Here is a 72089-nt window from a genome sequence, read left to right as displayed (position 1 = left end):
CCCTATTATTTATTTTCCGGAGTGTGACCCGGAGAGAGCCCTCTCCTGTTCTGGTAGGGCTAGCTACCAGACTGAGCGTGGTTTGTGGTTACCCTGAATTTTTCCTTCCTTCAGCTTGAGGCAGATTTAGGTGCTAACATAGTGGCGACTCCACTGGGGAGGAAATTCTTTATTTGTTAGTCTTCTCCGTTGCATAAACGGTAGGCTTAACCTACAAACACCCCATACTTCTGATAATTCTAAGCTTCTGGATGATAATTTTAGGATTTGATATGCTGAGTAAGTTGTTCATGTCCTTCTGATTTTTTTGAAAATAGCACGCTGGCTTCGAGACGATATACCAGAGCCAATCCAGATCCGGATCCTCCTCATATCTACGAAAACCCCAATTTGATTCCAAGACTCCTTCGTCAAGAGAGCTCTATAACTCCCGTGTTCAAATCCCATTCATGTCCTGACATATTTGAGTATCTTGAAGAGCTTGAGTTTGATGAGCGGTTTGAAATATCATTGTTTGAGACCAAATCCGAAAGGGTTGTTGACTATACTGTCCCCAATCCACAATTTCTTGTAGACCTAGAAACTGAAAGGGCTAACCGGTCAATTGATAATTATATTGCGACACAGCTTCAAACTCAAATTGCTAATTCCCTACAAACTGCACACACTCATCCAACACCTCCAAGACCGAATCCACCAAGAGTGATGGCTGCCTGTTTTGCACCTCTTGTGCTGACTCAAGTTCTAGATGATATGTCCACAGATTATCAAAGCAAAATCCCTTTGTTTGATGGTGCCCCTCACAGCGTTACCACTCAGCAACATGTGGACAGAATGGCAGATTTCTATGACCTTCATGAGATCGATGCAGAAAATGTAGCAATGAGACTCTTTGTTCAAACATTTGCAGGTGAAGTTAGGAAATGGTTCAGAGGTTTGCCAGTTTCACGTATCGCCACCTTGGCTGAACTGCAAAGACAATTTTTAGACCTCTGGGAAGTGAAAAAGAATCCTTTTCAAATTCTTGCTGAGTATGAGCAGATCAAACGAAACGCTGGTGAGTCGGTCCAAGACTACTGCATTAGATTCAATTCCATTTATAATGAAATTCCTGATCATCTAAGGCCACCCGTGGGACTAGCCATGATGAAATTTCTGGATGGTTTTGATGCTGACATGGCTTATCAACTAAGAGAGAGAGAGCCAGCCACAATGGAAGACATGTAGAAAATCGCGGTCAGCGTTGAAGCAAATATACTGTCCAAAAGAGCTAGAGCGAAAGCAGAAAAGAAGGTCACAGTCAAGGAAGAGTCTTCCTCGATGGATCAATTAATCAAGAAGGTAGAGCAGATGCTTGAAAGGGTGAAACTCGACAAACCTGAGCCACAAGTTAGAAATCCTAATTTCCGTGGCCAGCAGTAGCCACAATATAGGATAAGGCAGAGAGATCAACGAGCCCAAGATCAAACAGCACAACAGCCAGTACAACCACCTCTGCAGCAAAACTTTGTGCACAGATCGGAGTCTGACGATGAAGGGAAGGTAATAGGAGAAGAGAACCACTTCTTTACTCCGGATGATTTGCCTACATACATTACTAAAGAGGAGGAGTATGTGAAAATTTCAGCTGCACACAAAAATGCAGATTTCATTTTAGCAAGTGACACAGTTTTAGAAGAAGAACCAGAGGAGTATCAAAGGGGATATATGAATGCTCTGTCCGCTCAACAGCGGCAATATTCACTTAGAAACAGAGATGTGCCAGTTAACCCAATTCAGAAGAGGAAGGAAGTTTCGGCATCAAAGAATGATTCGTCAGTTGCACAAAAGAAAGGAAAAGAGGCACTTGGACCTGACAGCAGTAATTCACCATCAGTAGAAAAATCAAATCAGCAAATTGTATCGAGAGAAAAGGAAAAGAAAGAAGCCCCAGTCAAAGAGGTAGATAATATTTCCGCTTTTAGTTTAGAAAATGAAATTTCTAAATTGAAGGTATCCATTCCCTTGACTGAAATAATGAAGAAAAGCAGTTATAGAGGGAAAGTTTCTAAAATTTTAAACTGTGATCCAATGTTTGATATGGTGAATGTTGAAGATGATCAACCCGAAATGATTTTTCGGCCAGCATTGAATGGTGACTCTCCAGACAATGATGTGCCCCCTTTTTATATCAGTTTAAGATTGCATGATTTTGTGTTACACAATGCCATGTTCGATTCCGAAGCTTCTCACAATCTCATGCCCAAGGCTATCATGGATAAGCTGGGTTTGGACGTCACCCGGAAATACCATGATCTCTATTCATTTGATTCCAGCAGAGTAAGATGTATCGGGCTCATCAAAGACTTGGTTGTAAGTCTAGATCAAATCCCAGTGAAGAATGTTTTGATGGATATTGTAGTAGCGGATATTCCTCCCAGGTTCGGCATGCTTCTTTCCAGGTCTTGGGCAGCGAAATTGAAAGGGACACTACAACTTGATTTCTCCTATGCAACAATTTCGGTGTTTCGCCAGATGAGAAAACTGTATCAGGAACAAAAAATGAAATACATTATTACAAGCAAGGAGAAACCCATTAATCATCCAATTAATTATGTACATACAGATCTAGAGTCTTTTGTTTTGTATTCAGATAGTTTTAATGATGTAGATAGTCAGTTAGTTGAAGCAGAAAGAATTCCAGAAATAGTAGAAAATTTCAGAGAAGTTTTGAATAAAGAAGGATGAGAACAAAAAAACACCATTGAGAAATCAGCTGAAGATAATGGACAACGAGCATAAAAAACAGAGCCAACAAAATTTCAACACTTGGAAGAAGAGGAAGAAGGCTTATGGACCATGGATTTCGACAGTGCAATGGGAAATGATGGTGCTGGAATTGGTATTTGGGTACGCAGTCCTTTCTCCTCCCCGAACAAGGTGCCTAGTAATGTGCGGGCATGCTCTTACAAATTAGCTTTTGATTGTTCAAACAATGAGACTGAGTATGAAGCTCTGATTGCTAGCCTAAAGATTCTAAGAAAGTTGAATGCTAAGAGGATTGTAGTCTATGGCGACTCCGAGTTGGTGATTAAGCAAGTCAGAGGAAAATATCAAGCAAAGCATCCTCGGATGCGGGCTTACCGGAATGCAGCCCTAGACATCCTGAAATTTTTTCCAGAATATACCTTGGCATGTGTTCCTCGTGTTCAAAACAACATTGCTGATGCTTTTGCTAAGGCAGCCAGTAGTTTGAAGATTCCAATGAACTCCAGTAATAAATTAGAAATCCATGTCAAGCATCGTCCGATTATTCCTGACAATCAGAGGTATTGGCAAGTCTTCCAAGATGATGAGGAGATTGATGATTTTCTACAAAAAAAAGGTAAGTTCAAAGAGACCTCAATTGATGAAGAAAATGATGATGGCAAAGATGAGGTGCAGATCAATCGAATGGACGTATTGCAGCTGAAGGACAACATCATCCCTAAAGGCTTGATACCTTTAGAAGAACTTTTTGATCAAGATGACGTAGCCCACAAACCAAAATTGCAACCAAAAGAGAAGGGTGTTGAAGAGGTCAATATCGGAACAACTGCTAATCCTAAAATGGTAAAACTGTCTAAAGCATTGCCACAAAAGATGAAAACCAAATATATTAGTTTGTTGTCCTCATTTGCTGACGTGTTTGCTTGGGATTATTCTGACTTGACATACGATACTAATATCATTCAGCAAACTATACCCATTAAGCCTAATCAGAAACCTTTTAGACAGAATTTGAGAAGACTAAATCCAAAACTGCTGCCATCAATCGAAAAGGAGATAAACAGGTTGTACAAATTAGGAATCATCTTTGCCATCAGATTTTCGTATTGGATCTCCAATTTGGTGCCCGTGCAAAAAAAGATAGGTGAGATTCTCTTGTGCATCGATTTTAGGAATATCAATAAATTTTCATTGAAAGATAACTACCCACTGCCCAAAATGGATCATATACTTCAGCGAGTAGTTGGAGCATCTCGTATGTCACTACTTGATGGTTATTCTAGATATAACCAAATTTCAGTCCATGAAGATGACCGAGACAAGACAACATTCACTACTCCATGGGGAACTTTTCATTACGCTAAAATGCCTTTCGGTTTGAAGAACGCAGGTGCCACCTTTCAGCAGGCAATGGACTTGGCTTTCACAAATGAGAAGGATGTCTTTTTGGTTGTATACCTTGATGATCTGACGGTGTTTTCCAAATCTGATGAAGAACACATGTATCATCTGAAAACTGTTTTTCAAAAGTGCAGAAAATATGGTCTATCGCTGAATCCGAAAAAGAGCTTGTTTGCCATGGAGGAGGGAAAACTACTTGGGCATATTATCTCAAAAGATGGCATTAGTATCAATCCTGCACATGTACAAGAAATTCAACAAATTGATCTGCCCCGGAATAAGAAGGAGATTCAGTCTTTCAATGGTAAGATGAATTTTTTACGCCACTTTGTACCTAATCTTGTTGAGCACCTAAGAGAGATCACAAACATGCTTAAGAAGGACAGCCAAGTGAAGTGGACATAAGAGGTTGTAAAATCTTTCAATTTAGTCAAATTGGATCTTTCCTCAACTGCAGTTCTAATCAGCCCGGAATACACTAAGGATTTTATATTGTTTTCATTTGCTTCGGAGCATACTATGGCAGTAGTGTTGATGCAGAAAAGAGATGATCACGAAAGACCAATTGCTTTCTTTAGCTGGACTAAAGGAGTTGCAGCCTTAAAGTACAATATCACTGAGAAGCAAGCTCTCGCACTTGTGAAAGCACTGAAAGATTTTCGGGTATACATTCTGCATTCTCATATTTTGGCTTATGTTCCTAATTCTACTGTCAAAGATGTTTTAGTGCAAACTGATCCGGAAGGAAGACGAGGCAAGTGGATCGCAGCTCTTTTAGAATATGATGTGGAGATAAAGCCCACAAAGCTGGTTAAAGGATAGGGATTAGCAAATTTAATGGCCGAATCAAACTTGCACGCTTTAGACATAAATCTGATCGCTGCTATGTCCGATGAGAATGAGGAAGGTTCGTCAATTCAGGTATCTGAAATGTTTGCTCTTTCTCCGTGGTATTCAGACATCATATATGTGCTTCAAAATTTGTCACCACCACTCGGCATGACTAGAAACATAGCTAGAACTCTCAAATTAAAGGCTGCTAAGTTTTGCATTCTAAATTCTGCACTTTATTGGAAAGATCCCGGTGGTGTTCTTTTGAATTGTTTGGTGGAAGAAGAAGCAAAGTAGGTCATGGAGGATTTCCATGAAGGGGATTGTGGTGGTCACCTTTTTTGAAAAAAAATAGCAAATAAAGTTTTGAGAGCGGGATACTATTGGCCAACATTGTTTGCTGATGTGTATAAGGTTGTCAAGAGCTGTCATAAATGCCAAAATTTTGAAGGAAGGCAAAAATTACAGCCTTTGCCGCTTAATCCCATTGAGGTGAGTGCCCCTTTTCAGCAATGGGGGTTCAATTTCATTAGTGAAATTCATCCCGCTTCTTCCGATCAGCATCGATGGATTCTCACGGCAACAGATTACTTCACGAAATGGATCGAAGCAATTCCCAGAAGACAAGCTACAAATGCGGTAATTATTTCATTCCTTGAAAATAACATCTTGTCTCGCTTTGGTTGCCTGAATAAATTAATCACTGATAATGCAGCAGCTTTCAAATCGAAAAGGATGGTACAGTTTTGTCATAAATATCACATCATTTTGGGTCACTCAACTGCCTATCATCTGCAAGGCAATGGATTGGCGGAGTCCTCTAACAAATCTTTGGTCAATATCATTAAGAAGCTGCTAGAAATCAACAAGAAGAGCTGGCATAAGAAGTTGGTCAATGCACTTTGGGCAGATCGGGTTAGTCAGAAGAAATCCATTGGTATGTCCCCTTTTGAGCTTGGGTATGGAGTTGATGCCTTGTTTCCTACCTCTCTTGCAGCCCCAGTAGTCAAACTTCTTCAGGAAGTGGGCAGTGAAGATGATCCTATGCAGAGAAGATTGAATCAAATGATCCATTTGTAGCAGACCAGAGAAGAAGTTTTCCAAAACACATCCAAGTTGCAGGAGAAGATTAAGAAAATTTATGATAGAAAAGTAAAGGCAGACAAATTTCAGCTGGATGATGTAGTGCTGAAGTGGGATGCAAGGAATGAGGGAAAGGGTAAGCATGGTAAATTCGAGAATCTCTGGAAAGGTCCCTTCAAGATTGTAGCATATCGGGGTCAGAATGCCTTTCTTCTGAAGGAAATGAACGTGGAAGATTGTTTAGGAGGGCTGATCAATGGTTGGCTGCTCAAATGGTACCACTTCTGAGTTGTTTCTACTACCTCCATTGTCACTGTAAATACCATTTTATTTCAGTTTTGGTTTGAGTTTGTCTAGTCAGTCTTTGAGTATTTTAAGTCCAAATTTGAGTCAGTCCGAGTCAAGTTTCAGTTAATAAATGAGTCAAGAGTTGCATGTAGTTTGTCGAAATATTGACTCCATAGCCCAATGGATGAAGGCACTATCTACTCTCCAAAAGATCTGCCATTCTTGGCACCTCCAAGGAGCTACCATCCCCCATTGGAGTCAATGTTAGAGTCAGTCTTGTCAGTCCTCCATCAGAGATCAAAACTCTTTCTACATTTCATTTTTAGGTGTCTCACTCCATTCACTCAGCTGCATTCTGCTAGGGGCATGCCATAATCTGACGGAAAAGGTCTTGTTAGTCAGTTCCCCTCATGTCTGGCACCTGCTGGCTCAAGTCTTTTGTCAAGGTTCACTAAAGTCCATGACAGTCAATGTTCGATCCTTTAATGGACGAGAGTCATTTTCAGTCATTAGGTCTAGGGATCAGATAAATTGGTCTTCAAACATGTCCAATAAATCCATACAGGCTAGAGGGAGGCCCTTACAAAGTTATGATTAAGATATTTTCATCGCCATGTTGACAGATTACGACTGTTCTTCAAAACTTTGTTTTGAAGAAAAGTCAAACAATGTGTCATTTGTAATAATTTTCAAAAAAAATTCCAGTTGATTTCTTCCAGTGTAGTCATGGTTTCCTTGGCCAAATGCCATGTCATGCGACCCCTGCAAAAGTGCCAAAAAATTTCATCATTTTAGCTAAAAATTCAAAGGGAAAAGTGAAATTCAGTGTTGCATTAAATCAGTGAAAAATGTCAAAACAAAACATTAGCAAAATGGGTTTTGGAGAAGAAAAAATCAAACCCATGACTTCAAAGCCTTTATATACAAGTTTCCACAAGAAACAAAGTCGTTGTGAACACCAAGGAAGAGAGAAACATTGCAAAGTGAGTGTGAGAGTGCAAGCACGTGTTTGGAGTCGTTTTCAGTAGCGCAGTGCACACACAGAGTGGCGCGGCGCACATAGGGAGCACGACGCACAGAGTGCGACCCCACAGTGTAAAGTTAACACGGGCGCGACGGATATACTAAGCGCGACGCACTAGGTTTGTTGCGCAACGCACACCCACAGAGGCCCGAATTTGTGCCAAGATTGCAACCAACCATTTTGAAACACTTCAAATTGACAGGTAGGCTCTATATCTTGGCTTGCTCATCAAATTTTATGGAATGTAGTGATGGTTCATGGCCGGTTAGAGTTGCAATAAAAACACCTAAAACCTACCACTAGAAAACATCAAAGCCATTGTTGCTAGGGTTGCAAACTTTTGGTATTGATGCCAAGGCTCCTCTTTCACCTCTCATTTTTTCACTACTTTCCATTGTTCCCTTCCCCCTATCCCATTTTTCCCTATTTTCCCTACCCTAAAACATTACTAAACCCATATTCCCTATCCCTCCACTCATTTGTCAATGTAAAAACCCAAAACCCTACCCTATAAAATCCCCAAACCCTCCTACATATCCCTACACAAAATTTCGCCCCATAACCCCTATTCCCATCATATTATTGCCCTTCCTAACACTCCCTTTTTGCATTGTTCCCCTTGGTGGCAGATGTCATAACAACACCTAGTTGCATACCATCATCAAAGGGCAGTCCAAGCACAGTACACATACAATAGTCACGGCATCTGAGCATTCATCGGAGTATGAGATGGAAACACAAAGTAATTCATCCTCAGAAGAACAGCCTCCCCGGAGACATCACAAAAGTGGCAAACATGTTAGGGATGAGCCAACCACCCTCATAGAATTGCAGGCATGCCCTCTTGCTATGTCATGTTTCCAGCATCTATCATGTTTTGAGTTTTTTCAAAGAGTAGCTAATGTTCGAGTTCATCATAAGTTGGCCCGTCTTTTTGTGCTTCACCTACATGGAGATCACTCTATCTTGGCCGGTGTCACCTTCACACTCACACCTGAAACTGTTTCATTAGCAACCGGCATACCGAATGTTGGAGAACAGTGGCACAAGAAACAGAAGGTTGATCGGAAACACTATGAGCCTTACATTAAGGCCACTTTCTTGAGGCAACTCACAAGAGTCTTTCCATTCCGATATTTGAAAGATGAATATGCTCCACTCATGAAGTTGATCATGAAGTACTTCAGTTGTGAGGGGAGGTTCTCTCGTCTATATGCCTATCACATCAGGTTGCTCATGCACTTTACCAGGATACGAATGATGAACATCCCATATTTCATTTGCAGTAACATAGAGAGGATGAACACCTTCATGCAGCACAAGACCCCTCAGCAGCAACTTAACAGTGTTTATCACTTTTCTCTTATTAAGATTTTGGTGGTTCATCAGCTGGGATTGCAGGGCATTACTTGGGATGATTTCATCTCCTGTGACCTATTCAGCACTTCACAGGTATTATCATAGGTTAAGCATGAGGGTGAACCTTCTCATTGGTATGAGTGCCATGAGACTACTAGTGTGTTGGTTTTCATCACATATCAGAAAGGCACCAGACGTTTGTTTGCAGCGAGTGTTTTCTCCACCCAGGGTGGAAGGGGCCTCGCTTCCTCCATCATCTTCACAGGAACATGACAAAGGCAAGGATCCAATGCAGGATGAGGGGCCTTCAGGTGAGCCATCAGGTGAACGAGAGACCAAATTCATTCTCCTTCATGATGTAGATACAGATACAGAACCAACAAGTGCACAACTTAAAGAGATCATCCAGGAGCAGCAAGCAGAGATTCAAGCCTTGTCCCTTAATTTTGGAAAGAGCCAAATGGAACATGAAATATCTGGAGTATAGGAACAAACAGTTGGAGGATCAGTAAGCAATCATGGAGCTACACAACATTCGTGAGCATCGCCAAGCTGCACAAAGGAGAAGAGTTGAGCTCACGTAATTGGAGCAAGAGATTAATGAGGATCAGGAGGTCAATCTAGAGAGAGTTGACATGCACTTAGAGAGGCTGCTGGACAAGGCTGACAAGGACCATGCATTTCTGAGACACATGGCTTTCCACTACATGGCATGAAACAAAGTGTGCAAGGCCCGAATCAGGAATTTGAAGGTGAAATTGAGGAAGGCAATCAAGAAGCAAAAGAGGCAAAGGGAGCTCGATTGATTTCAGATATTGGCCAAAGCCTCTTTGGCCCAACATAACACTTGATAAGGAAGCTCGAACCCAAATTTCAAGAAATTTGGTGTATTTTTGGTGTTTTTGGAAATTTTTGTGCAAAAAACAGGGTTTTTCTCCAGTGGCGCGGCGCTTAGGATTGGGAGCTCCAAATAAAAAATGGTTTGAATTTTAGGATTTATCATGAAAAATCATGACTTCTGGTGCATAGACAAGAATTTTGGGCAAGTTTTGAGTCCCCAGGAGGTCAAAAACACTCAAACAATGACCTCTCTGCCCCTATTTTGACACACAGGAAGCAGTCTTGGGAGATTGCAGTTTTGGAGGGGAAAATGGGCACCAAATTCAGAAATTATACTTGGATTGGAGGGTAGACAGGCAGAGCTTTCCAAAAAGCACACTTGGGCTCAATTTGGACTTCGGAAAGGGCCTCAAAACCATCTCCAAAGTAGCACGACGCATACAGTTTTTGGTGCGGAGCACAGACACCCAAAGGCCAAAATCGCGCCCGCTTCGCGAAATTTCGATTCGCGACTTTCTCCAAGTGGGCCCGCTCATTTACACTATATTTTTCTCAGAAACTAAGGCAATGTTTAAAAAGTATTTTCACTAAAGGTGGGCTCTTATCCAAGGGGCAAAGGAAGGCGAGCAGTCACCCTAGCCATTTTTCATTTCTGTAACACTGCACCTGTAACTAATGGTTGACTTTCCATTTCCAGTTTGTAATCATTTGAAAAACTCCCCAAGTGCGATTCATTCTATTTCCCAATGGCATATTCTATTTGTTGTATGCAACACTATTTTCAAAGGGTTGGAATTTTTTGGGAACTATGGGAGAGAAACCTAGTCACTCACTGTACATTTTGACAGAGATTTAGTGAAAGATTGCAGCTTTGGTTCATGAGATTCCTATGGCGTGAGTTTAGCAAATGTATCTTCTTTATGTTTCATATGTATTTCATTATGTTTCATATTTTCATTCACATTCATTTCCAGTGAAAGATTTCTAAATAAAAAGGTAGAATTCAGTGCACTGCTCTGCCTGGGGATAGTTTTCACGTTCTATGTTTTCTTCTGTTGAAAAGAATTCATGTATTTATGCCCTTTTCACACTTTAATACAATCTCTCCACCTCACATTTTTTCAAATCTGATTGCTAGACTTTCTGCCTGTCTTGCCTCATGAAATAACCTACGTCTTTGAGTTAAATTCTCTACTCATGTTGTTCCTTGGCCCCACACATCGCAGAAAACTCAGTTATTCTTTAAACATCTCCATCATATTTGTTTACCTAGCCTAAAATCAGTATCCATTTTTGAGTCATCTCAGACCCTATTGTTTATTTTCCTGAGTGTGACCCGGAGAGAGCCCTCTCCTGTTCTGGTAGGGCTAGCTACCAGACTGAGCGTGGTTTGTGGTTACCTTGAATTTTGCCTTCCTTCAACCTGAGGCAGATTTAGGTGCTAACACAGTCGATGACTAATGGGTTGTGGAATTTTAGGGACACTTTTTGTCCTTCACCACTCCCCCAGTCGACAGTCTCCACAACACCGGTAATGGCGCATCCCGCTATCTCATTTGTCCCAGGTACAACCACTCACACGACACCCTCTATGAGTGGAACCCAACAGATGCCAGGTTCCACCCCTATGGTGCCACACCGCATACCTTCAACAAGTGCTCCTTATAACACTCAATGCAGAACTATGGGTGCGGTTCCCGTTTACCAACAACATGGTCGACCACCAATGTACAGTTCAAACCACCAGACTCAAATACCTGGGGGGGTTCCCAATATGCACATGCCAGTAGGGAACGTACCAGTTCCCCCTTTGTTCTCAGACATGCATGGTCATTCACTAATTGACATGAGTGTCCCCTCTGTCAATCAAGGCCAAATGGTCAGTTCCGTGTCGGGCGAGAATCCAAAAGGGGTTCCCAACCAGTCCATGAGGGCACCCTACTCACATACTCAAATGAGTCAAGTGGGAACCGCTTATATTGGGGCCAATTTCATACCCCAATATCAAAATCCTCATGGAAATCCACTCTAGAACATACTGCAAAGCAACTACTACACCACGCAACCCATGTACACTATGGGGAACCAAGCGATGGGAGGAGCGCAAATCTCCTCAAGTCATCCGTCATCACCATGGTCCGAGTTGGGGGCACCTAACGCTCTGCCTTTCTTGGCAACATTGGATATACCCAACTTATAAAAGCTGACAAACGACCCCATCTACCACAACTTACAATGGCCACTAATCTTGCATAAAATACCAACGAACATCCCAAAGTTAGATGGAAAACAAGGGGAGGATCCGGGCACCCACATCACCACCTACCATCTCTGGTGTGTTTCTAACTCTATTGTGGATAATAGTGTTTGGTTACGTCTTTTTCCCCGCACCCTCACTAGCAACGCAATGAAATGGTGTATTGAGTTACCACGCACGTTAGTAAACACCTTAGTTACTTTTGCGATGGAATTCCTAAAGCATTTCCAGTTACCTATCCGTTATGAGACTGGGACAAAGCTCCTCACTCCATTTCGTCAGGATACCGCCACCCACATCTCTGATCATATTCATGAATGGAGACGTAGGTGGAGGTTGGTCAAAGCTCCCATCCCCGATTTTATTTTAACAGATTGGTTCTGTAAGTCCTTACTCCCACAAATCGCTAGAGATATCGCTCTAGGTGGTGTGGTCACAGAAGACCAATCCATACATCATGCCAAGCACTTAGATTTGATATATTCACAGTCTGGCACTCTTTATGACATAATCCCCAATGCTCCTGGTAACCCCAATGCTTCCACTGCTCAGCACCCCGGAGTGCATGCCGATGGGATTATCGGCGCAACCTCTGGGGCTGTTGTAAAAAACAACTCAGTTGTTTCATTGCCAAGTTGGCAATGGACCCCTCTACCAATACGATTGCTCTTCCTGCCACTGTGATAAACTCTGTGCAGTCTACGCAAAAATCTAGTGGCAAGAACAAGAAGAATAAGAAAAACACTGCTCCTTATAAAGAGTAGTCACCCAAGCAGCCCAAGCCAAAACAGAAGGCCACTATGCCTACTGATGTGGAAAAGGATAAACCCACTAGATATCCATGTAAACTCTATGTTGAAGACCACACGACTTGGCGTTGTCCCTGACTTCAGGAATGCACAGACTACCTTGGTAAAAGGGATTCTGGTAAGGCACCTATTGTCCTTAGAAATCCTTTTCCTACTCAACAGCAGCAAAATCTTATTGCAAGCCAACAACAACCCACGCTAGGGGGCACCGATGGTTCACAACATCCTTCAGCTGGTGAAGGATCTTCTACCATTTTCTCATTTTAAATGGTAAAACTCGCCACAAGAGCCAAATCTTATGGAGCTCCTGTCGCTCCTACAATAGAACCATCTTCAGGTCAAAACCCACCACCACCCAATGATTTGCATATCGAACGACTAGTTGAGGACTTTGTAATTCGACCCCCAAAAGGGGCACTTTGATGCACAATGCACAATACATATGCACGTTCCGCCCAACACTACAACATTGTAGAGGATTTGGCACAAACGCCGTCAACTATGCTAGTGCTCAAAGTATTACAAACATGCCCAACGCAACGGAAAGATTTGCTTTCCGCTATTGGACGTATTGACCCACTGGATTCCATGCTTGCTATTTTCGACATGGACAAGTGTAAACCTCCCCTTTCTCACCAGCTTGCATTCCAATTGCATATAACTTCGAAAGGTAAAGGTATACACAGAACTGTCATCAACGAAGGTGCTTCTACCTGCATCATGTCAGCTTCATGTTGGCTCGCCCTGTGTTCTCCAACCCTAACCCTGCCGTCGAACTCCCTTAAAGCTTTTGAAAGCCACACGTTTATCCAAAAAGGATACCCAGCTAGTCTCCCCATCACTTTGGCTGGGAAAACCGTAATGGTGGACGTAGAAGTCATAGACAGAAAACTCGACTGTCATCTCTTGTTGGGTCGTAGTTGGACATGCCATGACAGCCGTCGTATCTACTGTCTTTCGCATCATCCAATTTCCATTGGATGGAAAGGTTATTACAGTAGATCAGTTGTCTTTCTGCACCCTTGATTATTCACCATTACCAAGTGGCTCCGTACCCCTAGTAGGAGGTGGAACTGACAGTTACGTCAATTTAGGTACCGATCTACTGAAGGCTTCTTCCCTCATGGGTTGTTTCCCTCTTCAGCCGCCGAAGGTTTCACAGATGGTCAATATGATTTCATCTATTCCTCATGAACAGACTAATCCATGGATCCTATCGGCTCCTTTAGACATTGACACATACGAAGAGAAAATTCCACTGTCACCAGCTGAATTGGCCTACCAAGCCATTCAATTTGCATCCAAATCTCCGGTCACTTTGGTTTCAGCCAATGGTACCACTGCCCCTCCCATAACCGCTCCTTCTTTTGATCTACTCAATCAAGTCCTACATATGGATGAAGCTATTAGAAAGATCACGATTTTAGAAGAGAGACCTTGGGAGGATTCACACCATGATGTTTTGGTATCTAATTTAGACATCATGCCTCTTCAAATCCTGTCACCTGACATACTAGAAATCATTTCCCCACCCTATATTATCTTCCAACCTTTGGAGGTAGAAGGAAACATGAGCAATATTTCAAAAACATTGCTCATCAATATTTTTATCATGACAGGCATCGTGGAAAACATACAGATTAGAGCCAATCATAATCTTGAGGAAATTGTGAGCTTCACCTACCCGTTTAGGGACTTTCACAATGTTTTTCCTTGGTCTTATGAGGAAATGCATGGCATAGACCCTTCTATCATCATGCATGAGATCAAGGAAGATCGAACATTCTTTTTATGGTATTTTTCTTTCTTGTTAATCCAAAAATTCCTCGAGTCTCCTTCTTCAGGCTCATTAAACTACCATGGAGAAGGTCGAGCATTCTTTTTATGGTATTTTTCTTGCTCGTTAATCCAAAAAACCTTGAGTCTCCATCATTGGGCTTGTTAAACTACTACAATGAAGATAATAGAGCACTTTTTGAGATATTTTATTGCTCTTTAAAAAATATAAACATCTCCGAGTTTTCATCGTTGAACTCATTAAACCTATACGACGATGTTTAGAGAACTTTTTGAGACATTTTATTGCTCTTTAAAAAATATAAACATCTCTGAGTTTTCATCATTGAGCTCGTTAAATCTATACGATGATGGTTAGAGCACTTTTGGTGATATTTTATTGCTCTTTAAAAAATAGAAACATCTACAAGTTTTCATCATTGTGCTAGTTAAATCCACACAATGATGCTCTGAGCAACTATTTTTTGATCTTTTTCTAGCTCATAAACTGAAAAAGACCAAAAGAACATTCTTTTTAGGTGGTTTTTTCTCGCTCTTTAAACTGAAAAAATCCTCATCTTAGTCTTTCTACTCGTTAAACTTGATGAAGATGACTCGAGCATTCTATTAGGTACTTTTCTCACTCGTTAAACCGAAAAATCCCGAGTTTTTGTTAAATGTCTTATTAAAAATATACGGCAGAAGTAAGAGCACTTTCTTTTTTGGGACCATTTCTCGCTCTTAAATCAAAAAATCCCTGAGTTTTTCCCCTCCTTTGAGCTCGTAAAACTATGAAGAAGGGATGAGCCATTCTTTTCCCTCTTTTTCTCGCTCACTAAACTGAAAAAGATACCCTGAGTTTTCTTCATTTGACTCATTAAATTTTTTGATGAAGGTATTTAGTTTGTCGTTGCCTGACTAATTAAAGATTCACGACGAAAAACGAGTTTAGTCCATTGCCTCGTACTCGTAACAAAATGAGGTCAACATCTATTGAAAGTAGGTTTCTCTTTATCCAAGTTCAATAGATTAACTAACGGAAAACTAACTGATCCGGGTATACTATTAACCTTTTGTCGTACCTAGTTAACAACTATGACAAAGGGACCACCATGGAGTCTCTCCTTACGATCTTTTCAGACTCTCTAAATATGAAACGACCACTGAGTTGTCTAGTCTGGACTCTTTAAATTACACAGACAAGATATAAAGTCGTTCTTTTTACGATACCTTTTAGACTCTTAAGACATGAAAAAATCGATGAGTTTTCCTGTCTGGATTCATTAAACTAATCAGATAGGGCAAAGAGTCATTCTTTTTGTGATCCTTTTTAGACTCTTTAAACATGAAAAGATCGATGAGTTTACCCATTTGGACTCATTAAATTAATCAAACAGGGAAAGTGGACAATACAACTGTATTCTGTATTAGAAAGTGTGGTTTGGCAGCAGTCGTTCCCTTGAACATGGCACTCCTTTAGATAAACCTTCCTTTTGATGGCCTCTCAATATGAACCCTACCATTCTATGAGTTTTAGCCTATAAACCCTAATGTAATTGTGTCTCTGTATCCTAACAATCTGTAGTGTTCATGAGTCTAGTGTTGTCTAGTTAAAACCATTATCGTGCCTTCTATTTTTCAAGGGTTACCCGTTTATTTCCTCCATCAACTGATCAAACATATCCTTTCATCATTCCCTCCATTGTTTAGACCCAAATGCTCAAAATATTCCTCAAAAAACAAAATCATTCTTGTCCCGTTTCGTGTCGATTGATGTAGGACACATCATTGCCTACCTTTCGACATGTTTCTTCCTATCAACTTCAACACTCTATCTAGGAAGATAACCCAGAAACACATTCAATTCCTTGGTACTTGCAGACATTAGTGGTAGGTTACCTTGTGTTTGATCAGGGGTTCTCATTATTGGCTCCTAGTTAAGCGATTCTACGGGTGTTCGACGACAAAGAAATCTTTCACACTCGCTAGTTTGTACTGTGCATCTTGGAGACCATCACCATTATCGGTGGCCTTCCTTGCATCTGTTAACGGTCTCCATTATTGATTGGTAATCAGATGATTTCGTGCATGTTCGACATCAACACATATTTTTCACATGTATCGATCTATGCTGTTCAGTGAAGTGGAAATCAAGACCTTGGGTAGAGGCTTGCATCATTCAGCCTTGTTTCCTCTCCCAAGCTGCGGATATTGTTTTTTGGAGACAACTCTTTCAGAATGATTTTATTATGAAACTGGATCTGCATTGTGCTTATCGGCAGCCAGCCTTGTTATATCTCTTTGGAGAAAATTACTCTAACATAGCTACTGAGCATGGGAATGCCCGACTCAAGACATGATTTTAGCAGTTTTATATATATGTGTTGTATCAGGTTTTCCTTGCCACCCAAAGCTTCTCTCTCTCTACAAAATTTTGACAGGAAAAATTACAGTTTTAGTAAAGTATTTTGGCCATCATCTCTACCTCTAATCTCATACTTTAGGGGGCATCTGTTATACAACAAAATGACCTCGTCATCAACTCAGAGGTGAAAGACAGGATGACTGAAGCAAAGACCACAATTGCAGGCCTTGATTCCACACCACTGAAAACCTAGCTTGCTACCAAGCCTAAGGGAGTGTTAGTGACCCCACTAACTCATGTTACTAGTGAAGGGGCAGCATTATTGAAACTAAGAGAAGTTCAATGGGTCAAGCCAATGAATTGACACACAAATATCTAGATATTTATACCTAAATTTGCTTAAGAAAAGCAAGGAAACATCCAAAATCAAGATATTTGGAGGATTTCTAATCTAAGAAAAGAAGGCAAACTAGAAAGAGCTGAAAAGTGGAGCAATTTCATTGCTTTTTCCCTAGTGAACTCTAGGAGGAGCTTGGCAACCCTAACTCGATTGCTATATAAGCAAACTGAGGGTTATTGTGAAAGAGGTCAGTGCACTTGAAAGGATAGCCCACTAAGTTGTTGTGAACTGTCATACACTTGAAGAAGTGAGCTGAAAGAGAGAGAGAGAGAGAAGAAGAAGGGGTAAGGGAAGACTGATACAATGGATGGTTGTAATCACTCTTCCATTATTAATATAGAACTACAGTTGTGTTCCCTACTCCATAGTGTCGGTAACATTGTTCATTGAGATGTTCATTTTGATACTTGTCGAGTTGAGTAGTTTAATTTGTATACAAATATATGTTCGTTGTGCATTCTTATATTAGTTTTCAAGATTGTATGATGTGATTGTGTTTGCCTTTCCTTTGTGTAGGAATTGATTTGGAGCCGGCTTTGAGGGAGTTCTTCTTGGCTGCATAGCGATCTCCAAACAAATCTAGAAGGAGACTTGAGGTAATCCTCTTTCCATACTTTGTCAACTTATATTTGATAGATGAACATGTGTATAACTTGGTAGCTTCTGCAGATAATCTTATAGTCTACCGAAGGTCCTGGGAAGGCCTTTGAGGGTAGTTTTCATTCTCCATACGCCGTGCATTTTACCCCATAACAGAATTGGCGACTCATCTAGGGATTATATATCTAGTTCCCGGTTTACCCGGACTCTTCTCTATTCTCTCTTTCTTCCGAGAGCTCCCTATTCTTCAGCAATCCTTTTTTTGATCCACCAAATATCTTGTTGCATCCTACTAGCTTACATTCATCTCAGAAATTGATCTTGGAAACCCTTGTTGTGCAAGATTTCCCACACTAACGTAGGTTACCAGGCTACATAGAGCTTTATAAAGCACGGTGCCTTTGTACAGGGAGCGTTAGTGACCCTACTAACTCTCTGTAACCACTGTTATAGAGCGTTAGTCTCCCTTTGCCTTCATTTCCAGTAGTATCTATGGACCAAAAGGGATGGAAAATCTTCTCATGGGCTGAAATAAGATCTGTAACTATATTATGTCAGCAAAATTGGCGTCCTAGAAATTTATTTTTAGGAAAAAGTTTTGGTTTTTCTCTCTTAAAAAACATTTTTTCTGAAAGAAAGACTAATATTTTGTATTCATACTTCTGCTGAAATAGTTGTAAGCTGCTTCATTTTGATTTTTAGTAGTTGTTAGAAAATATTGGAAAAGATTCTTTTGGTTATGCATGTGTTGAAAGGCTATAGATGCACAGATGAAACTATGAATATGTGAAAATATGAATATGTAGAATAAGGCTTGTTTGCATAAAAAATTGAATTTTTTTTTTCAAAGCATTGTTTTTGCATGATTTATTGAGTCAAGAGTCTCACCATATTTCATATGTCAACACCCCTATCGAATACAAATAATCAAGTACACATAAAATTTATATTAAAATCAATCAGTTACTCTTTTGAGCAAACCAACATTAGCCAGGCTAGGATCTTGGGATAAGCATGTGAGTGAACTGCCCAAGGTTGAAAACCAAAACTAGTGTCGTTAACGAGAAAAAAATTCCTTCTGCACTCATATTACCAAGACCACTCCATTAACAATGGAGCAAAATACGAGACAACTTTGGACTATAATTGAAGGTAGCTCGCCTTATCTTACAAATCCTTTGGGCGTTCTGTGTACTGGGGGTCCCTTCGAGGATTAAGGAAGTGGGTCGGGGACTCAGGTATCCTACCCACACAGCGTGATATCTATGACTATGTCCCCCCCTGTGATGTCTATGACCTGACGTATCTCTAGTGGCCAAAATTATAGGGACTTACACAAGGTGACTGGGACAGGCTGTCCTGGTACCTAACACAGACAGACCTACTTTGCCTTCAGTTTTTTGGAGGGTACTCGCCTTCACGAGAGTACTAGGCCCCTCAATCTGAGGTTCGGGCAAAGCTCTAAAGTAACAGTAACTGTACATCTATCCATCCTTCTCTGTTATTCATTGACATACCAGGTTTCATCTCTGGTGATCGGTGCTTATCAGATGAGGTATTTTCCCTCTGTTTGCTAATTGATAGACTTAGTGTATTTTTATATTAGGTACCCAAATGTTATCATTTTGAGACTTTAACGAACATCACGATAAAATTTATTTGATAAAACTTATCTGTCACCGTGGCTACATCCGACCCTTGTCGTCACTCTAGACAATTGTTAGGACTTCCTCCACTCATTGTGGAGGATCCACCGAGCTCCAGTGAACTAGATTCCACATCTTCGGGGAATCAGTCTCCCAGATCTCACACAGGATTTGTTTGGACAACTCATGATTCAATTTTGCTAGAGGATTTCTTCACGGAAGGATTTCTTCGTCATTTTAAACCTCTGCTCATAAGTCAGTTGGACCCACTCTTGATTCCAGTGGCACCAATACTTCCTGCTTCGGTAGCTGGAACATTTCCATCAATCCAGTCGACGACTAATAGGTTCTGGAATTTTAAGGACACTTTTTTTCCTTCACCACTCCCCCAGTCGACAGTCTCCACAACACCGGTAATGGCGAATCCCGCTATCCTGTTTGTCCCAGGTACAACCACTCACGCGACACCCTCTATGAGTGGAACCCAGCAGATGCCAGGTTCCACCCCTATGGTGCCACACTACATACCTTCGACAAGTGCCACATATAGTGCTCCTTATAACACTCACTGTGGCACTATGGATGTTGTTCCCGTTTACCAACAACATGGTTGGCTGCCAATGTACAATTCAAACATCCAGACTCAAATACCTGGGAGGGTTGCCAATATACACATGCCAGTAGGGAATGTAACAATTCCCCCTCTATTCTCAGGCATGCATGGTCAATCACTAATTGACATGAGTGTCCCCTCTGTCAATCAAGGCCAAATGGTTAGTTCCTTGTCGGGTGGGAATCCACAAGGGGTTCCCAACTAGTCCATGGGGGCACCCTACTCACATACTCAAATGAATCAAGGGGGCACCACTTATACTGGGGGAAATTTCATACCCCGATATCAAAATCCTCATGGAAATCTACTCTACAACACCATACCATAAAGCAAATGTACACCATGCAACCCATGTACACTATGGGGAACCAAACAATGGGAGGATCGTAAATCTCCTCAAGTCATTGGTTATCACCATGGTCCAAGACGAGGGCACCTAACGCTCTGCCTTTCTTGGCAACGTTGGATATACTCGACTTATACAAGCTGACAAATGACCCCATCTACCACAACTTACAATGGCCGCCGATCCCGCATAAAATACCAACGGACATTCCAAAGTTCGATGTAAAACAAGGGGAGGATCTGGGCACCCACATCACCACCTATGATCTCTGGTGTGTTTCTAACTTTATGGTGGATTATAGTGTCTAGTTACGTCTTTTTCCCCACACCCTCATTAGCAATGCAATGAAATGGTATATTGAGTTACCACGCGTGTCAGTAAATACCTTTTATACTTTAGCGATAGAATTCCTAAAGCATTTCTAGTTACATATCTGTTATGAGACTGGGACAAAGCTCCTCACTTCATTTCATCAAGATACCACCACCCACATCTTTAATCATATTCATTAATGGAGATGTAGGCAGTTGTTTTTCAAAGCTCCCATCCCCGATTTTCTCTTAACGAACTGGTTTTGTAAGTCCTTACTCCCACAAATCACTAGAGATGTCGCTCTAGGTGGTGTGGTCACAGAAGACCAATCCATACATCGTACCCAACACTTAGATTTGATATATTCACAGTCTAGCACTCTTTACGACATAATCCCCAATGCTCCTGGTAACCCCAATGCTTCCACCACTCAGCACCCCAGAGTGCATGCCAACGGGATTGTTGGTGCAACCTCTGGGGTTGCTGTAAAACAACTCAGTGGTTCCATTTCCAAGTTGGCAGTGGACCCCTCTACCAATATGACTGCTCTTCCTGCCACTGCGATAAACTCTATGCAGTCTATGCAAAAATCTAGTGGCAAGAACAAGAAGAATAAGAAAAAGACCGCTCCTTCTGAAGAGCAGTCACCCAAGCAGCCCAACCCAAAACAGAAGGCCGCTACGCCTACTGATGAGGAAAAGGATAAACCCACCAGATATCCATGTAAACTCTGTGCTGAAGACCACACGACTTGGTGTTGTCTGCGGCTTCAGGAATGCACAGACTACCTTGCTAAAAGGGATTCTGGTAAGGCACCTGCTGTCCTTAGAAATCCTTTTCCTACTCAATAGCAGAAAAATATTATTGCAAACCAATAGAAGCCCACGCCAGGGGGCAACGATGGTTCGCAACATCCTTCAGCTGGTGAAGGATCTTCTACCATTTTCACATTTGAAACGGTAGAACTTGCCACAAGAGCCAAATCTTATGGAGCTCATGTCACTCCTGTAGTAGAACCATCCTCGGGTCAAAACCCACCGCCACCCAACAATTTGCATATCGAACGGCCGGTTGAGGACTTTGTAATTCGACCCCCAAAAGGGGCACTTCGACACACAATGCACAATACATCTGCACGTGCCACCCAACACTACAACATTGTAGAGGATTTGGCACAAGCACTGTTGGCTATGTCAGCGCTTGAAGTATTACAAACATGCCCAACGCAACGGAAATCTTTGCTTTCGACTATTGGAGATATTGACACAATGGATTCCATGCTTGCTATTTTCGACATCGACAAGTTTAAACCTCCCCTTTCTCGCCAGCTTGCATTCCAGGTGCATATAACTTCTAAAGGTAAAGGTATACACAGAACTATCATCGACGAAGGTGCTTCTACCTGCATCATGTCGGCTTCATGTTGGCTCGCCCTAGGCTCTCCAACCCTAACCCTGCCATCGACCTCCCTTAAAGCTTTCGACGGCCACACCTTTATCCGAAAAGGATACCTATCCAGTTTCCCCATCATTTTAGCTGGGAAAACCATAACGGTGGACGTAGAAGTCGTAGACAGAAAACTTGACTATAATCTCTTGCTGGGTCGCAGTTGGACATATGCCATGATAGCCATCATATCTACTGTCTTTCGCATCATCCAATTTCCATTGGATGGAAAGGTTATTACAGTAGATCAGTTGTCTTTCTGCACCCCTAATTATTCACCATTACCAAGTGGCTTCGTACCCCTAGTAGGAGGCGGAATTGACAGTTATGTCAGTTTTGGTACCGGTCTATTGAAGGCTTCTTCCCTCATGAGTTGTTTCCCTCTTCAGCCACCGAAGGTTTCACAGATGGTCAATATGCTTTCGTCTATTCCTCAAGAACGGACTGACCAATGGATCCTATCAGCTCCTTCAGAAATTGACACATACGGAGAGAAAATGCCACTGTCACCAGCTAAACCGGCCTACTGAGCCATTCAATTTGCATCTGAAACTCCGGTCACTTTCGTTTCAGCCAACGGTACCATTGCCCCTCCCATAACCGCTCCTTCTTTCGATCCACTCAATCAAGTCCTACATATGGACAAAGCTATTAGATAGATCACGAGTTTAGAAGAGAAACCTTGGGAGGATTCACACCATCATGTTTCGGTATCTGATTTGGACATGATGCCTCTTCAAATCCTGTCCCATGACATACTAGAAATCATTTCCTCACCCTATATTATCTTGCAACCTTTGGAGGTAGAAGGAAACATGAGAAATATTTCAAAAACATTGCTCATCGATATTTTTGTCATGATAGGCATCGTGGAAAACATAAAGATTTGAGCCAATCACAATCCTGAGGAAATTTTGAGCTTCACCTACCCATTTAGGGACTTCCGCGATGTTTTCCCTTGGTCTTATGAGGAAATGCATGGCATAGACCCTTCTATCGTCATGCATGAGATCAAGGAAGATCGAGCATTCTTTTTATGGTATTTTTCTTGCTCGTTAATCCGAAAAATCCTCGAGTCTCGTTCTTCAGGCTCGTTAAACTACCATGAAGAAGGTCGAGCATTCTTTTTATGGTATTTTTCTTTCTCATTAATCTAAAAAACCTCGAGTCTCCTTCATTGGGCTCGTTAAACTACTACAACAAAGATAATAGAGCACTTTTTGAGATATTTTATTGCTCTTTAAAAAATATAAACATCTCCGAGTTTTCATTGTTGAACTTGTTAAATCTATACAATGATGATTAGAGCACTTTTTGAGACATTTTATTGCTCTTTAAAAAATATAAACATCTCCAAGTTTTCATCGTTGAGCTCGTTAAATATATATGACGATGGTTAGAGCACTTTTGGTGATATTTTATTGCTCTTTAAAAAATAGAAACATCTCTGAGTTTTCATCGTTGCGCTCGTTAAATCCACACAACGATTCTCTGAGCAACTTTTTTTTGATCTTTTTCCAGCTCATAAACTGAAAAAGACCAAAAGAGCATTCTTTTTAGGCATTGTTTTCTCACTCTTTAAACTGAAAAATTCTCGATCTTAGTCTTTCTGCTCGTTAAACATGATGAAGATGACCCAATCATTCTTTTAGGTACTTTTCTCACTCGTTAAATCGAAAAATCTCGAGTTTTTGTTACCAGGCTCGTTAAAAATATACAATAGCAGCAAGAGCACTTTCTTTTTGGGACCATTTCTCGCTCTTAAATAAAAAAATCCCTGAGTTTTTCCCCTCCTTCGAGCTCGTAAAACTATGAAGAAGGGATGAGATGTTCTTTTCCCTCTTTTTCTTGCTCACTAAACTGAAAAAGATACCCTGAGTTTTCTTCATTTGACTCATTAAAATTTTTGATGAAGGTATTAACACATATTTCATTAAATTTAGAATTAAATAGTGGATCTAGAATTTCAAAGTAACTAAAAGACTCAATTTTAGTGATGTACTTGTAATAAAAAATTTCCAATTTTAATGAAATATGTGTTTATTGAGTTTGTCGTCATGTGACTCATTAAAAATTCACGACGAAAAATGAGTTTAGTCCATCGCCTCGTACTCGTAACAAAATGAGGTCGACATCTACTGAAAGTAGGTTTCTAGTTATCCGGGTTCAATAGATTAACTAACGGAAAACTAACCGATCTGGGTATACTATTAACCTTTTGTCCCACCCGATTAACAACTATGACAAAGGGAGCACCATGGAGTCTCTCTTTACGATCTTTTCAGAATCTCTAAATATGAAAATACCATTGAGTTGTCTAGTCTGGACTCTTTAAATTACACAAACAAGATATAGAGTCGTTCTTTTTACGATACTTTTCATACTCTTAAAACATGAAACAATCGATGAGTTTGCCTGTTTGGACTCATTAAACTAATTAGATAGGGCAAAGAGTCGTTGTTTTTGCGATCCTTTTTAGACTCTTTAAACATGAAAAGATCGATGAGTTTACCCGCCTAGACTCATTAAATTAATGAAATGGGGAAAGTGGACAATACAACTGTATTCCATATTAGAAAGTGTGGTTTGGCAGCAGTCGTTCCCATGAACATGGCACTCCCTCAGATAAACCTTCCTTTTGATGGCCTCTCAATATGAACCCTACCATTCTATGAGTTTTAGGCTATATACCCTGATGTAATTGCGTCTCTGTATCCTAACACTCTATAATGTTCATGAGTCTAGTGCTGTCTAGTTAAAACCATTGTCGTGCCTTCTACTGTTCAAGGTTTACCCATTTGTTTCCTCCATCAACCAATCAAACATATCCTTTCATCATGGCCTCCGTTTTTTAGACCCAAATGCTCAAAAGATTCCTTAAAAAACAAAATCATTCTTGTCCCATTTCATGTCGATTGATGTAGGGCACATCATTGCCTACCTTTTGACAGGCTTCTTCCTATCGACTTCAACACTCTATCTAGGAAGATAACCAAGAAAAACATTCGGCACCCTAGTACTTGCAGACATTAGTGGTAGGTTACCTTGTGTTTGATCAGGGGCTCTCATTATTGGCTCCTGGTTAAGCGATTCTACGGGTGTTCGACGACAAAGAAATCTTTCACACTCGCTAGTTTGTACTGTGCATCTTGGAGACCATCACCATTATCGGTGGCCTTCCTCGCATCTGTTAACGGTCTCCATTATTGACTGGTAATCAAATGATTTCGTGCATGTTCGACATCAACACATATTTTTCACATGTATCGATCTATGCTGTTCGGTCAAGCGAAAATCAAGACCTTGGGTAGAGGCTTGCATCATTCATCCTTGTTTCCTCTCCCAAGCTACGGATATATTTTTTTAGAGACAATTGTTTTAGAATGATTCTATTATGACACTGGATCCGTATTGTGCTTATTGGTGGCTAGCCGTTTTATATCTCTTTGGAGAAAATTACTCTAACATAGCTACTGAGCATGGGAAGGCCTGACTTAGTACATGATTTTAGCAGTTTTATATACACGTGTTGTATCAGGTTTTCCTTGCCACCCAAAACTTCTCTCTCTCTACAAAATTTTGATAGGAAAAATTACAGTTTAAGTAAAGTATTTTGGCAATCGTCTCTGCCTCTGATCTCATACTTTAGGGGGAATCTGTTATACAACAAAATGACCTCCTCATCAAATCAGAGGTGAAAGACAGGATGACTGAAGCAAAGACCACAATTGCAGGCCTTGATTCCACACTAACGCTAGTTGTACACTGAAAACTTTCTTTATAAAGCTTGTTACCAAGCCTAAGGGAGCGTTAGTGACCCCACTAACTCATGTTACTAGTGAAGGGGCAGCATTATTGAAACTAAGAGAAGTTCAATGGATCAAGCCAATGAATTGACTCACAAATATCTAGATATTTATCCCTAAATTTGCTCAAGATAAGCAAAGAAACATCCAAAATCAAGATATTTGGAGGATTTCTAATCTAAGAAAAGAAGGCAAATGGGAAAGAGCTGAAAAGCAGAGAAAGTTCATTGCTTTTTCCCTAGTGAACTTTAGGAGGAGCTTGGAAACCCTAACTCAATTGCTATATAAGCAAAGTGAGGGTTATTGTGAAAGAGGTCAGAGCACTTGAAAGGATAGCCCACTAAGTTGTTGTGAACTGTCATACACTTGAAGAAGTGAGCTAAAAGAGAGAGAGAGAGAGAGAAGAAGAAGGGCCAAGGGAAGATTGATACAACGGATAGTTGTAATCACTCTTCCATTATTAATACAAAACTGTAGTTGTGTTCCCTACTCCATAGTGTCGGTAACATTGTTCATTGAGTTGTTCATTTCGATACTTGTCGAGTTGAGTAGTTTAATTTGTATACAAATATATGTTCATTGTGCATTCTTATATTAGTTTTCAAGATTATATGTTGTGATTGTGTTTGCCTTTCCTTTGTGCAAGAATTGATTTGGAGCCGGCTTTGAGGGAGTTCTTCTTGGCTACATAGCAATCTCCAAACAAATCTAGAAGGAGACTTGAGGTAATCCTCTTTCCATACTTTGTCAACTTATATTTGATGGATGCACATGTGTATAACTTGGTAGCTTTTGCAGATAATCTTACAGTCTGTCGAAGGTCCCGAGAAGGCCTTTGTGGGTAGTTTTCATTCTCCATACACCGTGCATTTTACCCCATAGCAACTAGAGTTGCCATATGTGTCTCATATTACAAACGACCCAATTCTTCATTCGCCATACTAGCCTCAGGTGCCGTCCAAGATACCGAGCGATTGTCCAAAATTTGATGGGAAAGCAAAAGAATATCCTTAAGCCCACGTGATGACATATCACCTCTGGTGATCATTGAATTCTTACATTGACGATTCTATTCGTCTCTTTCTTTTCCAACGAACCCTCATAGGTGTTGCAGCCAAGTGGTACATCAAGCTTCCTCGAAGTACTTACCATGACTTTAACTCTTTAGCCATGTCTTTCCTCACACATTTCTAGCTACTGGTTCGCTATGAAATTGACACCTATTTTCTCACATCTCTTAAGCAAGATACTATGACACACATCTCCAATTACATCCATGAATGGAAACGTAGATGTCGCCTGATCAAATTCAATATTGTTGATAAGTTGCTCATGAAATGGTTCACTAAATCATTCGTGGCCCCAATTGCTCGCGATATAGCTATGGGTGGGTGTGTTACTAAATAAAAATATGTTGCTCGTGCCCAATACTTAGATCTAGTTTACTCTCAATCTGGCACTTTGAATGATTTATTACCCAATGCTCTGCGACCATCATCCGATCCCATAGCATCGAAGTCGCAGGTTGCACCCCGTGTTGATGGAGTTATTGGTTGAGTTTCCTAGTCCCTTTCTAATTCTTCTTCCAGATAGAAGTCGGTCTCGAACGTTGTTCCCAATATTTCTTCGCAAAATCCACCTGGCCCTGGTAAAACCTCAGACATCCACATTGTCAAGTCTACTGTAATGGACAAATCCTCGAAAGGTAAGAATAAGGGCAAAGGCAAGTGTAAAGTCGATGCCCCAAAATAGGGTCCTCCCAAATTGTTTATTGGTGAATCCTCACAATGGAAACCTAAGTATCCCTGCCTCATTTGCGAGGAGAATCACTATACCAAGGATTTTCCTTGACGATCCGAAGCTAGTTGTTTGCTCAAAGGGACCCCAACTATCCTCAAAGACCCATTTCTATCTTAGCAGACCCAAATGGTAGACCAACCTCAATCATCTGCTTCGTCAGGATCTCAAGTCTTCATGATGAGTATGCCTATTAATGTGGCTACTATATCAAAAGGTTACCAAACTCTTGCTCCGACAGATAGGAAAGAGAAAGAAGCCACACCTTCATCTTTTGCCCGGAGTTCTAGCCCTCTTCATATCGAGTGACCTAACCCTGATTCTGCTATATGGTCACCCTCTTGAGGTGTGCTACGGAAATCCTCGTACAATCCCAACACCTAAGCTACTCAACACTATAATATTGTTGAGGATTTGGGTCAGGCACTGTCAGCTATGTCGGCTCTTGAGGTGCTCCAAAGCTTCCCACTAATTCCAATTTGATATGTTTTTATCTATAGAACCATGTTCCGCACCTACCTCATTAGATTTCCTTTCTCATTCAGGTAATCATCAATGAGAAGACCATCCACCGGACTATCATTGATGAAGGTGCTTCCACCTGCATCATGTCAATCACATGCTAGAAGGCCATTGGTTCTCCTGCTTTGAGCCAATCCCTGAACACTTTGGAAGCTTTTTATGGGTGCAATTCATGACCCTTCTATTTCTTCCCTAACCTTGCCATTACTCTAGAGGGAAAGACAGTACAAGTCGAGGTAGATATTGTTGATGCCAATCTCAATTGCAATCTTCTACTCGGCTGGAGCTAGACCCATCCTTTGCATGTTGTAGCCTCCTCCCTATTCCACATGATTCATTTTCCCCATCAAGGGAATATTGTCACTGTCGACCAAATATCCTTCTTTACCTCTTCCTCTTCAGATGGCAATGTTCCATACGTCAAGCACACTAGTGCTCCCTATGAGAGTGTGGGGGCAAGTCATTTCAAATATTCTATCTTAATGGGAATTTTTTTGCTCCCACGTCCTCATGTCGCCTTTGTCAACATGATCTCAATCAAATCTGACCCTTGGGTCATACCTTCACCAAATATTGTTGATACCTGGGGCGAGGTTATTCCACTTATTCCTGCTAAAATCAATTGCATGGAAATTGTTTCAGCCTCAAGCTCAACATCCTCTGATTCTTCTATTTCGAAGACGTCTCTCGATACGTATTCTCAATCCCCATGGCTTGGCACTTTGGAATCTACTAATCCCTTAGCCGAGAATTTTCTTCCTGATGAAAGTATCATGGAAGTAATGTCTCTCGAGGAACCACCTTGGACTTAAACTCATCATCATTCCTCATTCCTGCTGAGCCCAACAATCATGTCTATGTGTCTTGAGAAGTTTTCTTTCGAGCTACCTATTGACATGTCAGTTTCTCCTACCATTCTCAAGATCTTTCAACTAAGGGCACCTTTATCCCTTCATGGATTCAGGTCTTTTCTCCCTCCCCGAGTTTTTACCAATCACCCATTATTGCAATGAGGTTGTCATCTGACTCGTAACCCTCCCTCACCCAGGGGGCATGGGAGCAAAGCCTTATATGAGTTCTACTCTATTATTTGGCCGAGTCAATGGTTACTCGTCATGACCATGGTAAAACTCTAGTGTTCATCTGTGTTGATCGATTACCTAAGTCCCAACATGGACTCCCTCAAAAGTACCATGCTTAGGTCATCTTACATGGTCACTTGTGTACATTAGTGTGTCATTCATTTTTGTGCAGTGAAGTTTGGTGTGTTAGTTTTCAAACAACTTTCTTGTTTACTATGTTTTCCTTGCTTTGCAGATGTCTGTGACTCCCCACATCGGTTTTGCTGATGGTGCTTGTCATAGTACCTGGAACCTATCATCCGCGACATGGGATATTTATGACCCTAACAGTGAGTTGATTGATCTTCAAGGTATATGTTTAGGTTGTACAACTAACAACATTGCTGAATACAGTGCGGTCATCGAACTGTTGTCAGAAGCCATTGCTCTTGACATTCGAGAGTTGGTTGTCAACCTGGATTCACAACTTGTTGTCCTTCAACTCAACGGGAAATATTCCGTCAAAAACCCTCAAATATTGAGAATGTATCTCCGTATTTGTCTACTGGAAAGGAATTTTGATTACATTACATATCATCATATTCCTAGACGCATGATACATTGACAGATGCATTAGATAATTATGTGTTGGATAGACATATGTGTGTCCAAAATAACATCGGTGGCTCGCAAGCCTCATATAGCCGTAGCACACAGGCCTCAAATAATGTAATTTCTAGACCTAGGAACTAATCAGCATGGTAATCGTGGTAGCATGACATGGCTCGTGCAACACGAGTAAAAAATAAGCAGATCTGATCTAATACTCTCACAGTGTGTCTCTGGCATTGGCGAGGAATGTCTCCTACCCAAGCATACTCTGCGATACCACGAGTCAACCCCTCAAGGTTCCTCGCGATGTCCTCCTCATTGTCACTCCCCTTGTGATAAGGAGAAACAACATCAATCAGGCGGATGACATGCCTGGCTATTGGTGACATCCCGATAGGACACTCTGGTCCAACGTCTACATAATAAAGAGAAATGTTATAAACACATATATATCAAAAAGAATTAAAAAATCACAAAACCAAAAATTGATTTTTTACCTTCATCGTCAAAATCCTCTCCATCAGGTAGCGGCATGTATGGATCTCCACAAAAGTCGGTGCCACTGTATGGCCAGTCCTCCACGATGATCTTCTGTCATCATAGCCATGAAAAGAATGCAGGTCTGTATGACATGTGATGTCCCCAAGTGATCATGGGCATAAAACGACTCCAATGGGCCATCTACAGGCCGCATGGCATGAGAGGATCTACCTCAGTCTATTGGTACTATAACAGTGGCACTCATTCCAAGAAAGGTCACTAGTACAGATTTGAAGCAAAATTTCTTCAGATTCCCCGCCTTAGCTTTGGTCAGCTAGCGTTTAATGTTGATCTTCACGGCCTCTGCCCAGTTGAATATTGTCGGTGTTGTACAGTCGATTGCATACAGAAATTTCGACTTGTTAGTCTCGACACTACTTGGGACCCCACCACTCTATTGATAGTCAACAGTAGCACTCTCAGTGTTAGATCCTAAACGGTGGAAATCTCAATATTGCCACTCTTGGATTTGAGGGCTTCAGGGCAATGTTCGGCAAGAAACATGGATATGCTTGCCCCAATCGGTCGTGACCCATATAAGTTGACTGGTTCCCCTCTTCGAGATAGTTGTGTGATTAAATATATGTCTAAATTTTCTAACTCCAGCTCCTAGTCACCAATGACAAATATCTCTCGATTTATGTGCCAGAGACTAATTAGGTACTGAAGCAACTCAGGTTGGGCCCACATCCCTAGCGTGAGAAATAATTTGAGGAGTCCACATGCCCTCAAAGCTTCCAGGCAGTTTGGATCGTTTAGTGCCTGGGTGTCCACATCCTCGTGCTCCCGTTCTTTCCAGTCTACCATTTTCGGTGATTCTTTCCTGCAAAAGCCATAGATTTAATTCAATAATCATTTTTGACCCAAAAAATTCAAATTTCAACGGTGGTTTTAAGGGGAAATAGGTTTTTCCTTATGCACGGCATCGACACGCCTGTTTTAACAACAGTTGCGCTGACGACGTGATAGGTTTTGTTAATTACCATAGGACGGTGCAATTACATGCCCGAAAGTTGTGCCAACCGAGGGCGAAAAACTTTTAATAAATCCTCCCTCAAAAATCCAAAAAATGGTTAAAAACGGGAATAAATGGTATGAAAATGACGCTTAGGGCTTTGGATCTTACCTGTAACTGGTAGCTTGACGAATGACCTCCCAGATATCTCGCAATATGCTATTGGAAAAATTAGGGCAAAAGTGAGTAAAAAGTCTCTCACAGTAAGGTAAAATAGTAAATGGTAAAAAATATTTACTTTTCCTCCTTTTTATTCAGTTTTTCATGAAATATTAGGTTTTTGTAAATATCTTGACCTGTTTTGCCTCAAGAACTGGATAATGAACTTTGCCTTTTTTGCGTAGCAGTAGGTGATGGGTGTTTAATGATGATGCTGAGTCACATTTCAGCTCTTTTCTCAACTCGTAAAACTCATATGAAAAGATTGCCAAGTATTTTTCCCTTCTGACTCATAAAAGAGAATAAAATGGGGGGTCTGCTTTCAAGCTCTTTTCCAACCCTTTAAAAACGAAAAGATAGTTGAGCCCTTGTCATTTCGAACTCGTTAACGGATGTGAGATGTTGTGCGCCCAATATAAGTTTACCCCTTGTTCGGGCTGGGAGGCACTATTTACGAAAAAGGTACTGCTTGACTGAAATGGTCAGGTAGTTCTCTCAAGTATTGTTTTCTACCTTTTCAGGCTTGAGAGACACAACTATACAAAAATGGACCATGTGGAGTTTTCTTTTCCGTGTCTTTTTCAAACTCTCTAAACATGAAAAAGATACTGAGTTACACATTTGTCAGACTCGTTAAAATAGTAAACAACATCGGATTTGTCATCATGATGAACATGAGATTCTCCTTCCTAGGGCTTGTTAAACTTACTAGGTCGGATTCGTTCGAAGGATGAAATTACAGTGCAAGCATATGCTATCTCCTTCAATCTTGCAATTAAAAAATAATTGGGATACTTGCCAGAAATGGTGGGGGAAAAATTTGGAAATCTAATTAGTTGTGTCGGGATGGGATATCCTCCTTTTTATCGTTGACCTTGCTGGGTTGGGTCATTCATTTTTGCCTTCCATTTGATCTTTGCCACATCATCATGACCGCCGATATTATGGATCCAAAAGCTACCAAACTTCCAGTTGTGTCGTTAGTATGTTCAAGAGTTGTCCTTTTGCGATTACACTTACTTCTGATTCTCTGTATCATCCAAAATCATTTTGCATCCTTTTGTATCGTGTCGATGATGTGGGATTCATTATGGCCCTCCTTCAACATGGTCACTTCCTATCAACTTCAACTCATTATCGGGGAAGTTGACTGAGAGACTCCCTTCCAGTACCTTAGAGATTGCATGCCCTAATAGCAAGTTCTTCATACTCAACAACAAGTTCACATCATTGGCTTTCGATCGAGTGATTTCATGGGTGTTTGACTTCAGTTTCTCTATTCATATTCCATGGATTGTGCTAATAGTACTTGAGGACCATTGTCATTATTGGTGGTTTCTCTCGCGCTTGTTAACGGTTTACATCATTGACTGGTAATCAAGTGACTTTCTAGCATGTTCAAAGTCAACACATCTATTCACATGTTAGAATTTGTACTTTGATCGGGTCATGTTGGAGCGCAATACCCTAGACTCAAATCAAAAGAGTCTAGATTTCGAAGTGATGTGACATGATTATGTTGATATACATGTCTCTTTCAAATGGATGGTTGCGACCATACCATGAGTTATCATATGTGATCCTTTTGATTATTGGATGGTTGTGACCATACCTTGGTTTCATTATGGTGCTCTTTGACGGATGGTTGCATCCATACCATGATTCATGTATCATTTGACAGATTTTTCAGTTATGTATATGTATTTGTACTTTCTTGCAGGTTTTCTGACGACAAACTACGGTTCCCCGCACTGATTCATAAAGCATTTCATCCCTCACTCTAGTTCGGCCTTCACACTTTAGGGGGCATCTGTTACACAAAAAATTTTCACTGTCCCTATACTCCCCATTCCTTGATCCTGAAGAACCTCTACAATGAACCCTCTATGCTTTCCCTTCATGAAGAAACTCCCATTGTGTCCCTCTTCATGAGCAGAACAATTCCCTTTTGCACCATTTCCCCAAAATCTTCTATTTTTCCCAGTTTACAAGACCAATGCTAATGGCCCTTGTCCTCCTCACACTGATATGCAGGGATTAACAATGTCCCTAGCGCTGATTAGAGCCACTGAGATTTGTTCCAGTCATGTCGGTCCTCTTATGCAAAGTTTTTTAAATAAAGAGCCGAAGCTTCCAACTCTAGAAGCTTCGTAATGGAAATCTGGTAAATGATTTGGCCAGATGGCGTCGAGGATGTTAGTTTGGGCTCGTTTCCCTATAATGATGGAACTACCTCAAGAGATAAGAACTTCTCCCATGAGAAGAGGATCCATCTCCTATCGATTCATGCTATATAAACCTACCTTTTTCCCAAACACAAGCTAGTGTTAAGGTTGGTGTGCTAGTGCTAATTAAGTTTGGAGTAAACAAAAAGATATTCATAGTTGTAACTCTCTAGTTGTGTGAGGGAGAAGTGTGAATTTGGTTTAGTGTGAAGCCTATAGGGAAGAGCCTTAAAACTATTATTGTTGAGGCCATCATGGAATGCTAGCAGAAGTGTGTGGGAACTTGGTTTTGTCAGAGGAGAAAAGTAATGTCAAGACAATGGTTCTAATCTCTCCTTGATTCTATATATATGAAACTATCGATTTATTTCCTACATGATGTGTCATCTTACATGTTCATGGCTTAATGTTTCTTGACTTGTTAAGTAGGTTGAATTACAATTTGTCTATTATCACGGTTGTTGTTTGATGTTGTTTACTTGTTTAAGGTGTTTGAAGAAGGAAACAAGAGATAACTGGAGTGAGCAAGCAAGGACATCATCAAATAGGATAAGCGTACTAAGAATTAGGCCCTATTAATTGGTTCTAACCTAAGGAAATCTTCCATAGAATATATCGGTTGTGGCTAGAGCCATTATCGGGCTAGAGGAATTGTTTGTGTCCGCACTCATAATTTTACTTCACCATAGAAAGTTAGTTTTTCATGCCCAGATTTACCCAATTCATTCATGATCAATTTTATCCAGCTTCTACAATTGTTTCCTTTATATTTATTCCTAAAACGAAGATAAATGCATAAAGACAAATGATTAATTAAGCTAATATGAGGATAAAACATACCTTTTCCACAACCCAACAGAAACCCTTCAATAAATCACCTGTAATAAACTACAAATCCAATGAAATATCTAAATTTGAAAACATTTTTTGGTTTTTCCCATCCTCTAATGGATTCACTCTTCTCTGGATCAATTGTTATTCCTTCTTGTAAAATGATGTGTCTCAATTAATGAAATCATTGTTGGTAAAAAGATCACTTGATTAGCTTGCAGTATAATTGATTCTCACTTATCACTTGTAGCACCAATATCAAGTCATATTCATGTTCTTCCTCTAACTTATAACATATAAGTATGCCATCAAAGAACACAATAACAAAATCGTCGAAATATTTTTTGAAAATATCATTCATTAAGCACAAAAATGTGGCCAATGAATTAGTTAATCCAAAAGATACCACTACAAATCCATAATAACCATACCTTGTTATAAAAATTGTCTACTGGTGTCTTCTTCCTTGATTTTCACCTGGTGATTTATTGATCTTAGGTTATCTTCTCACCTGGGGATTTATTTTCTACTTTCAATAGATTAAAGGAATCACCAATTTTGAGTGGAGGATATTTATTCTTCACAATGACTTTATTTAGTGTTCTAAATTCAATACTAGTAGTCTAATTTACCTGCATAAACTAGGACATAATCTTATCATCTTGAGAATTCATAAATCTAGAATCACACGGTTACATGCGAAGAATTTGTCTTAGAGTTACATTATGGCACTTAGTGTTTAAAGGGTGAAATTGCTTAAACTAGATTCTAAAGAAATTCAAAGTTGTAGGTATTATAATTTAACTAAAGATGCAATTTGAAAAGAATATGTAAACAAACATGAGATTAAAACATAAATGATAGCTAAGTCACCGTAGTGGAAAAAGTAAAATTGTGATTTGCAAAGTGAAGTGAATTTCCAATTTACCAACATGAAAAGAACCAATATTCTTCTATTTAGGCTACTAAATTTTACACTAGCAGAAAACAAGGTTGTGGGAATCTATCCCTTGAGAATGGTCCGCACAACAATTCTCCTTTTTCTTATCTAGATTTATGATGGAAGAAGAAATTTTAACCATACATGCTTGAAATGAAAACTAATCTAAGACAAAGCAAAGTACATAACTAACTCAAGTTTAATTGTTTTATCAAGCATACATTAGGGTCTCCATTAGTAGAAACTCCAATTGTAGCGTCTTAATCTCACTCCCTTTGGTGGCCTAAAGACTTGCAATGATTTTCCTTTATGCTCCTTCATATTTTACTCAATCAAGAAATATAAACTTCGTTTTGAAAGAAAATAACTTTTCTATTCAAAGGAAAGTAACATTTAAAAAAAATCTAAAGCAATTTCCACTCTACATCAAAACTAAGGTTGTTCATGAACACTACATAAATTAGAGTATAATGAAAGGAAACTAAAGTTTGAAATAAAGAGTGAACAACTTGTACACGTATGATAAAGATTAAAAAAGAAAGGCACAACAACTAGCATATAGAAAAGAAAACTAATCATGAATATGAATTGTGAGCATATATCAAAAAATTAAAAGGAAATTAAGGAAAGAATTTACCAACAAATTAAATATGCACATGAATAAAAATGGTGCACAAGCCAAATAATTGGGACCCTTCAAGCCTCAACTTGTACACTAGAAGGGCCATATGCTATAGAAAATGAAATATTTTGCATATATCAATGAAAAGAACGAAAGTAAAATGTCTTTTAACAAAAAGTTAGGATTTGTATAAGAATCTCCTACTCACTACTCGTGCTTTCACATCTAGATATTTCATACAAGACAAAATAAAACAAAATTTTCTAAAATTCTTCACCTAATTAAGTTATTTGTAATCTTGGAAACGTTCTAGATCGAATTCTACCTCCATGGTGGACTAAAATCATGACAAAATTGTAACCACACATAATTATACAAATTCATTTCCCAAATATACATTTTTCTCTACTTATTAGACATGTTATTTGAACATTGATCAAATCTTTATGATGGTGATCAATCTTTATGATGGTGTTTTGGCGGATCTAGGAGGATACGATCCATCTTGGGAAACTAGGCAACAAAACCCATGCATTTTTTCTTTCCAAGGATATCTGCATATATCCAAATGAAGGATAAATTACTAGAACTCTTTATTGCTAGTAAAATTTGGTAAAATTGATTTCCCAATGCATAAAAATTGTGAAATTTTAAAATTTAAAAGAGAATGATAAAAATACCTTTTGAATGGTTTTGTTGATCAAAATGAAGACAAAAGATGACAAAAATATTGGGTGATATTTTTATTATGACTGAAATAAGGTTTATTAAGATGACTATTTTTCATAAAAGCCAAAGACTAATAAATACACAGCCTCAATGTTCCATCCTTTTCTTTCACAAAAATAATTAGTGTTCCCCATGGTGAGATGCTTGGGTGTATGTATCCTTTATTCAAAATTTCTTCTAGCTTCATTTATGATTATGTTAATTCAAGGGTGCTCATTTTGTAAGGACTCTTTGAGATTGAGCTAGTAATAGGACTGAGGTCAATAGAAAAGTCTATATCCTTCTTTGGCCACAATCCTAGTATATCTTCAAATACATCCTCAAACTCCTATAACACTAGAAGATTTTCAAATCATGGCCCTTTCATAATATTTAGTTCTTCCACATGAACTATATATAATTGACATCCTTTCCTAAAACATCTCTTCAATGGTAAGGCTGAAATATCCCTTATAGAAATGGGTCTTTGAATTCCTTACGCAGTGCTTTGCTTTCCTTCTTTGTCAAGATGAGTGAAGGCATTGCTATGGTATTATAGGATAACATCCTACTTGTGTTGATTTCTCAACACATTCTATTAAAATTCTCATAAAAAAAAATTAAAATTAGGATACAACTTTGTTTTTCATAACTTCAACTTATTTCACCATTCATGATTTTTTAAGTGGTCATCTCTTTTAAAAAAATCAATGAATAATGTTGTTTTGTTTTTCTTTAATTATTTCAAAATTTCCTAGGAAATTTTGATAAATAAAGAACCTTAACAAATTGTTGGAAATTGTTGAAGAGTGTTATCGATAATTGAAAAAATTAAATGGGTAGTCCAATGGCAACTCAAAATATTCCAACAATCATCGACAAGCCTATTGACAATAAATGTAATTTAATGGGTAGTCTAATGCCAACCCAAATGATTTACTCAATCTCTAACAAGCCTATCAGTAGTTGGGAAAATATTCTCAATCAACCAAAATATAACTTAAAGGAATTCTTTAATCATTGATGAACCTGTCATCATTTGGTGAAATATTACTTCCTATATGATGTCATCAATACCACAAACTTCACTGACTACCAAAAGGTCATTAGTGTTTGAAAAAAATTGCAAACATCAAGTCACCACCTAATATTTTTCCTCAATGCCAACAAATGAACTTAATGAAGCATCGAGTATACTTCTCAATCATGCATCTAAAATATGAGGTCTAATTCAAATTTACCAATCTTTCCATAGATGGATACCTAGTGATGTCATACTCATACAATCCACATCACCATGGTACAATAAAAATAAATTAAATCAAGAAGATATTTGCAAGTGTTGATAATCGATAATCGGTGGGGTTTACCTTGTATAACATCAATGAAGTCCCCAAGAGACCATCAAAACCCAAAGGACATAACACCAACTTGTTGATACTTGATGTCATAAACCAAACCTTATTCATTGTACTAAAAAATAAATTGAAATCATCGAATGGCAGTTTTCACGTGCACGAAACATTACATTAGTCATCACCAATAATCCATGTGTACTCTTTTGCATTAAAACTATATGATTTGGAAATCCTTTCACAAAAGGCATGGAATTGTTGCTCAATTTTTTTCAAATTCACCCAAAACTTTGTAATTTATCATTCCAATAATGAATTTTTATGCAAGAGTATTTGTTTCTACCACACATGGTGAGATTGCTCAGTCATGATTTATTGTTGTTTTGTGAGTAGGTGACTCAAGACATGATCCTCATATTCACCACCAAGTGAAATCAGCACCAATTGGTATTTGTTCTTGGTAAATTCCTAACATTCCCAAGTCATTCCTTTTCTTTTTGGGTACATCAAGCTTTACTAAAACAATTTTGTGTACAAGGCCAACTGAAGAAATGCTGCCAAAAGGAAGCTAGTGTGGAAATATATAAAGAAGCCTAAGACAAAGGAAATATAAGTGATTGAACCTTCTAGCCCTACATCACTATGGGAAGAAGAACTACAAGTTGCAAGATCACCTGTCATTATAATCTCTCTACCAATGAGAACGTCAAATATGAGAAATACTTATTTTGAGGATACAAAAGCAAACATTGGGACACTGAAAAAAAAAATGTTATCATAGAACATGCTATATAATGTATTCAAGAATTAGGAATATTTAGATTTCAAATTGCACGACAACTAATACCATGTAAAAATAGATGATGTTGTTTTCATCTTCATCAAGAAATCAGGGTTGTATCTAGAAGTGACAAGGACATTAGTTCATTTAGGAAATGAAATGCTAGAATGGCTCATAAATCACACCAAGCTTGAAATATGGATGATCATGAGTGAAAAGGAAAATGGATTATAAATTTCCTTCCTCGTGAAGTAACTAGGTACTATAAATTTGTTGTTGTTGAGTAATTGTTCAACATTGGTTTTGTGGTGAATTTTTATGATAAATACAATAATGGAGAAATCTCATCTAGTTGGTGGAAGGAAGATAAGAGGTTTTTCAATAGGCGTAGAGGAATATACCACACCACCAACTTAAGAGATCCATGCATGTACTTGATTTTCCTCCTATTTGGGTTGTATGGAGAGAAGGAATGTTCATATTTTTTAGAGGCATGGGAATTTTTAGCATACACTATTGATATGTAAGTAAAACGGTCTAATTGTGGGGCCATATTATCTAGATAGTTGAGCATTAGAATTGATCAGGCCCAAAACTTCAGGGCTAATGTTACATTAATTTTCTAAATGGAATCCTACTTATTGGATGTTATATGTGCCAATAATGAATTTGAGCTATCATCAAGCTCAAAAGTTTCAAAATCCATCATTACATTCCTCTTTCAGTCTACTATGGTAAAATAGATATAATAAATCCTATTTTTTTATTTGTGATTCTTTCATAGCTCATTCTTATCAACTCACTTTTGGAAAGGAATGTCGTAGAATATCAAAATAGTCAAAGAAACCATTCGAATGCATTAACAATGAATACTTTTAAAATGATCATATATATATCTAGATCTATGAAGTGACTAATCCTCTTCATCTTCTCCCCATACATGTTTTATACAAGTTCGTTGTAGGAGAAAATATTTTACCAAACCATTATGCAAGGATTTGATGCTACATTATTAAAAGACAAGAAAATAAATTGTATTACATACAAATTTTATCAAACCATTATGCAAGATTTTAATGCTACATTATTAAAAGAAAAGAAAACAATTTTTATTTCATACAAATTTCAAGTGGGATATTATGTGGTGAGGGACACCAAATACGCTTTAAGTAATAAGGCCAATCACAATTAGAATAATTTTTTTAGATTGGTAGGTTTGTAAGACACAATCCTAAGGGGTTGGTATTAAAATAGTTGGAGAAAGTGCCTTTGACTTTTCCTTATCCCTTTGAGAGATTGAAACAAGAAGTCTTCACAGAAAATGCATAGGATTGGAAGGAAGTAGAAAATAGAAGATCCAACCCAAATGTCACTCTTTTTGGGACATTATATTTGGAATAATAGATTCAAATCATTAACCAAGGGGAATCCAAGATGAAATTTGAGGAATAAAGGCAAGAAAAAAAAGATCATCTAAAAAAGGAAGATAAATTTAAATCCATCCAAGATGAGCAAGAAAGATAGCTTCAAGAATGGGAATGAGAAAGAAATGTTAAGGAAGTGTTGAAGAAGAATAAGGAAGAAGAAGTGGCTCAAGAACGTCTCACTTGAAAAATAATAGGAGGTACTAGAACAAAGGATAAATGACATGTTAGAACAAATAAATAAATAACATGAGAAGAAAGCAAAGAGATATCTAGCAGAATAGGTGGAGGTAGCAACAAAAAAAGTGGAAGAATGGGAAAATAAGGAAGAACAAGAAAACACTCAAAAGGAGTAGGTGAGAAAACTAAGGAAAGAAGAAGAAGAAAAAAGGCATATACAAAATAAATTTAAACTAAGCCCAAACCTTTCATACCAAAAGGTGTGATTAACCTTTTAAAAGAAGAGAAGACAAAGAAAAGTAGCACGCTAGTTTTAAATGACCACCCCACTACAAATGAGGCCTTGAAGAAGGATGGATAGAAAAGTGTTGATAAAGACTAAAGAGAGGGTAAAACTAAGGAAGTTATCTCCATTAAATATGGTGAAAATTTTATCACTTAATAGACTCAAGAGATAATAGTAGTTCTTAAAGATGAGGTTAGTAATTCCCACAATTCCTAGTAAGTACCTAAAATGCAACTATGTTTTGAAGAAAATTGAGACTAGTCTACAAACAATAAAAAAAAAACTGATACAAATAAACAAGGACTACATGATATCATAGTAAAAATGGGAAAGAAAGGGGCAACAATGGAACATATTAATACTCTAGTTAGCTTGGAAAACATTTTATCTCAAGGATAGCAAGCCATACCACAACCTATGGATGATGTGCCAATCTTGAATCTGTTTCTTATAACAAAAAACTAAAGTCTATCATCGAAGCCATAAAAAAATAAATTAGACTCACTATGGATATTGGCATGGTTTTCACTTCAGAAGAAGTCATACTGGATACCAAGAGGGTACAAACCACTAATCTAGTAGTAATTGGACTGGCCATATCCCATGCCTCGTTTGATAAGGCCATAGAAGAGGAAAGAGCACTACAAAAGGAATAAAAAGAGGTGCGATCTCTTCAACATCAATTTCAATACTATAGAGAAATTGGGGGTGTGGAAAATCTAGTAGGGTACCTTATTAAAGAAGACCACATATGTTAGAAAGATTAAGATAATTTTTTACAGAAGGTGTTGGAATTCAAATAAAAAGGTGTTGGACTTCAAAGAAGAAACTAGGGGTATGGAAAATATAGTAGGGGAACTTAAGGAAGAATGCCAAAAAATTAAAAAAGCTTAGGATGCCTTTTTACAGAAAGTTTTAGAATCCTATTTCACATACAAAAGTATTGCAGTTGGAGATATAGGTTTAAAGACCCTAAATCAATATAAAATTTATTAGGGAGACCTAAAATGCCAAGGAGAATGAGGAACATAGATCACCCATTTTACTAAATACCTTTTAGGTTAAATGAGTGCAACTTATTAATATTAGGTGGAACTTACAAAGAAACCACCCTAGAAAATAGACGGTGAATAGTCAACATGTCAAAAACCTTAAGCAACATTAATCAAAAAATGATTACTCTCCATTTTTCATCATGTATGACACCTAAATATTTTTAGCATTTCCAAAAATTTGTGGAAAAATTTTCAAGCACGTCACCAATGAACACTAGCAGGACATCGAGTGAACTACTTTATTTGAATGCAATAATTTGCAAAAGTTCACAATCAACAAGATTAACATGGTTTTTGAATTGGACCAATTTCCACCCAAAATCAATAAGTATACTCAACATTTTAGGGGGAGTAAGGAAAATTTGAGTGTTACAATGGATTAACATGTGTTTCCTTATAGACACAAATGTGAAGAGACTTCCACTCAATGGGTCGATTCAAAATATCACGAAGACACGAAAACTCCTTGATTACTAAAACTCCTTGATCACTTGATCACTAGGACTAATGCTAAATTCATATTTTAGTAGTAAATTGTAAATAAAAGAGAGAACCATTCTTAGAGAAATGGTCCTCATAGGATGAATTTTTCTATTTATATCTAAAAGTTATTTGTTTATGTTAATTCAGAAGCTCTTATGGAGATAGATTTTGTTGGATCTTTGATTGGATACTATAATTGTGGATTGTTCTGATCACTATATGATGTCTAATGTTTTACATAAGAATCTCTAATTATGTTATACATTATTATTTATGTATATTGTTTGTTCTTGTAACACCCTCCTCCAACATTTACCCAAGTTAACCGGACTACTGGAGTAAACATGTGACGAGAGGCTACTATGATGTGATTCAACTCCCCATGTATAGTTAAGGAAGTGGAAACAACAAAACCAAACCAATCTGACCTTCCACACATGCTACAAAACCTTCAGGATCTCACCAATCCTTCCAAGTGACCAAGCCCTAAGGAAACTTGACATTTCACCGATCTGGACCCCCAACTACTCCCATGAAAATATATGGATACAACTGAGGCCTTCCAATCGCTCCCACAGAAAGGCATGCTAGTGACTGTGGAATTTTTCATCTAGTTATGAGCCAACGACCCTGGATTCTGCGACACTTTTTTCGAGGCCATGACTCAGGTGACTACCCAAAACTTCATGAAACTTTTAGAAATGATAAATGACATTGAAACGTAAGTAATAATGCAAACACTTGATCAATGACTTGAATGAACCCCTACTAGACATGATAGGAATTTTGTCAAACATGTCACAAATATGCAATCTACAGGTCATAACAACATATTTGAGAATAGGCGTCTCATACTTATCTAAGATTTGTAAAGAAACATTGTTACCATATCACAATAGTTGAATTATCATATATTAGGTCATATATTCATTGTACATTCATTTACAAATCAAAACGTGATGAGAGACATATATCAAGTTTTCCATAAAACATACTCATAACCATCATATGACAAACAAAAATAACAAGGATATAACAGACATAAAATCCACATATAAGCCAGTACATCTACACATGAAATACCAAGGAGAAGGAGATATAATTAAAGAATGCAAAAGCCAACTAGGTTTGGGACTTCCATGAACCAACCAACCATAGATTGGCTAAACCAAATATTTATTTCAAATAATCACCCCCGTGCCATATTCCAAGCATGAATATGGGACTCAAAACAAAACCAAACCAAACATGTTTCCTCAAGCTTTACCACAATCCCCACTAGAAAACTAGGCCCTAAACAAGCATGGATGCCACCAAATTTCTCCACCTACACCATGAGGAATTTTCCTATCTCCTAGTCTCTATGCTTTACCATATATCCCGCCTTGCAACGACTGACGATTCCTAGGCCTAACCAAGACTCCACCCTCCAATATTTACTATATATCCCACCATTCACTGTTCAAGGATTCCTAAGCCTGATTGAGGGAACACACCTCTAGGATTTATCGTATATCCCGCCATTCACCGATCGAGGATTCCTAGGCCCACCGAGGCACATAAAATATGGATTTACCACAATCGCATTCCAATCTAGGGATTCCTAGGCCTTGTGTTCTTTCTTTCAGAGACCACCTCACTCAGTTTCAAAACCATCTGAAAATCCAACTTAACCAAATAAAAGAGAACCCATCACACCATGACTATTCGAAAATGGCAAGGCAAGGCTGAAGAACACTATCACACCTGGAAAAACATATGTCAATGACATCAAGAGAGCCAAATACACCCATGCATGCCAAATATAGCAAGGAAATCACACATGAAAATTGATACTTTCTAATAATCCAAAACTGAACTAACAAAAAACTTGTGAACTGATCCTCATAAGCCCCATTTTTTTTATGAGGCCCCTATTTTTTCAACTTTCCTTTTTTTTCCTTCATTTTCCTCCTCACATGCAACCTGTGGCCTTTCCCTTTTCTCCTAATTTCCTTTATTTTCCTAAATAAAATGTCAGTTAGTGCCTCATGCCTTTCCAAAGCCTTTGCCATTGCCTTTGTTATTTTCCTTAGCCATAATAAACCAAATTAACACCCACACTAGGATGTTTTTCACAACATTCAGTTTGAAATATGTGTCCCATGACGTTGGTTATTATTTTTCCTTTATTAACTTTATTACATGGAATTTTGACCAGGGTTATTACACTTCTTGAAGGATTTAGTGAATCTTCTTTAACCAGGCGAAGACCTAGCAAAATCAAAGAGTCATAGGTTAAGAGAATTATTCCTATTAGGTACAAGTAGGGGGTTATGTAAATGTCAATCGGTGATAAAATGAAATATTATTTCTCTCACATCTTAGATCATTATTCTTCTATAGTTGATTATTTATTTTATATACATTTGATCAATGCAATTTCTTCTAAGTGATATTGAATTGTTTTAATATGATTACACACTTCATCTTCTTCTAGGATTTTATGATAACTAATAAAGGTTGATTATAAGTATTTACCTCTTTAGTTCAATCTATATTTCATTTAGGTGCATATTTGAAAGAAAGTGCATATGAAAAAACATAAATAAATAATGATATGCAAATCCCATCAAAATGAAGGGGTAGTTAGACCGTAACCTAGAGAATCATACTAAACCAAACATAGATGATGTTGATTAGACCTCATCTCTAGGTATTTATCCCTACTATTAATATAGAGAAATATGAACTCTCAATAGCTTGTCTAACCAATCCATTCCAATTAGGGCATCATAAGATCCCAATGGTATGAAATGAAATTAGACGTTTGTATTCAATCCATTTAGATCTACTAAATAGCCTCAAACAATCTCATTGATCCTTCTTTTGGTTCCATGGCCAATTGAACCAAACATGACCTTTAAAACTTACTTTTCATTAAATGAAATTTTCCACTTTTCTAGGATTAATAATCTTACCTATCTCCTGAATTAATCTAGCCAACTCATGAATTAATCGAAATATAAATATGGTAATTTGTAATCTTACCTTATACCTCAATCATATGGGATTGATGTACTACCTACTGATCCTCAAAGGCAACATATATCCTTGGAATATTTCTACCCATGTCTTCCGTTATGGTAGTGATATGACCCCAAAGGGGACCTATATTGGGTTAAATGTATATGGTATGACCCCAAGTCGGGGTATATATGGGATTAACTATACATTTAATGGTCTGTAAATTGTCATGGATATTCCACTGGATAGCTCTTCATAACGAATACGATAAATTATACTTAAAAATATGAAATCTACATTATGAAGGTTTATTTCTCTTTAGATTTTTGGATCTATAAATTATTGTTTGTTGTGTATGCATGAAAATTATAATTGTGTATAAAATAGAAAAAAAAAAAAAAAAAAAACTCAAAAATCATGATTGACACAAGATATATCTTGGGAAAACATTTTAGGAGAAAACCCAATTGGAAGATGAGTTCACTCTTCTCTATTTCTCTAAATAAAAAATGTTTGCAAGTACAAAGAAGTAAGCCCTATGGCCCGTGGGATACTACAATGCACAAATCCTCTTTTTTTGTTGTCTCCCCATCCCTCTTGACTACTCTACTTGTCTATGGAACAAAGACACTCAAAATGAATGGAACCCCTTTTCCTCCTAGTTGTTTGGTTATAACACAGCCCAATAGTCTACTAGTAGTTAGGTTTGGCTCCCTCAACTCTTAACTGGGGTTAAATGGACTCTTCTAATTTCCTCTTCATCATTATCATGTGGCGACCACCTTTTCTATGAATAATAAGGGCTGACATGAAATCCTCTCAAATTATGGTGGACAAAATAGGAAGCTAAACTTTGAAGTGAAATAATTTTTGCATACAAAATTTGATTGAGGTGATTCTTGCATCAATGGAAAGATATTTCTATGTAGAATAGGAAAAAAGGTTTTTCATGAGAGTGGAAAATTTTTACCCCCAAAAAATATAATTTAATGCCTCAAAAATGCTCCTGGAAGGTTTCAAACCCAAATTTTCCAAACCAGGTCCCACATGTAAAATTGGTCCTGTGAGCTAATTCCTCCACTTTTTCCACTTGGAAATCATTGAGATGGATGTAAAAAAATATAGTGCTCCATTGGATCACACCTCCCAATACTGGGAGGCTCTTGGTCCCCAAACGTTTCTACTGAATGAGGTGAGGAAAATTTTCCTACACCTTCTCTCAAGTGTACCATTTAACATTTATTGGAAGTTTTCCCTTCAACCCAACATTCCAAAGGTCACCGTACTCCTTTCTTGTAGTTATATACCTCTTCACAAACTTGTATCTTCGGTCAAATCTACCTAAGCGTTTGGTTCCAAATCCTCCATAGAATGTAGGATTGGTTCCTCTTCCTAATATACCATAGAAGGCTCATAAAGTTTCTGATTCTCCACATTCACCACTTAGTAAATTCACATGTATGGGGGTAGACTAAGTCTGTAGGCATTATCGCCAAACTTTTATAGTATCTCAAAGGGACCATACCACAGAGCCTTGATTTTCTTACCAAGACCCTATAGCCTCTCCTTGTTCAATTGTAACCATACTGTGTTTCCCATCTTGAATTATTTTTCTGTTATGTGCCAATCATACTAGGCATTATATTTTTCCTATGACTTTTGTAGTGTCTCTTTTAGCTATATATAGATATGTCTGGTCGTTTTTACAAAATTTTCAACCCTCAATGCATCTCCTGTAAGATCCTCCCTTACTCCTCCTTTTTTCCCATATGTAATATAAAAAAATGGAGGTGGAAAATACCTATAACAGGTTTTAAATGGGGACTTACCAGTAGAAGTGTGGAATGCTCTTTTATGGGAGTGTTGTATATATACAAATTTTTCATCCCAGGGCTTCAAATGCTTTTGATTGTAATGCCTCAAAATCTACACCAATTTCCCATTGAATACTTCTATTTATCCATTTGGTTATGGATGGAATGTTGTAGACCTTTTTAAATTCATTTCCATCTTCTCCGAAAACGTAGTCCAAAAATTCACTAATAAATCTCATGTCCCTGTCTAAAACAATGCTCCTTAGTGTCCCAAAGGGCACGAAGACCTGTCCAAATAACAAGTTGGCTACTTCTTTACCACCGATGGTATTTTTAGAATGCATCATAACACACGTCTTGCTAAACTTGTAAACTACCACAAAGCAGTAGTCATATCCCTTCCTAGTTGTTCGTAAACCTCCCACAAATTCCATGGAAATTCTTTCCTAGGGGAGAGTGGATGTAGGTAAGGGATGATATAAACCCAATTTCATATTACTAGGCTTGTTGGTACAATAAAACATGCATCCCCTTATGAACCTAACTACATGTTCTTGCATCTTGGGCCAGTACACATACCTTTGCAAGTTATCTACCATATTCCATACACCAAAGTGCCCAACAACCTTGGAGGTATGATCCTCTCTTATCAACTACAATCACTTACCTTTAGGAACACATAACTTATCTAGATTGTAGAGTAAAATATCTTGGAGACAAATAGTCAATGGTGGTGTCACCATCATGCATGTGACTTTGACTCTACAATTGTTGAAACATCTCCTTAAATTCAACATCCTATGAATATGCTTCTTTGTATGCATGATGATGGTGTTGATGCACATCAACAATTTTAAATGTTTTACAGGATATTGTAGGTGTTTGTACACTCATCCTTAGTTCCATGTATATGAGTATCACGTCCATCATGAGTCTAAAAAATGAAAATAAAAAATGGATATGTATATGAGTTCTTGTTGTAAAAGGATATGCCTCTATTAATCCCTTCACCATATGTTATCCATTTGGATCCAATATATACTTGTCCATACATTGAAAAAATCATGTTATATTGTCTATGACCCCTTCTTATCATTGTAAAAGGTCCCAAAAAAATTGTTCCTACTCTCTCTATGCCCCTTTTAATATAGGCCCATTTTCATTAAAAACAAAGTTATGTCCACCATTTGTTGTCATAAAAATGTTAAAAGGGTATCTCTCTCGACACATTTTGTGCCTTTCATATAATCGCAATGTTAATACATATGTTCATTTTATATATTATTTTTCCTCAACCGCATTTATGTTTATTTTAAAGGATTTCAAAAAAACGGTATCTCTCTCGCTCTCTCATGAGAGCCTCACAACCAAAGAAGATTCATGCCACAAGTCCCAAGGCCCACCACCAACAATGGCCCCATATCATTGAGCTATAGCAACAATGAAAATGATATATATATCTCTATATATATATATATATATATCTTAGTCATCACATTCATTTGGAGCCTATGTGGTACATATATATTTTTGTTTCATGAAACACAAAAAAATGCTGACATAAAAGGTTGATTATACATAGTGCAAGTGTTTTTGGGTCATACACCATCCAACTGAAGGTTTACGAAACAAAGAAAGTATCTAGGTCAAGTCCTGAGCACAAGGGATTCACTCAATGAACCTCTGACATATCATGTGCATTCATGGCATACTAAAAAATACCCTTAATTTGACTACATATTGGAAAATACCTCTAAAAATCACATTATTTAACCCCCTACCAATACGAACCCAATACAACTTCCCAATTTAAAAAACCCATAGTTTCACTAGATATTGTAGGTATCCATTTTTTCATTAACATTTTGTATACCCCTTTATATTTTTTCATTAACTTTGAGCTCCATTTTTTATACCTGCCAATATAAAAACTCTTTACCCCCTATTATATGCTCAATATATTATGTCATTTTTTCCTCAATATATATCCCCCAATATGAATGCACATGGTATGGTATTTCTCCCCTAGTGAAACCCCCATGGTCCCTAGGCCATTCCAATGATTCCATTTCCATAAGGATTTAGTAGTTAGGTGATGGATTTTGAAATAAATTTATACTTGGATGAAAAGGATTTTCATTTTAAAAACATGTAATGCTGATAGCACATATGCAAAAATTTACTTTGGCTTATTCACAATGTGTGATACATAAAATATAATATGAGAACATAGATGACTTCATAGTAAACCATAAAACCCAATTCAAAAGAAATAGGGAGACGTTGTTGAAATTTAAAAATGAAGGACATTGAACGAAGTCGACTGCACACACTGGACAGAAGGACCCTACTTTAGAAGATGGGTTCATAACGTTCTTCTCAATTATGCATATTTCTTATCGTTGGCATTCTTTGGGGCAGTCCCTTTATATATGCATATCTCAACATGAAGAAATGAATAATGGATGAAGATGTAGGAAGCTATTATTTCCTCTATAAATGCATTGGGACCGAAGTTTGAACATTTATGATCCTTTAAAAGTGTAATGTCGACCCCCTTGAAGATTGGAAGTAGTTGGAAACCTCCTCAAAATTCATTTACTTTTGATCTTTCATACAAAAACACTTCCAGCAATGACTAGTAAACCCCTAGAACTTTATTCTCTCTCAATCTCCTATAGACCAACATGATTTCACTAGAGAAATGCTAAGTAATTGATGTTCTATGTTGATTGGAATACAAGAGATATTTATTAGGTATGTAGATCATGTTGATCCTGAAGCTCAAATTGAAAAAGGTTTTGCTATTCTATGGTGGGAGCTAGATCAATATGAAGATGAATATTTTGGCAGGAGGAAGCTACAACTATAGATGAAGAGGGAGGAAACCTTGTTTGATAAGAACATGCCAATTTATATATTCTCTGCATTTTAATTTCTCTTAAGTGGAGTGGCTTAGAGCTATTGGAGCATGTGCTAGAGGAGCTTGGATTAAATTATTTTTGTTGTGAGTTAAGTATTTTTTAGCAAGCTAAAAGATGATCTCCATGTGTGCAAGGTCATTGCCTATAAATCTAATGTATGGTAAAATGTAGAATGACGGCACCTTCTTACATAATGTCATAGCCTTCCAATCCTGTTTTATTTTTGTTTGAAGGTAACTTGCTGCTCTTGACTTATAAAATTTTGAAGTAGTGAATTCCAAGGCCTATCCTTGGCTAATTCCTATATCTCTATTATTATTATGAACTTAGTGCAACAAACAACCAACTACAAAGAGTTGAAGGGTGCTAATGAAGATATCAAAATTTTGAATAGGGGAATTGCAACATTTGTTGTTATGGCAACAGACATCAAGCCTCTTGAGATTTTTCTCCATTTACCACTATTGGCTAAGGATAAGAATGTGCCTTCTATGTTCATAACGTTGAAACAAGATATAAGTTGTGCATGTGTTGTTACAACCAATGAGGAAATCCAACTCATATCTAAAGTACAAAATTCCAAGGATGCCATTGAAAAACGTTTTATTTCATGCACAGACCCATGTTTTCTTAAGCTAGATGTAATAGTACTTGTCCATTCAGTTAGATCAGATGGTCGTGTGGTCAAGAATGCTCTAAGAGTACATGGCGCACCGATGGTTAATGTTGTTCATCACAATGGAGGTTTTCCTAATCGGATTGTAGAAGAAAATTTGCATATGTCAAGTGAGAAATAAGACAAACACATGTACATAAACACATATGCATAATATATGTGCATCAAACAATCAATTTTTAAACGCGTTTTGATTAAGTATCAAGTGGTTGCCAAATAGTTTAATATATGTAACCACCAACCATTCATCCGATGGTCATCCAACAAGGATCAAAGACATCCATCACCTTCAGGATATCTATACAAGGCAATAAAATTTTCAAAACAATGGATTCCCTCCTTGGAAAATCTAGATGCTACCTATTTATAACCTCTTTCAAGTGCTTACTGGAATGTGACTACAAATATCCATTGGTTTATGATCAGGAGTTCAGGGCCAAGTGTCGTAAAATTCTCAAAAATTAAAGTGCTCAGAACTGGTTCGAACCTGAACGAATGGATAGAGCTCGTCCTCCTGATTCTGGCGCCGTGAACAGTTCAAAAAATGGTCTCTGTGTGCAGAAGTTATGCCAAAAATAAAATTGCCCAATAACCCTTAATTTTTGAATTAAAAAAAAAAAAAAATTCTGCAGAATATTCCTTGGAATATTCTTGGAAATATTCCTAAGAATATTGCCGGGAATATTTTGTTTTTGTAGGCCAATCACAAGCTGCCACATGGCAGGTCTAGAGGCCGCCACGTGGCCTGGATGACGTCAGCAGGTATGTTGGGCGCATGTTTAAAATTTTTGGCAGTTTTGAGTATTGAACCCGAGACCTCGGATATAAACGCATAGTCTTGACCATTACAGCAAGCGGATGGGCTTGTTCAAAGGGCGGACAAATTGTTTTATTTTTAAACTTGTTTGGAGCCGGTCCGAATGGGGCCAACCCTCGTTCATATGTCCCTCCGCCCGGAACCCTGGGCTATAACTCATAATGGCCAGCGCCATAAACAACGGTTAATGTTAATGCAAAGCTTTACGTGTTCACATTAACACGTTAAACGCGGCCCAACTGTAGTTCAACAACAAATAGTCTGGCGTGAAACCCGATGCAGCCGAAAACTCTGTTCACATGCAGCATTAAACCGGTAGTTAACTGACGGTGAAGTTGGCGGCATAGCTGGCGGAGGGCGCCAAAATTGGTGGGCCTAATTGACCCTCCAGTTTTAGTTAACTAGAGTTATTTAAGGAAAGATTGGGGAAACTTTAATGAGCCATGACTTTGGTTAGGAAAGTCCTTTTTGGACGATTTTTTTTATTATTTATTTTGGGTCTTTTCGACCTTTTGAAGCCATTGGCACAGGTTTCACAGCCAATAGAGGTCATTTGCAGGTGTTTTTGGTTCGTGGAAGTTCGAGGAGCCACTAGAGCCATTTCAGAGATTAAGTTGTGTTGGGCTAGGTTCATCTGTTTGAGGTGAAAAAAAATCCTATTTCTGCTTTAAGGAACCTTTTGAATCCAATGAAGGTGTTTTCATAAGCATTTGGAGACTTCTAAAGGCCGAGACGCTAAAGAGAACTTTCAGGCAGCCTAGAGCCAACCATGGGGGAAGGCCTAGATCGGGGATGAAGTGCTCATTTTGAGAAAATGAACAGTCATTTGTTTATTTCAGATATGTGCTGGAGACATTAGTAGAGTTTTCAGAGACATTTGAAGCATTCTGAAGGAGTTTGTGCCATTAAGAAGCTCAGGGAAGCTTAGTGCACCTACTAAAGGAATCAAGTCCAAGGGAGCCTAGATCTGCCTGCACAAAGAGGACAACTATGACAGGGATGTGTATGGTTTTTCTAAACCCATAGGTTCAGTCTGTAACCTTTTGGAGTTGAGTGTGGAACTTGTAAAATAATTCAAGCCATAATCCCAAAGAGCCAAATCTAGTTGACTAGAGCTCATAGGAGACGTAGCCCACGAGATTGGAGTGAACTCCTTATTAAATTTGCTGTTATGTGTGATGTTTTTTTTGCTGCCTTATATGTATGATATATATGTTTAATATTAGCTGAAACAAATCAAGTTAAAACACATAAACAGAAGAAAATACATACACCTCTTTCAAGCTAAAATTCTGCATAACGTCAAGTTCAAGAAAGGTCTTTTTTTAATTGAATCTGAGTGTTTACTTCTAATTTCCTTAGGCAGTCTGTAAAGGGCCAGGTAGCTTCTGGATCTCATCCTCTCTTTAGAGGTGACATATCCAGTAAATGCCCCTACAGTCTATCTCTGTATGAGAAATAAGAAGTTCACATTTGCAGATTTAAACTTGGAGTATTTTTGCACTCATTTACATAAATGAAAATGGATACCTTGCACCCAAAAACAAGTACATTCCATTTTCATATCAGTTTATAGTTGGGAAAAGGGTACGATCTTCTTTTCCATTGTTGACCAATTTAAAATGATTGTGCATCACCTTCCCATTTTCATGCATATCCCACCCTCTGGAAATGTACATAGATGATAAAATGCAATAAAAAATTGAATTTACTTTCTAGCCAAATCTTCTTTCAATGGTTTCTGGCATTTGGATTCATGCTTTCAAATAATGTTTAATTTTTACTTTTATTTATGAGATCTTACTTTTATGTTTCTCTGTACTAATGTGTTAATTTATTCTTTTATTGTCATAAGTCTCTATGATATATGTGTTTCACTTCTAATGTCATGTAAACTCCATCAACTTCCTACAATGTTTTATTGTTCCTACACTAGCCCTAATTCCTGTAAATAATGTGTTAACTATAACTTTCACTTTTAGCTTGTCTCGTATTTTCCTTTTAGTTAGTCATGTTCTTTTATTCTAGTTTTAATCCTGTATATATGTGTTATGTTTAAGTTAAGAATTGTTTAATTGGATACAATGAGTCTTGATACTTAATCATTGTTTTATTGTTTTAAATAATAAATCTCATTAAGTTCTATCTCAATCACACATCATATTCACTTGTTAAGATTTCTTATTTCTAAAAATAAATTCATATGTAACAATTTAACTACATAATTGTTACACAATATTTTGTCACATCTCCTACACTTTCCTATGACATACCTTGAAGTGCTTGAAACATGACCATCATGTAGTGTACTTATTCATATATGCATCTCATATCCTCCCCAGAACATTGATTGGAAAATGCCTTGAGCTTTCCCCTGAAGAAATAGCTCTAAAACCCTGATTTTGAGACTCATCGCTCTTATGAGGTTAAAAACTGTGATGGTCGCTTGTTGCATCACTCTTGACCCGTGATGGAATCACTCTATTCCCTTGCATACCTGCGATGATCCCAAAAAGGTAATTTTTCCCAAAGAGGATGAGAAGCTTCATGATCTAGAAGCTTCCAGAGCAGCGAGTTGGAGGTTGTTTCGCATAGATGAGGTCGAATCTTCTCAAGTTGGCCTCTTGGTCTTATCCCTATGAGTTACCTCCTTGAGATGATGACCTACTCCTATCTTTTGGAGAGATCCTAATCCCTTTCCCCAGCCTATATATTCATCTTTTCCCATTCATAAATGGTTGGTCTATGTCTATTTGCACTCTTATGCTGAGATTGTGCCTAAGGCTATTCATTTGACTTGGAGAAGGAGTGTTTGGAGAGTTCTTGGCTTGGACTTGGATTACCACTCAAGGAGAAATTTTCAAAATCAAGGCTTTGGTTGTAAGCTTCCCTTTATTTCATAATAATATACAACTATTGGTTCATCTTCCCAAAATATATATGTTCATGTAGTATTTAGCTTGACATTCCTTGATTAGTTAAGTAGGTTGTTATTGGATTTTCTATTGGTTTTGACATGCTTTGTCTCTTGATCACTTGTGTAGGTACATAAACAATGAGAGAAGAAGGATCAAGTCCGTAACACAATCGGTTAAAGGTCCTCAACAAAGGAAATCAGAATAGCATCAAAAAGAGGTAGGCCATCTCCTTCGTTCTTCTTTCCAATTATAATCTAGGAATCATTTGCTAGATCCACTCAGTGGTCTAGAGGGATCACCTCTGTCCACAGAGAGGATTAAACTTGTCAAAAAAATGGTGACTCCACTGGGAGCCTACGATCCTTTCTATCCAATCTTTCACCCTAATCTTTTGACTATTTTGACCAACCGTCGATTTTTCAGATTGTCTACATCAGTTTGGGTTTATACCATCACTTATTATTGTTGTAGAGTGCTAAGTTTGGATTGTTTCTTGGAATATTTTTAGTTTCTTTCCCATATTCCTCATCCATCATGGTTTTAGCCTTAACAGACACGATGGCATTGTGGTTTTTACCTTTACAGTTGTGATGAAATTCTTTTCTTCATTATTTGGTCGCGCTGAAATCATCACTGCTTTTGTTATACAAAGTAGTGAGGCCATCGCGGGTTTGCCTATGAAAAGTAGAAATAATTGGGGGTTTGGGTATATAAAGTAGCGATGATCCTTGAATGTGAGAAATTTTGAGGTTTCTTCCTAAGAATCCAGTGTGCCTTGTCGCCTAAGGTCTTGTCCCATCATGTTTGCTTGGATTTGTCAATGTTTTGATTAATTGCCTTAATTGATTTGAAAAATTTGTCTCATTGGATTTGAAGTGAAATCTGATTGAGTTCTAGGGTTTCTGGTCAATTGGTCATCATTTTCTGCTTATTGGTGTCATTGAGACATTTGTTTTGTTGATTGATTGAGTGTTGTTTTCTATAGAAATCATTGAAAAAATCGTTTTGCATATGTTTTTCCCAATGGACCGATCTATCGACGCTCTATTCTGGAGAACGATGAGTTCAAGAGGCAGATTCAGGAACTACTGCAAAAATGGCACATCAAGCCAATCTCATCACCCTATGGGAGCCCAATTGTATTGGTACAGAACAAGGATGGGACCTGGAGACTATCTATTAACTATCGGGCGCTGAACAAGATCATCGTTCGGAATAGGTACCCAATCCCGCGAATTGATGACCTTCTGGACCAGCTCAATTAGTCCAAATATTTAAGAAAGATTGACTTGAAGTCAGGTTATCACTAGGTGCCTATCGAACCCTCCGATGTGTGGAAGACTACCTTCAAATCTAAGGAGGGCCTTTTCGAATGGTTGGTCACGCCGTTCGGATTGACGAACGCCCATGCAACCTTCATGAGATTGATAGGGGACATCTTGCGGCTCTTCACCAATGCATTCGTGGTGGTGTATCTAGATGACATATTGATGTTTAGCTAGAGTTTGGAAGAACACCTCCACCATATTCGATAGGTCCTTCAAACGCTTCAACAACACAAAATATGTGCTAACTTGGAGAAATGCACCTTTGGCCTAACCTAGATTCAATATTTGGGGTACATCATTGATTAGGATGGTGTACATGTGGACCCATCCAAGATACAATTCATTCATGATTGGCTAGCCCCAACCACTCTAACAGAGCCCTATAGCTTTTCGGGTCTTTCCAATTTCTACCGCAGGTTCGTGTTGGGGTTCTCTCATATCGCTTGGCCTTTATGTTATGTCACCAAGGGCGGAGCGAAAGCAAAGTTCTTTTGGTCAGAAAACCAGCAACAAGAATTCTCCGAGTTGAGGAATCACCTCTATTTTGCACTAGTGCTCACATTACCAGACCTGCAACAACCATTTGAGATTGAGACAAATGCCTCCGACTATGCTATTGGGGCAGTCTTACTCAACATGGGCATCCAATGGATACCCACATTGAGACACTTTAAAACATAGTCCGAAAGTACCCCACTTACGACAAAGAAATGTGTTCCATTGTGCAGGCATGTCATCAATGGAAGCATTACATTCTGGGGAAGGAAATGGTCATCCACACAAACCACTGGCCTCTACAGTTCATATAGACACAAGGGAAGTTGTAGGATGATCGCCATCAGAAATGGTCCACCTATATGCAATAGTTCCATTTGAACATTAGGTATAAGAAGGGGAGCACCAATAATGTCGTTGATTGCCTCGGAAAACCACCGGTCATGGCGCTGATCACTGTGCTCAACTCCTGTGGGCACGAGACATCAGGGTGGCCACATGTTTACAAGAGCGATACAGAATTCGGTAGCATATACCAGACACTCTTGGAAGGGAAGAAAGTTCCAAATTTTCACCTTCAGGATGCACTGTTATGCCACTTGGGACACATATGTGTTCCTTCAAGTGAGCGTGCCAAGATGATTTGGGAGGCACACTACAGTTGGGTTGTTGGACATTTCGGAGTAGAGAAAACAGTGGCGGTATTGCAGAAGTATTTTTATTGGCCGAAACTTCGTTAGGATGTCGGGAAGTACATTAGATCCTGCACTGCTTGCCCCATTTCCAAACCAACCATTAAGAAGCAAGGCCTGTATACTCCTCTACCTACTCCTAGCCAGCCTCGGGAATCTGTCTCCATGGATTATATGTCGGGCCTTCCTTCTACTAAGCACGAAAACAATTTTGTTTTTGTGGTCGTCGATAGATTCTCTAAGATGGCCATCATGGCATCCTGCAAGAAGAGTATCTCAATAGAGGCCACTGCTAAGCTCTTCTTTGAGCGAGTGTGAGTACACTTTGGGATCCCATAGTCCATTATCTCAGATCGGGACAACAAATTCCTAAGTTCATTTTGGTCAAGTTTCTAGTCAATGCTGGATACAAAACTCACTAAGTCCATGGCTTTCCATTCCCAAACTAATGGCCAAACAAAGGTTTTCAATAGAATGATCATACATATTCTACACATGTACAACTTGAAGCATCCATGCACATGGGATCAAAGTATCCCCTATGTCCAACAAAGTCACAACAGCGCTCTCCACAACTCAACATGCCACAACCACTTTCAGGTAGGGCGGGGATTTCAGCCATTACACCCCATTGATGTGGCCATACCATTTACAGCCACTCAGGTAGATTTGGCTCATGTGTAGTCTGACATTGAAAGGGCTAATAGCTTCATTGAGCATATTCAACACATCTGCCAACATGTCCTTAATATATTGGACAAATCCAATGCTAAGTATAAGCAGTGCCATGATCAGCATCGAGTGCCGCACAAATTCTAGGTGGTCGAAAAAGTTTGGCTTCATTTGAGAAAAGAGCACCTTGCTAGGCCCCACCGCAAGCTTCGCCCACTCCAATATGGGCCATACACCATCACCAAGATCATTGGTGATAATGCTTTCCAGCTCAGCATCCCACCATTCCTTGGTCTTCACCCAGTGTTCAATGTAGACTGCCTTTGACCATACTTCCCACTATTGTTGGACACATATGACATTGCAAAACAACTCACGCCAATAGAGCTAAAGCCAGACTGCATGGAACAAGCCACCACTTATCATATCAAGGACACACAGATCAAGAGCAATTGCTAGCAGAAGATCCAACTATATCGGGTTGTCAAAGCTGACCAACTCCTTTACCAAGGCAAGTGGCTCACCAAGGACCAAGTTCAGCAAAAGTTTCCCCATCTCATGGAGGCACTCAACGCAATGGGGACCACTACTTCCTAAAGGGAGAGGAATGATCCAGGTGGATATTGGTGACCACCTTCCTATTCCACTTGGACCCCCAACACTATCTCTTTCAGTTTTTCAGTGTTCTTAATTGTAGGACAGATTACTATTTTTGGTAGTTTTTTAGGTCCTGAACTTCTAGAGCCATTTTGAGGCCCTAAATAGCATTTTTAGGGAAAATGAAGTGATGAAATTTACCCCAAAGTTGCTTACTTATATTGGCATTCTCTTTGAGATCTTTGAAACGAGGTATTATGATAGCCAAACAGAGATCGTATGCCAAAGTTATGACCCCGGGAAGTTGATGTACTAGTTTACAAAAACAGGGTCGATAGTTTTGGCGCTTCGTCTCCTAGGGTTACGTTTTTGGATGTTTAGGGTTTTCCATTGTTTCTTAATAATAAATAGGCCATTGAGCTTCATTGTAACACAGTTCAGAGGCATGTAGCCTACCACATCTCTCCTCAGAGATAAGCTAACATTGCCCGAGCTATCTTATATCCATTCTATTTGTAAGCATAGTTCAGTATTTTTCCATTAATGAAATGCAATGTTTTTCTGTCACATCTCTATGTTTATGATTATATCTATAAGTTGTTGTGTTCCTGTTTAAGTTTGGTTCAATGGTATATGAGCGGTCTACTATTTCTCTGTTTTTCTTTACATGTCCCCAAGGAAGTCAGGGTATAAGGAATTAGGGCTCGATCTGGTTGAACCATTGCAGGATCATCGTCGCAAAACTCGATGACCTCCCATGGCGAAAGAAAAGAAAGACGAGGGGGTAGGATATCCTTTCAAAATGTTGCTTGAAGAAGCACTTGAGCGACAGAGAGACGCGATGATGGATAACTTTGCCAAGATCCTTCGACGACTACCCACAAGTGATGCATCTTCATCAAGCAACCACTCTAGAGGCGCCACTCCTTTTAAGGTACAAGTTAAGTTCGATATTCCCATACTTGAAGGCCTAATAGATGCAAACGTCGTAGATAAATGGTTAAATCTATTGGAAGGATATTTTTCAGTTCATAACTTTTCCAATCAAGAAAAGATTAAGTTTTCACTTCTCAAAGCTGGCCCACACATCAAGAACTGGTGGGAAACCTACTGTGAACAAAAGGACAAGAGTGAACCCTCGTTGGTTTCAGCTGCACCCACTTGGAATTCTTTTTGAGACGCCATCAAGGAACAATATTACCCTGTCAGGAGCTATGAAGATAAATACATAAAGTGGACCACGCTATAGTAAGGAAGTGAACAACATGTGCTGGGGTTCACAAATACTTTCCATACCTTTCGCATGAAGCTGGGTATCAAGGATATTGAGCAGAATTTGCTTTTCAAGTATCGCAGCTATCTACACAAGTACATCTAGGATGAGATGGAGTTCTTGGACATTTCGTCACTCGGCACGATGTATCGATATGCTGTAAAGATTGAACAAAAGTTTAAATAGAAGAAGTGGAACTTTGGAGCTGCGAATCCGAAGCAAGGAAAAGGCGCCCCCAAACCACACAACAAGGGACCAAGCCAAGGCGAGGCTACCCAGGACAACTCGCTGAAGCTGTAAGAAAATAACAACACCACAAAGATGAAGAGGGATAAGGGAAAATGGTGTGAGTTCCATAAGAGCTACATTCACAATACAAGTGAGTGTAGGGCCAAGCAGTCACTGGTGATCGAGCTGAAGGCTTCTGAATCAGACGCAGGTTCTGACTTGAATCAAAACCTGACAAGGGGAATGAAAAAGGGAAGCAGATCATTGATGCAAATACCAGTGCCACCGTGGCCACCATAAAGATCCAGAAAATTGAGCCTGAAGATCCAGAGGAGGGGTTCTCCGCTACAATTCATTGTCGATAGCGGTAGCCAAACGAACCTCATTTCAGCAAAATTCATGAAGTGGTTGGGCTAAAGACTACATCACATCCACAACTGTACACCATTGGGTGGCTTCACCAAGGATGATATCTTCACGTCAGCCATCAGTGTCGCCTTCCCTATAGCATCAAGCCCTTCATGGATGATGTATTGTGTGATGTTACTCCTCTTGAAGTTTCTGATGTATTATTAGGACAACCACACTTGTGGAAGCGACATGTTATATATGAGTCTACACCTCACTCTGTGATTATTACTTTGGCTAATAAGTTGTACAGGATACCAAAGGTAGCCCTGCCTACCACCATCTCTTTGATCACTACAAAGAAATGCAATAAGATTATTTCCAAAACCAGTAAATTCATTTTCCTTATGCTTCACCCGCAAGGCAAGAAGAAGGTTGTGGCCACGGCTTCTAGGCAGGGCTCCTCTGCACAGTAACAACAGATGGACAAGGTTGAGGAAGAGTACAGGGACATGTTCACCTCATCCACACGGTACCTATGCACTATTAGGTCAAGCACTCCATCAATCTGACCCCGGGCGCGCCACTGCCCAATGGACCGCTATATCGACGCTCTGTTATAGAGAATGATGAGATCAAGAGGCAGATTCAAAAACTACTGTAGAAAGGGGACATTAGGCCAAGCTCATCACCCTATGGGAGCCCGATTGTATTGGTACAGAAGAAGGATTGGAACTGGAGACTCTGTATTGACTATCGAGAACTGAACAAGATCACTGTTCGAAATAGGTACCCAATACCACACATTGATGACCTTCTGGACCATCTCAAGGGGGAAAAATATTTCAGCAAGATTGACTTAAAGTCAGGTTATCACCAAGTTCTTATCGGACCCTACGATGTGCGGAAGATTGCCTTAAAATCCAAGGAGGGCCTTTTCAAATGGTTGGTCATGTCATTCGGATTGACGAACACCCCTGCAACCTTCATGAGACTAATGGATGACATATTGCAGCCCTTCACCAATGTATTCATGATCGTGTATCTAGATGACATCTTGATCTTCAACCTGAGTTGGGAAGAACACCTCCACCATATTCGGCATGTCCTTCAAACCCTTTGACAACACAAGATGTGTGCTAGCTTGGAGAAATGCACCTTTGGCCTGACCTAGGTTCAATATCTAGGGTACATCATTGATGAGTAGGGTGTACATGTGGACCCATCCAAGATACAATTCATTCAATATTTGCTAGCCCCAACCACTCTAACAGATCTCCGGATCTTTTTTGGTCTTGCCAATTTCTACTGCAGGTTTGTGTTGAGGTCTCTCATATCGGTTGGCCTTTAAGTCATGTCACCAAGGGCGGAGCAAAAGAAAAGTTCTTTTGGTCAGAAACCTAGCAGCGAGAGTTCTCCGAGTTGAATAATCATCTATATTCTTCACCAATGCTCACATTACCAGACCTGCAACAACCATTTGAGATTGAGACAGATGCCTCCAACTATGCTATTGGGACAGTTCTTACTCAACATGGGCATCCAGTGGCTTACCACAGTGAGACACTTTCAGACATAGCCCGAAAGTACCCCAATTATGACAAAGAAATGTGTTCCATTGTGCAGGCATGTCATCAATGGAAGCATTACATTCTGGGGAAGGAAACAGTCATCCACACATACCGCTGGCCTCTATAGTTCATAACAATGCAAGGGAAGTTGCAGAATGATTACAATCAGAAATGGTCCACCTATCTGCAACAGTTCCATTTGAAAATAAAGTATAAGAAGGGAAGCACCAATAATATCTTCGAATGCCTCAATGGACCACCGGTCATGGCGTTGATCACCATGATTGACTCCTGTGGGCATGAGACATCAAGATGGCCACATGTTTACAAGAGTGATCCAGAATTCAGTAGCATATACCAGACACTTCTAAAAGGGAAGAAAGTTCCAAATTTTCACCTTCAGGACGCATTGTTATGCCACTTGGGACACATATGTGTTCCTTCAAGTGAGTGTTCCAAGATGATTTTGGAGGTACACTACAGTCGAGTCATTGGACATTTCGGAGTAGAGAAAACAATAGCAGTATTGCTGAAGTATTTTTATTAGATGAAACTTCGTCAGGATGTTGGGAAGTACATTACATCCTGCATCCCCTGTGCCATTGCCAAACCCACCATTAAGAAGCAAGACCTATATACTCCTCTACCTACATCTAGCCAGCCTTGGGAATCTATCTCCATGGATTATATGTTAGGCCTTCCTTCTACTAAGCACGTCAATGATTACGTTTTCATCGTAGTCGAAAAATTCTCTAAGATGGTCATCATGGCAACTTGCAAGAAGAGTATCTCAGTAAAGGCCACTGCTAAGCTCTTCTTTGAGCAAGTGTGGGTACACTTTGGGATCCCACAATCCATTATCTCAGTTTGGGACAATAGATTCCTGATTTCATTTTGGTCACGTCTCTAGTTGATGATGGATACAAAACTCACTAAGTCCATGGCTTTCCATCCCCAAACTGATGGCCAAACAGAGGTAGTCGACAGAATGATCGTACACATTTTGCGTGTGTACAACTCGAAGCATCCACGCACATGGGATGAAAGTTCCCCCTATGTCCAATAAAACTACAACAGAGCTCTCCACAGCTCAAAAAGCCACAACCCCTTTCAAGTAGGGTTGGGATTTCACCCATTATGCCCCATTGATGTGGCCATACCATTTACATCCACTCAGGTAGATTCAGCTCACGTGTAGTCCGAAGCTAAAAGGGATAACAACTTCATTGAGTGCATTCAGTACATCCGCCAACAGGTCCATGATATATTGGACAGATCCAATGCTAAGTACAAGTAGTGCCATGATCAACATCAAGTGCCGCATAAATTCCAGGTGGGTGACAAAGTTTGGCTTCATTTGTAGAAAGAGCGCCTTGCTAGGCCCCACCACAAGCTTCACCCGCTCTGATATGGGCCATACACCATCACCAAGGCCATCAATGACAATGCCTTTGAGCTCAGCATCCCACCATTCCTTGGTCTTCACCCAGTGTTCAATGTAGATCGCCTTTGTCAATACTTCCCACCATTGTTGGACACAGTTGACATTGCATAATAGCTCACACCAACAGAGCTAAACACAGACTACATGGAACATACCACCACTGATCGGATCATGGACACATAAATCAAGAGCACATGCCAGCAAAAGATCCAACTATATTGGGTTGTCAAAGCTAGCAAACTCTTTCACCAAGGCAAGTGGTTCACCAGGGGCCAAGTTCAGCAGAAGTTTCCCCATCTCATGGAGGCACTCAATGCAATGGGGACCATTGCTTCCTAAGGGGGGAGGAATGATCGAGGTGGATACTGGTGACCACCTGCCTATTCCACTTGGACCCCCAACACTATCTCTTTCAGTTTCTCAGTTTTCGTAACTATAGCATAGTTTACTATTTTTGGCAGTTTTTTAGGTCCTAAACTTCTGAAGCCATTTTGAGGCCCTAAACGGCGTTTTTAGGGAAAATGGAGAGATAAAAAATATCCCAAAGTTTCTTACTCTTTTTTTTTGGCCTTTTATTTGAGATCTTTGAAACGAGGTATTATGATAGCCAAACGGAGATCGTATCCAAAAGTTATGACCCCGGGAAGTTGATGTACCAATTTACAAAAACAGGGCCCACAATTTTGGCGCTTCATCTCCTAGGGTTAGGTTTTTGGATGTTTAGAGTTTTCCATTGCTTCTCAATAATAAATAGGCTTGAGCCTCATTGTAACACAGCTCAGAAGCATGTGGCCACCACATATCTCCTCAGAGATAAGCTAACATCGCCTGAGCTATCTTATATTCATTTTGTTTGTAAGCATAGTTTAGTATTTTTCCATTAATGAAATGAAGTGTTTTTTTGTCACATCTCTATGTTTATGATTGTATCTATAATTTGTTGCGTTCCTATTTAAGTTTGGATCAATGGTATCAGAGCAATCTACTATTTCTCTTTTTTTCTTTGCATGTCCCCAAGTACGTCAGGGTATAAGGAATTAGGGCTCGATCTGGTTGAACCAATGTAAGATCAGCCTCACAAAACCCGATGACCTCCCATGGTGGAAGAAAAGAAAGACGAGGGGGTAGGAGATCCTTTCAAAATGTTGCTGAAGAAGCTCTCAAGCGATAGAGGGACACAATGATGGAGAACTTTGCGCAGATCCTTCGATGGCTACCCACAAGCAATGCATCTTCATCGAGCAGCCACTCTGGAGCCACCACTCCTTTTAAGGTACGAGTTAACTTCGATATTCCCATATTTGAAGGCCTGATAGATGCAAACGTCATAGATAAATGGTAAAATCTATTAGAAGGATATTTTTCAGTTCATGACTTTTCCAATCAAAAAAAGATTACGTTTTCACTTCTCAAAGCCGCCCCACATGTCAAGGACTGGTGGGAAACCTATTGTGAACAAAAGGACGAGAGTGAACCCTTGCTATTTTCAGCTGCACCCACTTGGAATTCTTTTCGAGACGCCATCAAGGAACAATATTACCCTGTCAGGAGCTATGAAGATAAATACATAAAGTGGACCACACTACAGTAGGGAAGGGACAAAGATGTGCCAGAGTTCACAAATAATTTCCATACCCTTCGCACGAAGCTAGGTATCAAGGATACTAAGTGGAATTTGTTGCTCAAGTTACCACGGTTGTCTACATAAGTACATCTAGGATGAGATGGAGTTCCTGGACATTTCCTCGCTGGGCACAATGTATCGGTATGCGGTAAATATTGAGTGGAAGTTTAAACAGAAGTAGCGGGACTTTGGAGTTGTGAATCCATAGGAAGGAAAAGGCGCCCCAAAACCTTAGAGAAAGAGATTATTGGCAGTGCTGGACCTATCAACATGTCAAGGGGATCTCCCTAGTAAGAAGTCCCAGTTAGACCTCAAACCGTTTGGTGTAGGTGTCCCAACAATGGGTCGTAAGGTAATGCCTCAACCGTGATGTCCCACAGAGGCAAGTAAGATAACTTTGTTAGTAGCAAGGGTGTGACTGATTCAGTGAGTCAAGGAAGGTGTATGAGAGGTTCTAAAACTTTGAAGGGGGAGGAGGTGAAGGTGAGTTCCAGGTTGAAAGGGATCAGTCCCAACTCGGCTAAGAACACATAACACAAAAGGGCATGCACAACTTCCGGTGGAGCAGCCCACTCAGATGCGGCAGTCACATCATACAAGGAAAGATAACACATACACCACTCACAGATCATTCTAAGATGAGTGCAATGGTTTTTACAGCAAGGTTCATGTGAAATATTTTTCTGATGTCTGACAGAGAAGTCAACACAGATGGTGACAACATTAAAAACAAGATTCATATAATTGCATGTGAATCAGTTCATACACAAGTGCATAAGTTAAACAACATATATCATTAAGGCAACCTGATTAGTTCATCTACAATAACAACATATGCATGAAAATGTGTTGTCTCTTATTATATAAAGAAGTGTAAGTCTAAATCATACAATACATCCATGTAAACCTTCTAGCTCCAATAGTGGAACGTTACAGCCACATCCGCCTGCTCCTCCAAGGAGATGTATTAGCTCTGTGCAGTGGAGAAGCCAAGGCTCGTTACAATACTGTCCAAGCTATTATAGACATATTTGGACATTGCAAACCCAATCATATATGTCCATAAACCAAGCACTTTTAAGTCCCTAAAAGTGTTGTTTCATAGCCTAAAGGAGCAAGGTCAGCTGATTACATCATCTCCCAGAAGTTCTCCATGAAAAACTGCTCAGAACTGGTCAAAGCAGGACCATATAGACTACCCAGTGCTAAAGGTGCAATGCATCTCACCTGCCACATGCAAAAAGTGCGATGCACACTAGAAATCCCTTCTATAGGGTGCGATGAGCAATAATAGACAAATGGCGGAGACAGTTTGCTAAGTGGATGATCAAGGAATATTCTAGAAACTTCTCATATGACACTTGCCTCTCAAAATTCGCCCAGGGATGAGTAAGAAATCAATGAAATCTCCAGGTGGAGCCAAGAACTATCACTGGAATGACACTAATCAAAAACCCAGATCTGACTCACACCTCTGCAAATATCTATATATGGATCCCTCATCCCAGAGATCTAGAGGTTGAGGGCTGGAATTTTGTAAATTGCAAGGAAGTGCTATTGGTTTCTCTTTGAAGACAATGTTGGGTGATCTTGCTTTGTATGAGGTGAAGAGGGCTTTCATGCTGGGAGGATGGCACTGGGTCAGACCAAGTGGTTGTAATTCTCTCTTCTACTACTTTTACTAATAAAGCTATTTGAGTTTTCCTCCATACTCTTGTGTATCTCTGAATATTGTGTTGATATATGCATTTGTATGGTCAATATATATCTAATCCTATATTATTTATAGTGAAAGATCTCTATGCTTTGATGGTTGTTACACTAAAATTTGTCACCATGACTATTTGCAATTAGTATGGCTTCATCAACTGTCATACTATCCTCCTTGGCAAGTCTTATACCTCTGCTCTCCATGTCAAACTCCAAGAAAGGGAGAAAGTCTTTAAAAATCTATATATCTCTGGGTACGCAATTTCTCTTAGCCTTACCTGCGTGTACGCACCCCAAGTTCACAATACTTGCGTACTTGTACGCTCTATCTGTAAAGGGCTGGGTGCGTACTCCTGTAAAGGTCAAAAGGCGCAAGTTTCACTCCAAAAAAGTTACTTGTGGTCATTTCTAGAGCATTCTAGAAGCTTGTTTGACGTGTATGGAGCGCCTCCAGATGGTTCATGTATCCCTATCAAAGAGGAACTTATCCCATCAAGAGGGGAGCTATCCCATCCAAAGAGGGGCTTATCCCATTAATGGTGGACCTGAATAACTTCCTCTAGAGCACTATAAATACAGGCATTGGGCCAAAGGGAGGGGAGGTTGAAAGCTGAACATTCCTAAGGGTAGATGCTGCTGGAATTAGGACTCCATTGTAAAGCTTGAGAGGAGAGATTCCCATCCTTTCCTAGCCTTATTTGAGAGTGGGTGAGCTGATCAAAGTAAAGGAAAACTCTTGCCAGACCCTAGGAGGGACCTGCACAACACCAAGGCTCAGGTTGTAATGGTTTCTTTTGTTTCCACTTAATACAAATGAACTCATTTTTCTCAACAGATTGTTATTCATGATTTGTCTCATATACTCCATGGTCTGTATGATGGATATGTATTATTTTATGAGTTTATCAGGTGCTATTTAATCTTTTGGCTTGTTAGTGAATGCAGGTTTCGAAGAGAAGGAGGAGCTCATCTGGATCGGCGAGGCTGGACTACTACAAAGCGTTGGACTAAAGGTATGTTAAAATCACCTGATTACTTGTATTCTAAATGCATGTCTAGAGAAAGGTAGTGTTTATTTGTCTTGTTTGTCACTAGAAAGCCTTTGCTTCTAGGGAGGTCGGTTTTGTCCGCAATATCGACTCTTTCTGCATGACAAAATGGCGACTCAACTGGGGAATCCATTGATGTGAATGATTTTTCCTTTGTGTGAAACTTTGATTTGAGAAAAGTCGTTTGTTTTCTGGTTTTTGACTGATTGACTGTGAATTTGGGTGGAATAGCTTAGGGTTAAGTTAGATTTTACTTTTCTTGGTTTTTGCTAGAAGTACGCAGCCTCTGCGTTAAGCACAGTGCGTACTTGTACGCACTGCAGCTTTGTGCACAGAGCGTACACGCACCTTTGCAAACAGGCTGCTTGCGTACCCCTGTCAAAAACTTGGAAAATTTCCATTTTTTTCCTTTTTCTCCTATTAGATTTTTTTTATAGCTTATTTTTGCTGCCCAGATCCACTGTTCACCTGTCAGAAGCTTTCATCTTGGCTAATTTCATTGGCATTCCTACTCTAAGCTTTCATCAATTGGGTGTTTTGAGTCTCTTTTTGAGAAATTCTTGATTTGATTTCCTTTGGTCATTACTTGGAGGTTTGTCTCAGTCTTTTCACAATTTTGCGTCTTTTTGCTCTTGTTTTTGCAAAAAAAAATCCCCCTCATTCGCCGCGGGGGGGGGGCTAAATTGTGTATGAGTGTTAATCGCCTTTGAGTGTTTTTATTTTTTTTTTATCTTTGGAACTCTCACCCAATTTTCTCGACTTGCACTTGATTGGTTCTTAGATTACATTAGAATCATCTTGTGTTTGAGAATTCTCTTGCATAGATCACATTTGCATAATTAGAGTTCTCATTTTCAGAATATTAATGAAAAATGTGCATAGATTACATTTGCATACTTTTCAAGTGAATTGTGCATAGATTACAATTGTGTAGTTTACATTCTGAAAAATCAATCGTAGATTTAGATCAATTTTCTTTGATTTGAATTTACACAAAAATAAAAATAAAAAATGGTTTGGAATTGATTTGCATTATTTTTTCTTGATGAAATTAGTGCATTAGAGAATTTGTTATATTTTCTCTTAGTGATCAATTTTTTGCGTTCTTGGAAGTGAATGGAAACTCTCTCCTTACTTTAGTTAGGATTCATCGAATTGAAAAGATTACATTATCATATTCGATTTCATTCAGTTGAGTCAGGTCATAACACCATTGGTTTCGTATCCATTTACCCATTTGAGTAATAACAGCCTTAATAACACAGCGCTTAATTAAAATTCATCTAGTAATTTTTACATTTCTAGGACTCTGATACACCAACATAGCTTAGGCTAGTGTCTTGGAGTAGGAGAGTAATTAACTCTCCAAGACAGCAAAACCAAACAAGTAGCTCATCTTGTGGTAGGATAAATCCAACTGTTACATTTATGCTCTGGGAAAGCTCCTCTTAAAGGAGAAGCACGAGACCGTGTCCGAACCAGTGAGGGGATCAATCCTCCTTCATTGGGAAAGACGCCAGATACGCACGCACTACAAACGGTAAACCTCGGATTATTGTCGAGGAGCCTGGGGTCACTTGTCGGTAAACCTTGGATTATTGTCAAGGAGCCGACAAGGGGATTGAGCTTGTTACTCTGCCCTTGCGTGCTATCGGGTCGTAGACTATTCCCCCAGGTGTATTTGTTGCTTTTGGTGACCTTAGTGACCATTATCTTTAGGGTTCTACCCAAGGTGACGGTGGAGGGAAGATCCCACTGTACCTGGAGCAGACGTCGGCTAGACTCACTTGGATTTTCTGGGGGGTTCACTCCACTCGAGACGGTTAAAGTGGAGGAACTTGGTCCAGTCTATTCATTAAGTAGGTTGTCGGGGTAACTGTTCCACCCGCCACTTCTGTACTGAATTCTGCGATGTTGGATTTCATCACCAACTAGTGTTTTCGGTCCGGAAGGCTACTGTTTGTGTGTGGTTTGACTCCTAGATTTGATAGTGCATGTTAATTTGTTTGTTTTTACTTTTAGAGACCATAGGTGTGAATTGTGAATTTTAATTGTTAGGTGTGAATTTTGAATTGTTAATTTTAGTTTTTAAAAATTGTTAATAAAATTCACTGAAGTTGAATATAATGGCAAATGTTCCAGAATTTACCAACCTAGGAACCCCTCCGAACGAGAATCCTAGTACTTTTCCTTACTTTGGAAATGTTGGTCCTCCTTATATGGCTACTTTGTCATTACCTGGATTTACAATAGGTTTACCAATATGGTTATTTTCAACTTCGTTGGCCCAAAATACTCCAATTGTTCCATCTCAACCGGATGCTTCACCTCAACAGAGTTCACCATCTCAACATCACCAACCTTCTTTTGACCCTTTACCTTCTTCGCCTAATTTTTCTTCCTCCATTTCTTCCTCTTCGCCTGGTAAAAGCCTTGATGCTAGTAACCAGGAGGCTAAGAAGAAGAAGAAAGGGAATAAGAAGAAGAAGAAGAAGAGGCAAGATAAGAAAGAAGTCAACCAACCAACCACGACTGTAAGTGTTAGTTGTGTTGAGCAAAACTCCGACATGCATCGTAAACCCAAATACCCTTGCAAGCTTTGTAAGGGTGACCACTTCCTTGTCAATTGTCCTGGTATTCCAAAGGTCTTGGAAGTATGGTTAGAAAAATCTCATCAACTTTCCATTGATCCATCAACCAGTGATAGTTAGGTTCCTGGGAAAAAGGGTAAAGTTAGGTTTCCTTGTAAGTTATGCAAAGGGAGTCATCAAACTCACATTTTCCCTCACATGGATGAAGCCTCAAAATTGTTGGAAAACCTTACTGTTCCACAGCAAGAATTTCCAACTGGTTATCGTAAACTTTCTCCCAACCTACCGTCAACTGACGGAGTGATTGCTCTAATTTCAAGTACAGTCGATCACACTCTTCCATTGGAGAGTGAAACTCATGTCACTCAGGTTGATGATCCATTAGTTGATCAAGTGGTCGATTCAATTTCACATTCGGTCGATCCCACTTTCCCTTTAGAGAGTGAACTTCATACCGCTTAGGTTCTTCTTGTTACATCAGATTCTTCTATGCCGGGGGGGCATTTCACCTGTTTCTACAGAACCCCCTCCAAGTACTAAGGTCTTTTCCTTTGATTGGAATAGACTGACAGAACCTCGTCTTCCTTCCTCCATCCCTTTCCAAATCATTGTCAAGGCTGGTGGTAGGGACATACATCGTACTCAGGTCGATGAAGGTGCTTCTGTTAGTATTTTATCCTCAACTGTTTGGAAAGCTTTTGGTTCCCCTCAGCTTGCGCCTATTACGCAGAATCTGAAAGCTTTTAACCGAACCATTAGTGAACCTTTAGGGATCCTTCCTAAGTTTTCTATAACCTTGGAAGGTAAAACTGTCTGTATTGATCTTATGGTAGTTCGAGGTCCCTTGGATTTCAATTTACTCCTTGGGCGAGACTATGTTTATGCAATGAAAGCTGTCGTATCGACACTCTTTCGCGTGATGTCTTTCCCTCACAATGGCAGTATTGTGACTGTAGACCAGCTTTCATTCCCTAGTCTTGTTTCAACTACCAATAATATGACACCCCTAAATGTTCCTGATTCTAAAGTGGTATCTACCCTGCCACGGGTTAATTATGTGGCAACTGGTCCCATGTTTTCAGTTACCAATGTAAGTGAGCCTCTCACTGTTTGCTCATCTTCCTTTGATTTAGATCCGGTAATTGACATGGAAAACTCTATGGGATTACTTGAACACGATGTTCTTATCCCTTTTGAGTCCCTTGACATGTGTTCCTTCCAGAGAACTATTCTTCCTTCTGATGAAGACCTCTTGGAAGCCATGATCAAGGTGTGTCCATTGACATGTATTTCTTCCAGTTGGAAGCCATGATCAATGTTGTGAGGAAAGTTCCTTTTACTGTGTCAACCTCGTTAAAAAATGAATCAGTCTGTGTGAGGAAAGTTCCTTTTACTGTGTCAACCTCGTTAAAAAATGAATCAGTCTGTGTGAGGAAAGTTCCTTTTACTGTGTCAACCTCGTTAAAAAATGAATCAGTGTGTGCGAGGATAGTTCTTTTCTTGTGTCAACCTCGTTAAAAATGAAACAGGGTGTTAGAGGATAGTTCCTATTACTGAGTCAACCTCATTATAAAATGAATCAGGTAGATTTTAGGATATGTAGGTAGATTGTAGGAAGTAGGGTTTATGAGGATAGTTCCTGTTACTGAGTCAACCTCGTTAAAAAATGAATCAGGTATGAGGAGAGTTCCTGCTACTGAGTCAACCTCGTTAAAAAATGAATCAGGTATGAGGATAGTTCTTTTCCTGTGTCAACCTCGTTAAAA

At 39.1% G+C, this 72089-nt stretch overlaps 1 pseudogene; it reads left to right on the top strand.

Annotated features, from left to right (window-relative positions):
• Positions 1-19843: 19843 nt before the first annotated feature.
• On the top strand, positions 19844-51087 carry LOC149142433 (13 kDa ribonucleoprotein-associated protein pseudogene; annotated as a pseudogene).
• Positions 51088-72089: the final 21002 nt, after the last annotated feature.

Source organism: Pinus tabuliformis, chromosome X, assembly GCF_031772625.1.
Source record: "Pinus tabuliformis cultivar Carrire ecotype Pingquan chromosome X, CPIR1, whole genome shotgun sequence".
NCBI classification, from domain to species: Eukaryota; Viridiplantae; Streptophyta; class Pinopsida; order Pinales; family Pinaceae; genus Pinus; species Pinus tabuliformis.
Note: the sequence above shows the minus strand (reverse complement) of the source record. Positions and strands in the feature narration are given on the sequence as shown.